This window comes from Hemiscyllium ocellatum, chromosome 8, assembly GCF_020745735.1.
Source record: "Hemiscyllium ocellatum isolate sHemOce1 chromosome 8, sHemOce1.pat.X.cur, whole genome shotgun sequence".
Taxonomy (NCBI): domain Eukaryota; kingdom Metazoa; phylum Chordata; class Chondrichthyes; order Orectolobiformes; family Hemiscylliidae; genus Hemiscyllium; species Hemiscyllium ocellatum.
Window position 1 is genome coordinate 27,062,697 of NC_083408.1, and position 60,948 is coordinate 27,123,644.

Below are 60,948 nucleotides of genomic sequence, written 5' to 3' on the forward strand. Positions count from 1 at the left end.
ACTACTATCCTTGACTGGACCTATTCCTACCCTAGTCATCCTTTTATTCCTGACATACCTAGAGAAAGCCTTTGGATTTTCCCTAATCCTACCAACCAAGGACTTTTCATGTTCCCCCCCCCCCCCTTGCTGCTTTTAGCTCTCTCTTCAGATCCTTCCTGGCTACCTTATAACTCTCAATCGCCCCAATTGAACCTTTATGCCTCATCTTTACATAGGCCACCCTCTTCCCTTTAACAAGGGATTCCAATTCCTTATTAAACCACGGCTCCCTCACACGACCCTTTCCTCCCTGCCTGACAGGTACATACTTATCAAGGACACTCAATAGTTGCTCCTTGAACAAGCTCCACGTATCGATTGCACCCTTCCCTTGAAGCTGACTTTTCCAAACCACGCATCCTAAGTCATGCCTCACCGCATCATAATTTCCCTGCCCCCAGTTATAACTCTTGCCCTGCAGTGCACACTTATCCCTCTCCATCACTAGAGTAAAAGTCACCGAATTGTGGTCACTGTCCCCGAAGTGCTCACATACCTCCAATTCTAACACCTGGCCTGATTCGTTACCCAGAACCAAATCCAGTATGGCCTTACCTCTTGTTGGCCTGTCTACATATTGTGTCAGGAAACCCTCCTGCATACATTGGACAAACACTGACCCATCTAACGTACTCGAGCTATAGCTTTCCCAGTCAATATCTGGAAAGTTAATGTCCCCATAACAACCACCCTATTACTTCCACTCTTCTCCTGAATCATCTTCGCAATCCTTTCTTCTACGTCTCTAGGACTATTAGGGTCTAACAGGGTGACCTCACCTTTCCTATTTCTAAGCTCATCCCAAACTACCTCAGATGGCGAGTCTTTATCCATCGTCCTTTCCACTGCTGTAATACTATCTTTAACAAGCAATGCCACACCTCCCCCTCTTTTACCCCCATCTCTGACCCTGCTAAAACATTTAAACCCTGGAACCTGCAACAACCAATCTTGTCCCTGTTCTACCCATGTTTCCGTAATAGCCACAACATCGAACTCCCAAGTACCAACCCACGCTGCAAGTTCACCTACCTTATTTCATATACTTCTCGCATTGAAGTATACACACTTCAAGCCACCTTCCTGTTTACAGGCACCCTCCTTCGAGATTGATGCCATGTTCCTAACCTCCCAACACTCCAGGTCCTGCACCCTAAAGCTACATCAGTGAGATCATCCCTCATTTTTTATAATCTCCAGAGTGAATAAGCATAATTTACTCAATTTTTAATCATAATGCAACCCTTTGACCCAGGGACCAATCTAGTGATCCATTTCTGTACCAACTTCAACAAGAGGATAGCCTTCTTTAAATGTAGAGACCCAAATTGCTCACTATATACTAACTAGGTGGTAACAAGCCCCAGTACAGCTGGAGCAAGACTTCCTTATTCTTGTATTCCAATCCCCTTGCAATAATTGCCATTTGCGTGTCATTTATCTTCCTGATTGCTTGCAGTACCTACAGAGTGGCTTTCCTTGTGCAAGGATGTGGGCATTGCTAACAGGGCCAACAATTCATTGCACATCCCTAATTGCCCTTGGGAAATGCTGCCGCCTTGACCCTCTGCAGTCCTTGGAGATTTGACATGGGGACAATGTAGGAAAGGCAATGTAATTCCAAGTCAGGATGGTGTGTGGCTTCGAGAGGAGCTTGTGGTGGTGGTGTTCTCATGTATTTGCTATCCTTGTCCTTGTAACTGGTTTGGAAGGTGTTGTAGTAGGAGCCTTGGTGAGTTGCTCTCTGATAGAGGATCTCTCTGCCTCTTGATACAATCGCTGAACCTGAAGGCCAAAGGAAACTTTTCTAAAGTCTCTGTTTATCTTGTGCTTTTCCAGATTCCATTCTCCAAGTTTTTCCTGTCCAGTCGGGGTCGAATTCAGGATAACCAGCACCCATTGTGGTTGGACAAGGTTGGAGACTTTCGTTGATGAGCTGGAGTGTTTAAACAAATCCCATTCTGCTCTGACAATAGTGTTAATGATCAGCAGAACATTCCCCCTAGGTTTACGTGGCTTGGGCAGCTGGGATGAGCACTAAGCAATGCTATTTCTCATAGGTTCTAGCACAATATGCCCAAAATTAACTGCGAAAGCAACCAATTTCCCCTGCCCCAACCTCTAAAGATAGTTTATCCTACGTGTAACCCTATCCTGAAGTATCCTACTGGAGAAGCTGATGTAATCTTTGATCAACATGAATGTGAATTCCCAAAGTATTACCGATGCTTGTGTTTTGTGTTGGGAGTATTCCCAAGTTGTAGGAGCAACAGAGTTCATCATGGCAAGTGCCAGTAATTTTGACTCTGAAAGTGTAGATCAAAGCCCCTGGACCACTGCTTGTGAATCCCTCAAAAGCTAACGTTTAATAAGAGGATGAAAGTGCATTGGTGAGGGCACGTGGTCTGAAAGTCTCCAGTTTTTGAAGGACAATACTTTGTTCAGTTCCTCTTTACTGATGTACATTAAACCGGTGTTGCAGTATCAAGTGGGTTGGGCATGACCCTTTAAACAGCTGCTTGAATTTCCCAATATAGTCAGCTTACTTAATATGGTTGATTGATTGAAGCAGAGTTTTCTTTAATGCTGATGCTAATGATCAATGATCAGACATCTGGCTGGGGATAAAATCTTAATATTGAAGTGATTGTTTTCAAGAGAACAGTTCTCGAAAGGCCAGATATAGACATTTTATAAACTGGAGTGAGTCAGAAGTTTGTGTGAAATGTAAACCTGAGAAAGGAATCCGGACCTGTGTAATAATTCGGCTCTGTCCCAAGACTGTTTTGGAGGGGGAGGTACAGGAACAGGAGCAACTCAGTCACTTGAGCTTATTCCTCCATTCAACAAGGTCACAGATGATCTTTGACCTCTTGCCTTTGCCTCTGTTGCCTTTGGTTAACAATCTGTCAATCTCAGATTTGAAATTAACACCAGCATCAGTTGGTGTTTGTGTAACAGTTTCAGACTTCTACATTTCAACAGGGTAAAAGTCCCTGAAAAGCCTGATTTCTAATTTTTAGAATCAATTCACCAATTCGAGATTCCAAAACCAGTGGAAATACGGTAGATAGAGAGAAGTCAGTTCCAATTACTACCTTGAAGAAGTCAATAAATTCTTAACTTTGTAGATTACAGGAAGTACAACCCTATAGTTGGTGTGTATTCACTCCATAATTTAACTTCTGGAGTCTACTTATCATTCTAATAAATCTACCCTATAATCTCTCCAAGGGCAATATATCCTCCCAAAGATACAATGTGTATAACTGCTCACATAACTCCAGATGTGGCCTTCTGTAACTGAAGAAGCACTTCTACTCATTTTGTATTCTCTAGCTCCCAGATGTTAAGCCCATCTTCCTCATTCAAGGTATCCTGTAGTTGGATTAGGACAGGGCAAATAGAGTGGGGGAAACTACCTCTGAGGTGGAAGTTGATTCCCTTTGGACATTGCCCATAGTCTGGGCAGCAATATGTGTGCTCACACAGAATGGGCAATTGTGTGTGACTTAGGGAATACCAAAATGTGCCAGTGGAACTGTGTTCTAGTAGGGGAAAGGCCCTTTTGGAGTTGCTTTGTCTGCCTGTGTTCTTTGGATTCTGTCTTTAGCAGTGAGCTCCTGAAGTTACTGGGTCTGGCGAGGGTGGGATTTGAGCTGGGCTGCGGAGGGGGGTGAAATGTTGCTGATCCTGGGGATAAGAAAGCACAGGACCTTGAGCAAGTCTCTGAAATGTGTGGATTTGTTACAGATCAGCACAATTGGCTTCACACTGGGTGACAAAGTGGATGGTCCATTTCAATTGGAAATCGACTTCATTGCTGTATACAACGACCGGGCTCACACTGAAGAATTTGCTTATGAAAAGTACAAAAGGAATCCAGAGGTATAAATAAAATCACAGGAATACGTAACCTCAGCTAGACCCAGGAACTCAGTAACCTCTGTCAGGTGGTCTGACATTACGCTTCCTGAGCTATTTTTGAAGGGGGCAGCAGCTGACTCTGCGCACATCAGCCAAACTACCTGCATCTAAGAAGATTGAACGTGTGTAGAGAAACTCAAATAAAATTTGTCTTTGTAATCGTTGATCTATACTTTCTTACACAACAACTAGCATGCTCTGTGGGAGGTAGTTCCTGTTCTTGTACGAGCTGATGGTGTAGCATTCATGGATACCTTGCTACGGTGCCGATTCCCCTGGACTGTCAGCTTTAAGGTAGTGAATTGTTAAACTATGGACTGAAAACTGCCAGCAAGTATGTTTGATACCAGCAAGAAATGAACAAAAGGCAAGGTGGACTTGAAAATTTCAATTGTTGTCTTTCTACGAGCTAGTATTTATATAGCATCTCTGACATGGTAAAGTGTCCAGAATGTTTTACAGGAGCATTAATCAGATAAAACTTGATACTGGTCCACTTTAGAAAAGTCCTACCATTCTCTTTCACTAAGTTAAAACCCTCTGCAATATCAACAATTCTAGACTTTTGAGCAACACCAGTTTTAACAGAATATTTAAAAGAAGAAAAATACTGGGCAAAGGGGAGATGGTGGGAAAGGAAAGTGGAGATAATGAAAGGAATGGAGAGGAGAAACTGGCACAAGCAAATGTAAGATGGATTTGATATATATCTCTGTATATGAAAACATACAAATTCAAAGGGGTAGGCCATTTGGCCCCTCAAGCCTCCTCCATCTCTTTTGAAAATGTCATGGCTGACCTGAAAATGGCCTTAACTCCACTTTTCTATCTACCCTCATAATCTTTGACCCTCTTGTAAATCAAACTTAGCCTTTAATATATAAAATGATTAAAATAGTTATTTTGATTGTATTTCCATACAGATAACTACAATGGAATATGATTAAAACATCATTCATTTCATATTTTTGCACGGTGTCATGAACTTTCTGGGTTGACTGCTACATGTGAAAGCAGATGTTTTAATTTGGAGTTATTTTAAAAGCTGGTGACACTGATGTTTATAGTATCTGACATAAAGAAAGTTGTTTGAAAAGTGAGGCATAATGATTTCCAATAGTCACTGCAAAATAGATGGATGCTTGGTCATGTAAGTTAATAACATTATACGCAGAAAGTTTATATTCTTCATGTCATGGTTCCAAAGAGCATTCTATCAGCACAATGAGTTTTTAGAGAAATTTATTATTTACGTGTAACGGAGGACAGCAACCAGTAATGATCAACAGTGTGTTAAATGCACTTCTTGGAAACCTGGCACAGCAAGAATATCTTTTTGCTGTTGAGTTATTGAGGTTATAGATGAATTAAATAAAGCTCTCTGCTCGTATAATTAATTTTGATTTTGATTTTCTATGTCATATTACGCTGATACTGTGAACATTATGTGGAGGTGCTGGTGTTGGATTGGAGTGGATGCAGTTAAAAATCACATAACACCAGGTTATAGTCCAACAGGTTTATTTGGAAGTACAAGCTTTCAGAGCGCTGTTCCTTCATCAGGTGGCTACAATAAGGAGCAGTAAAATTAAAATCATTACAGGTAATTTAAGAGAATAAGTAGAGTGCTGGGGTAAAATGTCCCCAACTCTCGGTTTAAAAGGCCTGGGTTCACAACCCATCTGCCACCAAGTTGACTTATAACACATCTGAGCAGGTTAATTTATAAAGAAATAATGTGAACACCTTAAATACACTCAACTTCTCTACTCTGAATATGTAATCCCAATTATTGAATCCCTTAATTAAGGAGAACAGTAAATGGTGGGCAAGCTTTGGGGTTTCTGGTGGAGTTAGCCACCGCCTCTACCTGATCTTGTAGCCACAGTATATTTACATGGCTTGTTCAGTTAAGTTTCTGGTCAACAGTAACCCCCATAATGCTGATAGTGGAGGCTTCAGTGATTATAACAATATTGAATATCAAGGGGCAGTGGTTAGATCATCTCTCATTGGAGATGATCATTGACCAGCACTTGTGGCATGAACATCACTTGCAACTTTTCAGTCCAAGCCTGGATATTGTCTAGGTCTTACTGAGGAGTCACGAATGATGCTGAACATTCCCATTTTGATCTTATGAATGCAAGGAACGTCATTGACAAAGAAGCTGAAGATAGTTGGACTAGGACATTACCCTGAGGAATTCCTGCAGAGATGAGATGTCTGACCACAACCTTTTTTTTATATATACCAGGTGTGACAGGAGCAGAGAATTTACCCCAATACCCACAGATTCCAGTTTTGCTAGAGCTCATTAATGTCTCCGTCAGTTGAAGGCAGCCTTGATATCAATAGGCGTTAAAACCTCACTTCACCTCTAGAATTCAGCTTTTTATTTGTCCATGTTTGAACCAAGCTTGTAATGAGGTCAGGAAATGCATGGCCCGAGTGGATCCCAAACTGGGCATCACTGAGCAGGTGCTGCTTGATAGTACTAATGATGTCAGCACTTTACTGATGATCAAGAACAGATTATTGTTGTGGTAATTGGCTGAGGTGGATTTGTCCTGCTTTTTGTGTATATGGGCAATATTTCACATTGGAGTAAGTGAGGACTGCAGCTGCTGGAGATCAGAGTTGAAAAGTGTGGTGCTGGTAAAGGTCAGGAGAATTGACATTTTAGACATAAGCCCTTCATCAGGAATGCAGGTTGACAGATAAATAGGAGTACAGGGTGAAGCTGGGGAGGGGGATCCAAAGGTAGTTGGGGCAATAGGTAGATGGAGGTGAGGGTTAATAGTGATAGGTCAGAAGGGAGGGTGGAGCAAATCGGTGGGAAGGAAGATGGACAGGAAGGACAGTCCAAGAGGACAGTGGAGAGTTGGATATGGGATGGGGTGGAGGTGGGTGGGAGATGAAGAAACTGGTGAAATTGACGATGCCATCTGGTGAGAGTGTCCCAAGGTGGAAGATGAGGTGTTCTTCCTCCAGCTGGATTTGGCAGTGGAGGTAGCCTCGGACTTGCCTGTCCATGGGGAAGTGGGAGGAGGAGTTGACATAGCCACAGCCCTTTGGGTTGTTCTGTGACCATGTGTCCCAGAGATGTTCGCTGAAACATTGAGTTGGCGTCCTGTCTTCCCCAATGTAGAGGAGACTACAATCGAGAGCAATGGACATAATAGATGAGATGTTTGGATATGCAGGAAAATCTCTGCCAGATGGGGAAGGATCCTTTGGAACCTTGTATGGAGGTGAGGGGAGAGGGGGCAAGAGGTGCACAGACGTAAAATGTATCATCCTCTGCCATTTTTGCCACCTACAATCAGACCCCTCCACCAGAGATATATTTCTTTCCCCACCCTATCTGCATTCCACAGATACCACTCTCTCCACGAGTCCCTCCTTATGTCCATGCCCCACCACTAAAGGATCGTTCCACATCTGGCAGATTTTCCTGAACATCCAAACTTCTCATGTAATGTTTTTGTATGTGGTCACCTTTACATCAGGGAGACAGGATGCCCAACCTGTGGAACGTTTCAGAAAACATCACTGGGACGTACGCATCAAACTCCACCGTCCTGTGGCCAACCACTTAAACAACTGCCCCCCAACTCTGCCAAGGACATGCAAGGCCTGGGCCACCTCCACCACCAAATCCAAGCCACCTGATGTCTGGAGGAAGAATGCCTCATCTTCCACCTTGGGACCCTCCAACCACACAGCATCAACGTCAATATCACCAGTTTCCTCATCTCCCCTCCCCCCCCCACCTCATCCCAGATCCAACCCTCCAACTTGGCATTGCCCTCTTGAACTATCCTACAAGCACTTACAACCTTCTTCGAGTCAGGAGACTAAAACTGCAAATAGTATTCCAGATACAGTCTCACCAATTTCCTGAAAATAAACATTACATCCTCTCCTTTTATGTTCAATTCTTCATGTCATAAAGGAAGCCTTCTTGATTACACTTACCTGTATACTAACCTTGTCTCCCTCATGCACTACAACACCATAATCTCTCTGTACATTGGAATCCACAGTTGTTTTGCATTTAAGTCATACACTGCTTTTTCATTCTTCCTGCCGAAAAGTGAACTCCACACATTATACTCCATCTGCCAGATTTTTGCCCACTCAGTCAATCTATATGCATCTGGAACTTCCTTATATCACCTTCACAACATATCACCAAGATCAGTAGGAAGGTATCTATGCATTTAGCTGCCATACCTTCACTCACCTCAAAGTCATTCATGTAAATTGTAAAAGGTTGAGAACCGAGCACAGATCCTTTTGTGACTTGAACTGTCACATCCTGTGTGCCGATGCTGACCCTTTAACAAGGTTTTTTTGTCCTTGGTCCTCCCCCAACCCAGAGAGGGGTCGTAAAGGCAGAGGTTCCAATGTGTCTGGAAATATCTACTTAAAGGCTTTTAAGTTTTTTTTTAAAACAAAAGCACTTGTGAAACGAAAAGGGAGTGGCCAGTTCTCCCACTTCAGGGTTTTTTCTGGTTTGGTTTTAACAAGCAGTCTGTAGAAACAGCTGCTCAAAAGGTAGGGGGAAAAAGGTTCCCCGATTTAGCAGAGGTGTCTGGCTGACTCACTCTCTTTCTGCAACCTCTCTCCTGTAAGAACCTTTGCTAAAATTATGGTTTTGCCAAGGTTTGCTATGGGATGTTGTAGGAAGCCCGAACAGCTCTTTGCTAAGTTGCATTTTCATGTCAGTTGGGTTTTCAGACAGATTAAGTTATTCTAAATTTGGTTCTTGTTCGTGTTTCATTCAGTGTAAATAAATTCAGTTTTTTTTAAACCGAATCGTTGGGCCAGCTGCATCGTTCCTGGAATATCCACTTTACACCTGCTTAAAACAACTAGAAAAGTTGGGGTCTGGGCTACCTTCTTGAAAGGTTTTGAGGCGGTCTGGCCAGTCCATTACACCTGTCACACCACTGTGCGTTTTTGATGTTTTCTTCATAGCTGGAATATACATTTGAGTACTTTTGAGGGCAGCAGTAGCTCAGTGGTTAGACTGCTGCCTCAGTGTCTTGGGTGAAGGTCTGTTTGCACATTCTCCCCATATCTGCATGGGTTTTCTCCCACAGTCCAAAGATGTGTAGGTTAGGTGAATTGGCCATACTAAATTGCACATAGTATCCAGCGATGAGTAAAATTAGGTGGATTAGCAGTGGGAAATGCAGGGTTTTAAGGATAGGGTGGGGCAAGTCTGGGTAGGATGTCCTTCAGAGAGTGGACATGAATAGCCCATTTCCCCACTGAGGATCTAGGAGTATTCTAGTAAGTTTATTTCACCAAGCTTAGCTTTCATGCCTACATGGTTGCCCATATTTATGTTTAAAATACTAGTGATGCACCCAGTCTTTTCCCTTTCACAAATAATTGAATTTGATATCCAGTTTGATCACTGACACCGAGGGTTCCTTTTACTCAATGGTAACTAATCTCATCACATTACACCAAACTCCAACATTTTACTAAGGATGGACTCAATGGGTCTAACAGACTGTAATGACTATATAAATCTAATTACTTAGTTGAAAGAATTATATCACATGCACCTAATTGAGGTGGCACAGCAAAAATGTTGTTGGAAGCATAAAATTACAAAAGAAAAAAAAACAGTGACAGTGAGAAGGTGAGAGATCATCTAATTTGATCAGAGTGTTACTATCTAAATGGCAAGGAACAACAAATCAAGACCTGAATTCAGAAATCACTGCAAAATATAATTAGTGAATGGAATGTTGATATTAATCTCAAAAAGAATCAAAGTTATGTCATATCTGTATATTCAGTATAGTTATTGCATCTTAGAAAAGATTAGTTGGTCTTGTAGTTAGTGTATACAGATTTACAAGTATTATTGCAGGGCAAAAACAAAATTAAATAAAGAAATGAATGCAGAAACCTTATATTTCATTGAAAACACCCAGAGTAATCCAATTAAGTGAATATGAATCAAGGATATGATCATTTCTCTCTCTCTCTTATTTTCTGTTGTGGGTATGTTTTTGTCCAAAAAAGGATCAAAGGGAGCTGGAATTCTCCCCTCAAAGTCTGTTAATCATTGAAATTCTCAGGATTACATTAATATTCTTACATAACAGAAGTCTACCAGAATATTCAGAGACTACAATCTGGTTTAAGTATCAGGATTATCTTCAGAATATGACTGAAGTATTATTAAGCACCAAGATTGTAGTTTAAATATACTACCTGTACATGTTTTGCAAGAGGAAAGAAATTAGGCATCAATACTTGCAGTTAAAAAAAAACTTAATCTAACTTTCCTTAGCATCAAACAAGTCCAAACTGAAATTTTCAAACTCTACATCCTCTCCAACACCAAAAATAAGTTTAAAAATTACTTTTAATCTTCATTGTCTCAACCCATTTGTTGCCAAATTTGCTTCGTCACCTTCAGGTTTCACTCTTACAATATCCTCCTGTCAAGCCTCCCACCCTTTATAAACACCAGTCCATCAAATCAGACTCAACTATCCTCCTGAATCAGCCCTCTAACTCCATAATTTAAATTTGGTCTTTAAGCAGTCCTTCCCAATTACCCTTGCCAATGTCTCCATTACCACAAAAATCAGTTGCATGGGCCCCACACCCTAAAATTCTATCCTCCGGGTCTTTAGATTAGATTACTTACAGTGTGGAACAGGCCCTTCAGCCCATCAAGTCCACATCGACCCGCCGAAGCGCAACCCACCCATACCCCTACATTTACCCCTTACCTAACACTACGGGCAATTTAGCATGGCCAATTCACCTGACCCGCACATCTTTGTGACTGTGGGAGGAAACTGGAGCACCCGGAGGAAACCCACACAGACACGGGGAGAACATGCAAACTCCACACAGTCAGTCACCTGAGGTGGGAATTGAACCCAGGTCTCTGGTGCTGTGAGGCAGCAGTGCTAACCACTGTGCCACCGTCTTTAAATGATCCTTTCTTTGCTTAGTTCTTACTGATGTTCTGAAGCACCATGAAAATTTACATTACTGCAGTCACTTTTTGCAAGATTTGATAAGCTGTTTTTTTTTAAAAACACTTTTGTGCACTTTACAGCAACTGATTGCTTTTGATGTGTGCTTTTGCTTATAGGCAAGTCAAATTCATTTGTTTGGCTTATTTTAAATTATGGCATAACCGCGGGCTATAGGAGTTGACATAGACAATGGTATTTGTTAAAACAGGTAGAGAAGTAATGTTGTATTGTGCTCAGGCTATTTAGCCACAAGTGGGCACTTTGCCATCACCAATCCTTTCTACTCTTGAAATATAACTTTTAATGAGTTAGACTGCACTTGGTAGGCCACTAACAGGACAAAAACAAACAAACAAGTCATTGGACTCAGAACTGCAACAGAAACCAGTCGTCTCTTTGTGGAGTCTAAGGGCCTGTCTGATTAGCAATGGCTGAAGATAAACCGATAGAGATAGTCAACAAGGTGCAATTTATTCCATGATCACAACTATCAGGTACTAGGCATGTCACATTCGTCTCCATTGGGTCCTCTACATGAAGGTGATGCAACAATTTTGGATAGAGCTAATTAGTTTTCAGAACTGCACAGTCTACTGTAGTATACAAGTTTGTGGAAAAAGGTAGTTTTCCATTACACCAAGGCCCATGGTCATTTACAATTCACTCTCTCCAAAAACGTATGTCTCTACAATTACTCCTCCATAACAAAGCTTCTTAAAGAGAAACCCATGCAGGATATTACCATTATCCTCAAAAGCCACTATTGAATAAAGGGAATACTAACCAAAAAGAAAAAGAAAATCAGATCTCAAACATATCCTTCAGAATCAGAATCAATCATAGTAGTAGAGAACAGTAGTACAAACAATTCACTCATTAAAAGCTGGTTCTGAGCTGCTACCCGGAGGTCAACTATTTAAAATCTCTGGGATTGACCCCATCACTGGCCTTTCTGGTATAAAAGAGCATTCCAGATCAATGGGGAAATAAAAGTTCTCAATTAGCAAAGAAAGTTTTATTTTAACAAATTTCATTCCACTTTTACAAAAGCACAGCTTATTACAGTACAAGAACCTAAGCATAGTTTTTTTTTAGAAGAGCACATTTTTGGAGGGACCGCTAAACATCAGCTGGCAAGAACAAACTTCAAAATTGTGTTTTTTGTAATCATCTCTCATGGTTAAACCAGTTAATCTCTCCCTTTAGGATTCTACTTATGCGATATTACATGTTGTCCTTGGTGTGAATCTAGATTGAGTTGTAAGAACTTTCTTCATCAAGCATTATCCTGTCCTCATCTTACATCCACACAGACAGGAGTGCGAATTTAGACAATTTTCTTTTATGTTCCTCAAAAGCAAGCAGGGATAGCGTTATACGGCTAGCATGTATCTGAAGCAAAATACCATGGAGTCAAACATGCTGGAAATTCTCAGCTCTGAATAAAAAAAATTGCCTGATCAGAGTATTTCAGCATTTGTTTAAATTTCATTTTTACCGCCAAACCACTAGATACAAAACATGAAAACCGCAACTTTTTTAAATCAAGGGAACACTTCAACTTAAAAAGGGAATAAAATACAGTTCCAGAACTGAGCAGAGCAGCTTGCTTTCTAGTCATTTCATGGATCTAATGAAACAAGTGGTGGAACTGATATTTATCTAGGATAAATATGCAGGAGTGGGCTCTGAACACAAGAGAAAAAGAAAAAGGAAAAATAAGAGGTCAATTAAAGTTTATGCAGAGTACCTTGACAATTGCAGTTCCCTTTAGGAAAGGCAGCTCTATATCTTGTTAAATTTTCAGTTTTCTACAGAAAACTCAGAATGGTAATATATTAAAAAAAAAATCAGTAATAACTGCTCTAAGAGCAAGAGTGGGTGGGTGGTTGAATGAGAGAGAGGTAAAAAGAAAAGTGGGGAGGGCAAAGAGGAAGGGAGAAGGGAGAGAGAAGTTCAGCTTGTACCCAGTCAACAGGATATTATGGCTATATTACTTGAAAGAAAAAAAAATGAGTCTTTGAAAGTCCTACATAACTTCAGATAGCTCATGGCTGCACAATTTTACAGGCACACAGCGTCAACAGTCAGAGGAGTGGTGCAGAAGGAAAAAAATCAAAGCAGAAAATACCGTTTCATCAATGGACTTTAAACTAACATTAATATCTCAAAAACATGCATGATGTAGCCAATTCAGGTCATGAACACATATTCCTCCATTCTAGAGGCAGCACATGTAGATGATACAAAACACATGCATAAAGCTGTTTTGAAGAAGATACCTTAATAGAAGATCTAGAATGTTATTGTTCATGTTACAAATTAAGATTTCCTTTTGGACTTGAGAATACCTAACAACTCCAAACGACACCATTCCTCACTTTTCTACCTTTTATTTGGGCTCTATGGTTGAATTTAAACACCTATCCCAGGATCTAACACACTACAACATCCAGACTCTCTTATTCTTTCCATCACCTAATTATTTTTGCGAAAAATAAAAAGCAAGCTGTCATGCAGTTATTTGGGAGGCAAATTAGCATTTTTTTCCTGCACATTATAATCAATGCATTTTGATGAAATGCCGCTAACATCAGCCTTTCTGGAATAAGTTGGGACTAAAATTGAAACAAAGATGGACAGAAACAAAAACAAATAACAAGAGAGCAAGACAAATTCTTGATTCAACAGCAAAGCACCTCAAATCAATAGTCTGCCAGTTTGAACTTGAAAGGGCCTTAATGCAGGTTTCACTACTGGAGACATTTCAAGATCCTCAAAATAAAAAGCACTCTTTAAAAGCTGATAAACACACAGAGTTACACATCTTATTTTTAAAGCAAGATTTATTCTGATTGAAGTTAAATGCTCACGTAAGTCAGGGATGTCAGGGTTTGATGGAATTCTCCCTGTCTAGTGTCAAACACACTCAGGTGCAGTGCAGCTACCTTCATTAGTCACTTGCAAACTGCACATCGTCAGTCACTTGCGAGGCACTTTCCTATTTTCTCTCAGACTGTCTCCACCTGATCAACATTTGAAGCAAGCGTACATATTCATCCATCAGGGAATATAACTAAACAATATCTGAAAACCACAAAATGTTAAAAGTGAGGGTGCCTCACTTAACTGAATAATCTATATTCAATCTCAATGATGAAACCACATGAATCAAAGCTCAGAATGGACAGTACTGTAAACAGAGAACGGGCTAAAGTTTAAAACAGAGTTTAGAATATTCAACCAAACACATAAAAAAAAGGCAAGTAACAGGATAGACAGTACAGAGTATCGGTTTCATTCATAAATTGTGTTCACTTCGCCATGACCAGTCCTCGTCTTGCTCCTATCACATTGTTCTTTCTTTCCTTCCGTTCTTCCAAAAACTTTTCCCGTCGAGTCTCCCTGTGACAAAACAGCTTCAAGTTAAAATCCCCACAACCGCCAAGTCTGAAAAAAATAGCATCAAATCTATAGAACAAATTCTGGCCAAGCCACACTCAACCAAAGATAGCATTTTAAAAAGAAAAAAGTATCACTACAGATGTAGTTGATGCATTTAGGGTTTCTCCTACAGTTGAATAACTTGCCATCATTCAGTCTTGTATTGCAAGATCTTCCCGTGCCAGCCCAGTTACCATCATTACATACACAGCTGAGAGAAAACAAATACCTGCCAGCAGAATGGTCCAAAGGGGATCCACTACTCTAAAACTAAGGTTTCAAACTTCCAAATACGTGAAGAGATTAGAAAGCATCTGATTTAGAGAAACAAACTGCTTTGTGCAGCTACACTTGTCCTTCTGGATAGTATGGAAATGATAAACAATCAATCCATCCTTTCTTTCCCTTATTTCTCCAATGATTATTCCCAATGATCTTGAGAACACCCTAAGGTTTACCCAGGCAGGCAAGCTCGTCATCTCAGTCCACCCAATTAGTCCAATCTCCAAGTGGACAGAATCCTTGAGAACATCTTGGGAATAACCCCAGTCAATGTTCAAACTCCATGTATTGTTCTGCATTATTCATAGGGTTTTGTTCTACACAAACACTAATGCTGCTCTTAAAAATAACACAAAAGATCAAGGAATCGCAAATAGTTTATCAAATTCTAAACATAATACATCAGCAAATTGAAATGATGGTATATGGATTGGAGACTTAACTCAAGGCAAACCCTCACCTGGTCTGTATTTTTGGTTGTTTAGGATCCTTTTTGAGAGAACAGGCATTCTCTTTCATCTCTTCCCAACTTTTCAGCTTTCCTGCAAAATAACGAGTCATTAGATAGGGGAGAGTTGGTGGTGATTCATGACTGTATGTGCAATGCTGCAATCTCAGTTAAAAAATTTACTATAAACCCATGGCATCAACTGATTGAATGCTCCTTGGTTGCAGCAAGGAGATTTCCTGGCACCTTTCAGATCAGGTCAAACCAAAAAGGTAGCATTGATTCAGCCAATCCTCTGTAAATGTGGGCATTAAGCGCTTAAATGTAGAGATAAGTCAAGTCACTCTCCAAATCAATCAGAGAGAGCACAGCTGTATTTTAAATTACAAAAACAAATTGTTGGAAAAGCTCAGCAGGTCTGGCAGATCTGTGGAGAGAAATCAGAGTTAATGTTTTGGGTTGAGTGACCCTTCCGCAGAACATATCGGAGCTTCTCCAGCATCTGTAGTTTCTTTTATTATTATTTTAACTCTGCAGTAATTGAAGCACATTGTGCTATTCCAGAGACCAGAGTGCTTCTTGATGTCCCAAGTGAATACCAGTGAAGAAATGTTAATTTGACAGCACAGATGGTTCCTACCATCATTTAAGATGGAAGGTTAATAGGTGGCGATCAGCTTTATTTTTCTGGAGAGAAAGAAAATCACATATGTTGCAGTGCAAAAGGAGGTCATTCAGCCCATTCTGTCTGTACAGACTCTCAGTGTTCTGACAATTTTGTGCCAATCTTCTGTCTTTCTCCATAACCCTGCAACCCATTTCTATCCAAAATTACTATTGCACCCCTTTTGGAATAGCTCAATTGAAACTGCTTCCACCACATTTCCAGGCAGTGCATTCAATACCCGAACTACTCGCTGTCTAAAACAAGTTTTTTTTCCTAACATCACCCTTGCTTTGTTAGTGTATTATTTTAAAATCTATGCCCTCCTCCTTTTAGGAGCGGGAGCAGCTTCTCCTATCTACTCAACAAAGCTCACCAAATCTCTTCCCAGCCACCTTCTCTCCAAGGAACACAGTTTCAACTTTGCCAATTTGAGGATAGATTGGAAATCCTTTTCAGTATTAAAACAAGTTAATGACCACACCATAATTGTGTTGGAGCAACTCTGCTTGGGAATGGTCTGCTCTGGTGCACAGTTCTCTAGCATCACAGCCAAGATTCATGAGCCGTAGCATTTCAATGTCAGATGGAGTAACTATAGTGTACAAATTTCTGGTTTTCATGATGGAAGAGACTCCAGGAAGAAAATAAGCATAAGCAACCTCTTGGTACTTTAAGCTGAAATGAAGACGCTTGCAAATGCATTAGTCCTGTCTCTTGCACACACGTCCTGGATTCCAGCAAGGTTTAAGTTGAAGATATTCATGTACATATACTAAACCTGCTAGTTAGTAACAGATTCTACTCAACTTAGCCCCTAACATACATGGAGATTAAACAACTAAAATCATACCAGTTGTGCCTGGGTTAGTTGTTATTTATATAGCTAGGATTCTGCAAACTTTAGAGTACTATTTGCAGAATTACTTGAACTTAAGTAGGAAGAATCCCAGCCCTGTGACAGAGGCTAATGTAAAAGGGAGTCCAGCAAAGGTTCACCAGACTGATTTCTGGGATGGCAGGACGGACATATGAAGAAAGACTAGATCGATTTGACTTGTACTCACTGGTATTTAGAAGAATGAAGAGATGGGGTGGTCTCAGAAACAAAATCCTAACAATACTGGACAGGCTAGATGCGGGAAGAAACGTTCCCAATGTTGGGGAAGTCCAAACTAAGGGTCACAGTTTAAGAATGAGGTATCAGTCATTCAAGGACTGTGATGAGGAAGAATTTCTTCACTCAAAGTTGTAAACCTGGGAATTCTCTACCAGAGAAAACTGTTGGGGCCAGCTCCCAAAAAGGAGCTGGACGTGGCCCTTGTAGCTAAAGGCATTAAGGAATAAGAACAGTAAACAGGAACACTAAAATTACATTATCCGAAAGGCCTACTCCTGCACTATTTTGTCAGTACAAACGGGCATCAAAAGACAGGATTAGATTTAGCCACAATTACTGTAAGCAAATAATGTGCTCATAATAATGTAACCCACCACCTAGGAGTCATACATGAAGAGTAGCTCCTCAACTAAGTGGCTAAATGTCAAATACTCTTGTCTACACTAAGCACAATAAGAATGGGTAGTTGTAAAAGAGGTTGAAATTTTGAATGATTGCAGCTGAAGTCAGAATTTTGCAACAGTTAGAGACAATTCAGTTCACATCCTGTGTCAGTTCTTTGACAGAGACATCCATTATTCCCACAACTGTGTAGATTACTGCACATTTCAGGTTCGAATACAGCACCCAAATTATGGTTCCTTATTTTAGAAAATCAAAACCAGCAGAAACTCCAAAATGTTTGGAGGTGTTTAGTCGTAAGGAGAGCCCAGAGGTAGCATTTTCAATAAAAACCAAAAAAAAGGTTTAGACAAGATCTTGCAGGAAAAGCATTGAGATTTATAATTAAAGAGGGTTCAAATCGGAAAATTAATAGAGAAGCCAAATGCACCCTTTTGATAATTTAAGGGATGAGGAGGATTAACAGATCAAATACTCGTAAGGAAAAATGCAACACAGGAACTGGCCCTTCAGCCCACCATGTGTGCGCCAATTACGATATCATTTTAAACTAATCCCATCTGCCTGCAACAGAACATGGAACAGTACAGAAAAGTAAACATTTGTATGAAGACAATAATTAATAAGGATGTGGATAACTGCATTCCTTTTACATAGTAGACAAAGGTGTGATGAGCCAAGTTATAAACAATGCTGCAAAATACTACACTTCCAAGTGCAGAACATATGTTTATTGATATTCTTTCTTTGAATAGACAGAAAATATTGAAAAAAATGCAGTTGAAGTGATCCATACTGACCTTTGTGTGGCTTGTATCGAAGAGGGCGAGCCAAACTTGCCTGCAAGTCAAACTTTTTGTTTGTTCCAGGAGTAGTGATGCCAGAGAAACGGTACGGGGTAACGACTATAACCAGAGAACAACAACTAGGTCATTTGAAAAGCCTCAAGTAAATTTATATTCTCTAAATTTGCTATTTACTAACACATTTAAAAAGGCACAGTCCAATTCTCTTCAATTCTTCACATTTCGGATCCTTAATTCTTCTCGTATTTTGGAGGCATAAGAGAAGAATTACTTGACACAGCAAGATATGAAAAGTTAGCCATTTAGTTGCCTAAAGTCTATTCAATATTCAATGTGACTGTAGGGAAAGAAGAATGAAGTAAATTACATGACAGTTAGATATGAGACTGGCTAATTGACCTAGTGTTAAATTTATGTAAGTAATTCAAAACTTTAATGCTGAAAGATCTGGCTTTAGTTTCAATACTACAGGCTTTAGTTTCTCTTTATTCACACAATTGTTTTCCCATGTTATCTCAACAACTTCAAAATCACTCATTCGTCAGCAAATACAACCCTTGTTTTGAGCAATTACTGTTCCTCATTTAAATCTCTGAAGGCTAGGTATCATATTGGTGTATCTACACTGAACTCCTTTCAAGTTCAATATATCCATAAATGTGTGGTGCCCAAAACTGAAGTTTCAGGTGTGCCTAAACAGGATTTTCTGCAGTTGAAGCATGACTTGTAATCCCATATATTCTACAGTTCTAACCATAAAAACCAATATTCTATTAGACTTCTATGCATCATGAGATTTTAATGATCGCTGTATCTGAATATCCAATTCTGACTCTAACATTTAACTATTTAGATATAACTTCTATCCTTTTCTGTCCAAGTGGATGATTTCACACAGATTACAGCTTTTGCACATTTACCTCTAGAAAATCTTGTCATTTTATCTTCTCACCCATTTGCTACTCCAATCTTTGCACTATTAGCATATTAATTCCATCATGCAAGTGGTTTATAAATACAGTGAATGATTGAGGCTTGCACAGATTCACCGGTGGGGACATTTTGATATTTGGACTACTTGCACACTATCCCCACTGTCTTCTGCTTCCCAATCTATTCACCTTACAAAGTTTCACTGTTTTCATCGGACTTGCTTAAAGTCATTCCAAGAGATGCAGGTCTAGTGCAACTTCATTCTGTGTTAACCACTTTCTATTCAAATAGGCAGTGCTTCAATTTTATCTGCTATTATTCTATTTTGTTTCAAGATCGTTTGTCATTGTTCAGCTACCTCTAATTTGAGATCATATGGAAATCTGGTTAGTTTGCATCAAGCTGGTGCTAATGCTATCAATTAAAATGTAGCAAACCCAAAATCTGTGACATTTCACCAAGTTGTCACAAATTGTTTTCCCTCCCAACACTCCAAGTAAGCAATCAACTTATTATCTTCAGGGTTCACCAAGAATCTCCAAAATACTGAATTTCACTAAGCTTAATTCACTGATATTCAACAATGTTTGTTCTTCAAATAAATATCAAGGATAATGTGTAACAGTACCAATTTCCTCTTCTGACTGTATAGTGACTGCTGTTTATAAACCATTATACAGAAATTCAACAAGTTTACACCCAATGAGCAATTCCAGTATGGCTCAAGTGGATCATCACTTAAAGGAGCCAGAAACTGACCATGTAAGCGTAGGGTTTACATACAGCTGATTAAGAGTGCTAGATACTCTGTTATCAAAATGTAGCATTCTTCTTGAGTTCTCTTCCCAAAGTCAGATCTTTGGCAATTATTTACCGCAACACAGCAAAAATGCCTTTTTAAAAAATTAAAGCTGGAGAGAGGACGCAGATCCCGAATCTACCTTAGCCAGAGCAGGAATCAAACCATATGCTGCTGACAAAACTAATTCACATACTGGACATCTAGCCAACGTATCTAATTGGTTCTTCAAGAAAGCATGCAAAAATAAAGGAAGTAGAACACTTTGACACTATGGAAGCAGTACCTTTAGTTTCAGCAGGGTTACAAGCGTTGCTGCAGGTTTGCTTCTGGCATATAGGTTCCTCAGGTCCAGATGGTCTGACATTTTTCACTTCACTGCCTGGGTTAAGCTTCCTAATTGGAGTCTTCATCATTCCATGTTTATTAGTGTTCTTGGCAGCATCTGTAAACCTATGTGCCATAATGAATATTTAAGATCTACACACTAACTGAAAACACAACTGAGAATGTGGGAGATTGAGAAAAATGTATCAAAGGAAAATAGCAATGAGCAAGAAACAGAGAAAAAAAATAGTGAAGGAGTATTAAAGTCAAAAACACCATCTTATTTGGAGAATGCACCTCCAACCTAACGCTAGATCAGCTTCCAATTAATACATTTTCTATGTATGTTTAGACAGGTACGTTATTAATTGTCTCTGAATATTGTACTCAAATGGCTTTCAGATCACAAGAATTTACTCAGCAAAAACCATTTTCTGGATTTATTGTAGTTGACAACATTACCTTATATTCATTTTGGTGACAGAGTAAACAGACGGTTTAAAGGCTGATTTTTCATTTAAAGTTACTGCAGCAGAGTTACGTGATGTTTTACGCTGGTTGGCAGGCGTCGAAAATTGGTCATTTTTTGATGTCTGACGTGCCGGGCTATAGAAATTGGGTGTGTTCTTCATATTTTTTGGTCCATTCACTGACTGCTTAAAAAAAAAGTGATATCAACTTTACAAAGCTTATATATAATAATAAAAAAAAACGGTTATATGAAAACACAAAGCTGCATCCCAATTAAACCAGCACCAGATATAAATTTTGAGTCAAAACGATTCAGTTCCTGTCTACAGAATTAATCAGAGTTGAAGACTGGACGCTGGAGACAATGTTCTAACATGCAAGGAAGGAGGTAGAAGGTGGTACTACAGAGTTGTACATCTTCCATTTACTTCAGTAAAGTAAATCAGCCAGTCACAGATGATAAATCATCAAATCATGGAATTCAAGTTTAACTAAATGACGCATCTGAACCTTTATAACATCTGCTAGCAGGTTTTTCAGTAATTTTCATGGGTCTAATGAAATTATGTTAAGTGTAGTTTTTTTTATGAAAGCTATATAGCATCTTTAATTGATCTATTTAGTAGAGGGATTTAATTAACTATATTTTCAGTTTAATAATCCTTCTGAGCAGCTTTATTTCAGGCAGTCAAAAGGAACTTTTTAAATTAACATTTAACTAGCACAGAAAAATCAGAACAATCTCACATACTTTGGAAAACAGCAAACTATTAAAAGAAATTAATTCAATTCTGCATTAATACCTTTTACCAGGTCAACTGCTATACAACTTTTATTCTTAACTGCATTAATTGTTTACATGAAAATTCAACATTTGCTAAGAGTACAAAATTTTGTCAAAAGCATCGATTAATTACAGTCCAAATAGGGAATCTAGCCATGCATTTAATGGATTTTAATGGAAGGAAAGTGATCAAGTTGCATAGAAATCGGAAAATCCAGAGATGCAAGTGCAGTTCAGGATTCCACATAAAAGCGGTTGGATTTAAAAAAAAAAAGAGAAACTTGTAATATATTAAGTGTTTAATATTGTGTGCATGTAGCTTTGGGTTACTTTATAGTAAAGCTATTAGTGTCTTGGAAAAAGGTGCTTGGAGTACAAATGTCAGAATAGTACTAACCCATTTAAAGTCTGGTTGAAGATTTGTAGCTCGGGTGTCCGTTGTTGTGGTTCTGTTCGCCGAGCTGGAAGTTTTTGCTGCAAACGTTTTGTTCCCTGGCTAGGGAACATCATCAGTGCTATTGGAGCCTCCTGTGAAGCGCTGCTTTGATGTTTCTTCCGGTATTTATAGTGGTTTGTTCTTGCCGCTTCTGGGTGTCAGTTTCAGCTGTAGTAGTTAATATGTGGGGTCCAGGTCGATGTGTCTGTTGATGGATGTTCTTGCCATTTCCGGGTGACAGTTTCAGCTGTAGTGGTTTGTATATGGGGTCCAGGTCTATGTGTCTGTTAATGGAGTTTGTGGATGAATGCCATGCCTCTAGGAATTCCCTGGCTGTTCTCTGTCTGGCCTGTCCTATGATGGTAGTGTTTTCCCAGTCAAATTCATGTTCCTGGTTGTCCGAGTGTATGGCTACTAGGGATAGCTGGTCGTGTCGTTTTGTGGCTAGCTGATGTTCATGGATGTGGATTGTTAGCTGTCTTCCTGTTTGTCCTATATAGTGGTTTGTGCAGTCCTTGCATGGTATTTTGTAAACTACGTTAGTTTGGCTCGTGCTGGCTATTGGGTCCTTTGTTCTAGTGAGTTGTTGTCTGAGTGTGGAAGTTGGCTTGTGTGCTGTTATGAGTCCTAAGGGTCGCAGTAGTCTGGCTGTCAGTTCTGAGACGCTCCTGACGTATGGTAGCGTGGCTAGTCCTTTTGGTTGTGGCATGTCCTCGTTCCGTGGTCTATCTCTTAGGCATCTGGTGATAAAGTTGCGTGGGTATCCGTTTTTGGCGAATATCTTGTATAGGTGTTCCTCTTCCTCTTTTCGCAGTTCTGGTGTACTGCAGTGTGTTGTGGCTCTTTTGAATAGTGTCCTGATGCAGCTTCGTTTGTGTGTGTTGGGGTGGTTGCTTTCATAGTTTAGGACTTGGTCTGTGTGTGTTGGTTTCCTGTGTACCCTTGTGGTGAATTATCCTTTGGGTGTTCTCTACTAACACGTCTAGGAATGGGAGTTGGCTATCCTTTTCCTCTTCTCTCGTGAATCGTATTCCTGTGAGTGTGGCGTTGATGACACTCGCAGGAATACGAATCACGAGAGAAGAGGAAAAGGATAGCCAACTCTCATTCCTAGACGTTTTAGTAGAGAGAACACCCAACGGAGAATTCACCACAAGGGTACACAGGAAACCAACACACACAGACCAAGTCCTAAACTATGAAAGCAACCACCCCAACACACACAAACGAAGCTGCATCAGGACACTATTCAAAAGAGCCACAACACACTGCAGTACACCAGAACTGCGAAAAGAGGAAGAGGAACACCTATACAAGGTATTCGCCAAAAACGGATACCCACGCAACTTTATCACCAGATGCCTAAGAGATAGACCACGGAACGAGGACATGCCACAACCAAAAGGACTAGCCACGCTACCATACGTCAGGAGCGTCTCAGAACTGACAGCCAGACTACTGCGACCCTTAGGACTCATAACAGCACACAAGCCAACTTCCACACTCAGACAACAACTCACTAGAACAAAGGACCCAATAGCCAGCACGAGCCAAACTAACATAGTTTACAAAATACCATGCAAGGACTGCACAAAACACTATATAGGACAAACAGGAAGACAGCTAACAATCCGCATCCATGAACATCAGCTAGCCACAAAACGACACGACCAGCTATCCCTAGTAGCCATACACTCGGACAACCAGGAACATGAATTTGACTGGGAAAACACTACCATCATAGGACAGGCCAGACAGAGAACAGCCAGGGAATTCCTAGAGGCATGGCATTCATCCATAAACTCCATTAACAGACACATAGACCTGGACCCCATATACAAACCACTACAGCTGAAACTGTCACCCGGAAACGGCAAGAACATCCATCAACGGACACATCGACCTGGACCCCACATACAAACTACTACAGCTGAAACTGACACCCGGAAGCGGCAAGAACAAACCACTATAAATACCGGAAGAAACATCAAAGCAGCGCTTCACAGGAGGCTCCATTGGAACTGATGATGTTCCCTAGCCAGGGAACGAAACGTTTGCAGCAAAAACTTCCAGCTCGGCGAACAGAACCACAACAGTACTAACCCATCTGATAATGGAGGAGTAATCCAGCCCCATTCCTTTGCAATACTGGTAATATCTATCCAATTCAATTTTGGAAGATATTGAAAACTATTTGTTTCTACATCCTATCAGGCAGTGCATTCAAAATAAACACTTGAGCATAAACACTGCACAATAATTAACCACCATCTATTTTATGAAAGGCCTTTCGTAATCCACATTGTAAACTTTCTTCTGGTTTATTGTTTGAGAAGCTCCTTGTCCCAGCTGCATCACATTCAGGCTGGGGTGACTTATCCATTCAAGAATAGGGCAAAAGCAACAAAAGAAAAAGAAATGAAAAACAATCAATAGGTTCAGTGTGCAGCTAGCATCAACATTACTGACCCACACGTCTCCTTAGATGACAAGATGTGTGAACTTAAATCTCTATAACACCTAACTCTAATTAGAAATCAAAGAAATAGGAGTATTAAACTTAACATTTATAACTTGACAATTTTAAAACATCTGAAATGTTTCACATTGGAAGAATAGAATTGAAGGAATAGGTGAATGTAAAGTATATACTGAAAAATATTGAATCAGTTTTCTTGAAAAATCAGGACTTTCAAAAGATAATTAAACAATTACTAGGAGAGAACATTTATGTGGTTCTGAGGGAAAGGCAGAGAGTTGGAATTTAGTGAGTTACACTTGCAGAGACCTGGCACAAACACAACAGGCCAAATAGTGCCCATGTGTTTAACCATTCTACGATTTACAATAATATGAGAGGGAAATGAAAATAAGGAGTGAGCAGTGAAGTCGGCTGTGGATTCATCTCTGCAGGAGAACAGATTTGGAAGGTAGAAACGCTCTAAAGACTTGCAATAATCCCATTTACATTAGGCAACCATAATCATTTCTATTGAAGTGTTGCGGGAAATAGTACATTAAAATCCCAGACAAAAAAAAAACCACAAAAACAAAGCTACTTTCTTGAATGTCTGATTTCTGATAATATTAGTACATTACTTGCCCAGAAGATATTGCACAAACAAGCCCAAATATCCAACATGTACAAGCTCCTTTCACACCAGGGCTATTGTACACATGTTAGCAACAGGAGCTGTAACTGCATGGTATAATTGATACCATCTGAGACTTGGTGAAAGCAGTTAACATTGCAATTAGCATGAAGGGAAACTGGTACTTCTGGTCTGCCTGGCTAGATACCATGTAACAAGTATACTCAGGCATCTAAACTAAAATTGAAGTAAAAATATGAAAAACTATGAGGAAAAAGCAATATCTCCAGAAAACTCTTCTGCAAGAGTAATGGCACGCTCTTTTTGGAATTCATTTTAAAATACACGGGCACAGTCACTCACCTGCTGAATGCACACATCAGAACTTTAGCATATGCTTCATATAATTTCCTACTACCAGAAACAGCTGTGCTCGGTAGACCCAGAGTGTGGACAGATTCAGAGCTGGTGTCATACGCATTACCCCTCATATAGGCAAACTGTTGTACCTTCCTTTATGAGTATTACAACTAAAGATGTCAAAGATGTCTATGTAATTTTTGACTTGCCCTCACCTGCTTGATAGAATTACCAAAATTTTCAAAGCGTTTCCTTTTTCGTTCAATGTACAAGTCAATTGACTCCATCTTGTTGAAATGAGTTTGATGAATCTTTTTCCAGTCTAGAGAGATATCAAATGCTGTATTAAGACATGGATCTCAAATTCTAAATATCAGAACATTACCAAAACATGAACCAAAGAATTCCACATTACACAATATCATTAACTTCTTTGTGGTACCTTACCAAAGGGATTTTGGATGTTTATTCATACCCATGTCCACTGTGCTATCCTAATCTATTCTGACTTCTTTAAACTTGGTCTTTTTAAAAAAAATCTGAACTGACTTTCAAAATAATTTTCAATTTCCATATGTTTAGTTTACACTTTGAGAGATTCTAGCTTCTAATCTTAAACTAATTGCTCTGTTTAACTCCCATTTATGGAAATAAGATTGGCATTTCATTAGGCACTAAAATTAACCACTAAAGAACTGGAGATTTGAAACAAAAAAACAATTAATGATTCAAAATGTTAACTGTGTGCTCCCCGCAGATGCTGGCAAAACTGACATTCACCAACAGCTGATATTTGTGTTGAATGACTTTCGATGTTTGCCATACCATTTCAGTGTCATTTTAGCTCCTGAAGTTAGCTAAAATAGACATTATAAACACAACATGACAGAGCGGTACAGCACAGTACCCTTCTGCCCTCGATGTTGTGCCAACCCTTTATCAAATTAACCTACATATCCTTCATTTTACTATAATCCATGTGTCCAACCAAGAGTCACCTAAATGTCTTCAGTGTATCACTCTACTACCACTGCTGGCACGCATCCATCTCTGTATAAAGAACAACTCCCCTAAACTTTTCTCCAATCACCTTAAAATTATACCCCCTTGTGATATCCATCTCCACTGGCTATCCACTGTGCCTCTCATCATCGTGTACACATCTATTAAGTCACCTCTCATCCTTCTTCGCTCCAATGATAAAAGTCCTAGCTCCCTCAGAAGACATGCCTCCAGTCCAGGCAGCATACTGGTAAATCTCCTCTGTACCCTCTCTAAAGCTTCCACATCCTTCCAATAATGAGGCGAACAGCACCAAACACAATATTCCACATGTGGTCTAACCAGGGCTTTACAGAGTTGCAGCATAATCTCACAGCTCTTAAAACTCAATCCCTCTGCTAATGAAAGCCAACATACCATATGTTTCTTAAATACCCTATCAAGTTGGGTGGCAACTTGGAAGGATCTATGGAAATGGACCCCAAGATCCCTCTCTGTTCCTCCAGTGCTAAGAATCCTGCCTTTAACCCTGTCTTCTGCATTCAGATTTAACCTTCCAAAAAGGAATCACTTCATACCTTTCCAGATAGAACTCTCCATCTGCCACTTCTCAGCCCAGCTCTGCATCCTGTCAATGTCCTGTTGCAGCCTGCAACAGCCCTCCACATTATCCACAACTCCACCAACCTTCATGTCATTGGCAAACTTACTAAACCACCTTTCCACTTCTTCATCCAAGTCATTTTTAAATATCACAAAGAGCAGAGGTCCCAGAATAGATACCCATGCAACACCACAGGTCACTGAGCTCTAGGCTGAATACTTGCCATCTACTATCATCCTCTATAGCCAGCCAATTCTGTATCCAGACAGTCAAATTCCCCGTGTCCCACACTTCCTTACTTCCTAAATGAGCCTACCATGAGACACCTTATCAGACATCTTGATACAATCCATGTACACCACATCCTCTGCTCTATCTTCAATGTGTTTTGTCACATTCTCAAAAGAATTCCCTCAGACTTGTGAGGCATGACCTGCCCCTCACAAAGCCAAGTTGACTATCTCCAATCAAACTATGCTTTTCCAAATAATCAGAAGTCCTGTCTCTCAGAATCCTCTCCAATAATTTGACATAATACTGACTGTTCTGCAATTGCCAGAGTTATCCCCATTCCCTTTCTTGAACAAAGAAATAACATTTGCCACCCTCCAATCACCTGGTACTATTTCAGTGGACAGAGAGGATGCGAAGATCATTGTCAAAGAGGCAGGAATTTCTTTCCTTGCTTCCCATAGTAATCTTGAGTGTATCCCATCTGGCCCAGTGGACTTATCCATCCTTATGTTTTTCAAAATTTCCAGCACATCCTCCTTCTTAACATCAACCTGTTCGAGCATATCAGCTCGTTTCACATTCTACTCACAAACAACAAGGTCTCTCTCACTAGTAAATATTGAAGCAATGTATTAATTAAGGATCTCTCCTACCGCCTCAGACTCCAGTCATGTGCTCCCTCTACTACCCCTGATCGGTCCTACTCTCACTCTGGCCATCCTCTTGTTCCTCACATAAGCGTAGAACACCTTGGGGTTTTCCTTAATACTACCCGCCAAGGCTTTTTCATGCCCCCTTCTAGCACTCCTAAGTCCATTTTTCAATTCCTTCCTGGCTACCTTGTAATTCTCTAGAGCCCTGTCTGATCCTTACTTCCTCAAACGTAAGTAAGCTTCCTTCTTCCTCTTGACTAGATGGTCCACATCTCTTGTCATCCAAGATTCCTTCACCCTACCATCCTTTCCTTACTTTAATGGGACAAACCTATCCAGCACTCGCAGCAACCTCCACATTTCTGTCATGCATTTCCCTGAGAATATCTGTTACCAATTTGTGTTTCACAGTTCCTGCCTAATAGCATTGTAATTCCCCATCCCACAATTAAATACTTTCCCATACCATCTGATCCCATCCTTCTCCATGACTATAGACATGGCCAGGGAGTTATGACCACTATCATCAAAATGCTCTTCCACAGACAGGTCTGACACTTGCCAAGCACCAAATCCAATATGGCCTCCCCATCTACATATTGAATCAGGAATTCTCCTTAGACACACCTGACAAAATCTGCTCCATCCAAACTATTTACACATCAAGTCACATAAGGAAATCATACGGGAGGTGACCAAATACTTGGTCAGAGATAGGTTTTTGAGGAGTGCCCAAAAAAAAAAGATGAAAGCAAAAATGATGTAGGGAGAGAAATCCAGAACTTCAACCTAGGTAACTGAATGGCGGAGTAGTTAAAACACAGGATTCTCAAAAGTTAGAATTACTAGAGTGCAGATATCAGAGGACAGTATGATGGAGCATTAGAGGTTGGGAGGAGTGAAGCCAAGGAGTGGTTTGGAAAACAAGAATTAAGTTTTTAAACTCAAAGTGTTGCTTGATTGGAAGACAATGTAGGTCAGTGAGTGACAATGCTGTAAAATTACGCTTTATGTATATAAAAAAAATCAAACCATGCATGCAAATTCCGTGGCTCAACTGAACGCTTGTAGCCTTGGACTGAACACTCGTTTTTAACTGTATGAAGCTGAATAAGTCTGGTTAGAGCTGGTATAGATTGATAAGATATTCTAGAGGGAAAATCTTATGGCTAGAATACACTAGGAACAAATGAGATATCCTCAGGGTCAAGTGGAAAATCAATTGTGCACTTTGGTAACTTGTTAATTAATTTAAATGTACATAAAAGGAGGAGATTAACAAACTATTTAGGTTATAAGAAAGGAGGGAGGCTAGTATCCCTACATCTAAGGCTAGAGGTCCAGTCCCACCCCGGTTATAACAATAGGTTGATTAGAAAATATCTGTAAGAAAGGAAGCTGAAACAGTTTTTCCTTGTAATAGAGAGAAAACAGATCCAACAAAAATATTGTCTTTACCCAGGATTCAAAAAGCCAGAGCAGATACAGAATTCCAAAGAAAAAGTTTAAAGTAATTGTCAGATTTGAGAAGTCCTTATTTGAATGCAGTCTGGGCTTTTGCATGGTCCATTATCTATAGTTGGATTGGGAAGTATAACCTGTTATGCTGATTAATTACTACCTAACTTACCAAGTCATAATTGACAATAGTTGAAGCTTAGATACATGCAGCAGATGATCTGCATCTTATGAAGAGTAGTATGTTGCAGAGTAGTCAGGTATGCATCGGAATTGTCAAGTCTGAAGGAATAATGAGGGTGAAAAATAAAAAGAGCCGAGGAAGAATCAAAGGTTATGGGAATTAGAAATAAATACTTTTAGTAATGGAACAAAGAGGACCTTCTTGCTCATCTTGGAGTCAAGTGTGAAAACAAGGTTATCATAACCAATGGCTTCTTTATCTTCTTGCCTGAAATGTTGTACATGCCTCCCAGTTCTACTTCATTAGCTTAGTAGCTTATTCAGTAAAAACAGATATATATAAAAATACCGTAAAACAGGTAGACTGTCACATGTATGGAATTCATATACACAGTTTACGAAAAGATATTGGTCATAAAAGGGAAAGAGATATTACAGCACAAGTGCCTGGGGAAATCAGTACTGAAAAAAAAAATGCTGGAAATCACAGCAGGTCAGGTAGCATCCATGGAGAGACAGCAAGCTAACGGAGTTGATCCAACCAGAGGAATGCTTCAAGTTTAATGTCAGCAACAAGTAGTTCCATTATCAGGATCCATCATGGATTTGATATAATATGATAATCTTAGACACAACACAGCAAGACAAATGTAGGACAGAGTGGCAATGCCCCGATATCAAACTACCATCTTGATTAAGCTGAAAATGTGTTGCTGGAAAAGCGCAGCAGGTCAGGCAGAATCCAAGGAGCAAGAGAATCGACGTTTTGGGCATGCCCAAAACGTCGATTCTCCTGCTCCTTGGATGCTGCCTGACCTGCTGCGCTTTTCCAGCAACACATTTTCAGCTCTGATTTCCAGCATCTGCAGTCCTCACTTTCTGCTACCATTTTGATTACAATACTTTCTTACCAGGAGTCACATGATTTAGTGCAGTTTTCCCAACTGCAGGAGGAGATTTGAGACCAGGTTTCCCAGTCGCTCGAATTAAACGTGGAATTTTGCCAGTCTTTGATTGGATAGCAGTTCCTGTACCTAAAGAAACCCAGCAACAATAAATGATTCATCAGACAGTGAAGCTACAATTCAGCACCGCTTGCATGTCAAACAGGGTAAGCAGAATACTATAGACAGAGTTAAGGTAATCCATAACTAATGGATCAGATCCAAGCTCTGCAATCTTCTTACATCCTGTCATGAATGGTGGACAATTCAACAACTAAGAGGAACAGTCGTCTTCACAAATATTCCTATCCTCAAAATGATGGGGATACCCAGCACATTAGTAACCAACAGAAGACTGAAACATTTGCAATCATCTTCAGCCAGAGGTGCAGAACAGGTGCTCTATCTCAGTCTCCTTCCAAGGATCCCCAGCATCACAAACTCCAGTCTTCATGTTATTCAATGGAATGAATCAATTGGTTGAAGACACTGGATACTGCAAAGGCAACGAGAACCTTGACAACATTTTTGGCAATGGTACTGAACATCTGTGCTCCAGAAATTGCCGTACCTCTAGCAAATGTTGTTTCAATACAGCTACAAGGCTGAAAAATGTGTTGCTGAAAAGCGCAGCAGGTCAGGCAGCATCCAAGGAGCAGGAGAATCGATGTTTCGGGCATAAGCCCTTCTTCAATACAGCTATAACACAAGCACCTCAGCCAAACTGGCCATAAACAGGTCCAGGCAGCGGGCAGTGGAGGGGGCCAATTGCTTGCCCCGCTTCTGAAGTTACTTTCACGCCGGAGTGTCTTGGGAGAAGGAGCACGCGGTGTCCAACAGCATCCTTGAGTTGTTCAGGGAACTGTGGGCACCACAGGGAGCAGCGGGCACCACAGGGAGCAGCGTGTATTATTTGCTCCTCCAACTTTATTTTCATTTAATCCCTGCCCTCGCCTCCACTATTTGATCACGCAGTATTACCCTTTGATGAGAAGGGAACTGCTTGTCACTGGCCACTTGGGTGTTCCTGGTGGTGGAATTCCTTATGAAGGGCCTTTGCGTAGAATGTCGATTCTCCTGCTCCTCAGATGCTGCCTGACCTGCTGTGCTTTCCCAGCACCACACTCTCGACTGGAATCATACCAGCATAAACCGAGGTTGTTGGGGGCTATCATACAAATCCAGGAATGCCTCAGGAGTGTGTCCTAGCCCCAACTGCTTCAATAGCCTCCCCTCTGTTTAGGAATACTCACTACTTGCCTGGATGAATGTGACTCCAATAACACTTGAGAAATTCAAGATCATCCAGGGAAAAAGGTCCCTGCTCGATTAGTACCTGCTCATCAATTTCAACATGCATTCCCTCCATTAGTTAATGCAGTGGGTATATCTACATTACATGGAGCAATGGTTCAAGAAGATGCCTTACTTGCACTTTTCCCAGATCCAAAAGAAACAATAAAAAAATGCTGGTTTTGCCAGTGACATTCTCACCCAATGAATGAATAGAAAAACAACAGTACATTCTCACTTCAGTAGCTAACAGCACTCAGTTATTTTAAAAAAACTGCACAAATGTTATAATTTCCTCAAGCTCTAACTTCATAAATTTAAACTCAAACAAACAAATTGCTTGAATTTGATCAAACCGGTCTCAAAAGAAATGTCATATTTTCCTCCTCTGCCTTACTTTCTGATAAGCTATTTCAGCCAAGTCTAATCTCATCATTCACAAAACACAGATATAGAACAAGACATCTGGTTTTCTGACATCTTAACATGAGGCTACACTGCTTGTTACATCACTGTTTGCTGACCTGCTGTGCAAACAAGAAACAAAAACTGATCTTCTCCAAATCAGAATACTCCAGATTGGAATTTCAGGCTAGAACTAGTTGGTCACAGAAGAACCCCAACATCCCCAGTCTAGATAAGTGGAGAGAGAAGTAGGGAAAAGAATCCAACTGTAAAACTAACCTCCCGGATTGACAAGTGTGCTCAACCAGCATTGTGCCACTCCCCTCAAATTTGGAATGAAAGGTAGGCACTGTACAAAGTCAACAGTACAGTGCTGGAAAAGCACAGCAAGGAAGGTCAGGCAGCATCCGAGGAGCAGGAGAATCGACGTTTCGGGCATAAGCCCTTCATCAGGAATGAGACTTGTTGGTTGGGGCTGAGAAATAAATGGGAGGGGGTTGGGGTTGGGAGAGTGGGGGAAGGTAGCTAGGAAAGTGATAGGTGGATGAAGGTAAGGGAGAAAGCGATAAGTCGGAGGGGTGATGGATGGGTCCGGAGGACTGCTGAGTTGGAGCCTTGGGACTGGGGTAATATTTGGTGGGGGGGGGGGGTAAAGAGGACGTTGTTGAAATCCACATTTATCCCATGTGGTTTCAGGGTCCCAAGGCAGAATATGAGGTGTTCCTCCTTCAGGGTGGTAATGATTTGGCAGTGGAGGCAGCCCAGAAACTGCATGCCCCTGACGGAGTGGGAGGCGGGGTTGAAATGTTTTGCCATGGGGGGGGCGCGCAAAAGTGTTCTCTGAAATGATCTGCAAGAAGGCTTCCTGTGACGCAGTGTCTCAAGTGGTTAGCACTGCTGCCTTACAGCACCAGAGCCCCAGGTTTGATTCCAGCCTCAGGTAACCGTATGGAATTTGCACATTCTCCCCATGTCTACGTGGGTTTCCTCCCACAATCCAAAGATGTGCAGATCAGGTGAATTGACCATGCTAAATTGCTCCATAGTGTTACACCAGTTAGCCAGAGGGAAATGGGTCTGGGTGGGTTACTCTTCGGAGGGTTGGTGTGGACTGGTTGAGGCCAAAGAGCCTGTTTCCACACTGTAGGGAATCTAATCTAACCAGATGGGACAAATGTGGATTTCAACAGCATCCTCATTTCCCTAGCCCCCCCCCAACATTATCCCAGTCCCAAGCCTCCAACTTGGCACTGCCCTCTGGACTTGTCCATTACTTCCCACTCTCCCTCGCACTCTGCACAAAGTCATTTAGTGTTCAATTAAAGGCAATTAGCTATGAAAAGCAAAACTCCCACAAGGAATCAACAGCTAATTCCTTATCCTCTGTCTTTAGCCAGAGGGGACTAACTCACTTAGGACAAAATTGAACTGAGGCCATTTTGGAAGTTTTTTCAATTGGGAACTTCCTTGAAAACATATGACAAAGTGCATCCATCTGCATAAAATAAAAAAGTGAAATGTTAAATATTTCTACTTACTTTGTTAGGACTGATTGTCAAATATTCTGAACTGTACATTAAAAAAAAAATTAGATTCCAGTAAATTCAATTTAAATAACGCATTGGCAAAAGCGTTGACTGCAATCCACTCCAACATTAATTAGACCCCGAGAGAGCCATTTGGAGTGTGTATGCAAAGAAAGTTAAATAATTGCCTGACACTACCTTTGGATGTATCAGTTACTTTCTCATTTGATACATGAAGTGAGCACTGGGTGACAGGAGCACTTTCCTCAGCCGCATTTCCTGTAATTTCATCCTTTTCGATAGAATCTTCAAATTCAACATGTCGTTTTTTTTGTCTTCTCTTTAAATCAGAACCTTCTGTGCTTTGGCACTTTTCCAAACGAGGGGAAGGTTCCTGAAACAAGTATTTCATTGTGAAGTAGTATTTGACTATTTCATGACAGGTAAAATTTCATGTTGAACAGTGTAAGTAGTAAATTAGTGAGAAGTGTCATACCATTGAAGGCTGTTCATTTTCGGAAGCTGTAAAATTTTGTGAATGAAGTGATTCATTTTGATTGTCATTCAGCAATCTTTCTTTGCCCCGTCGTTTGGTCACATTAGAGTCTTCCCACTTTTCCACATTAACTGTATTACATGTATTCTCTTCTATAACAGCCTGAAAAACAAAAACCTTGAATATGCTTCAGCAACATCAATTAACATTTATAATTCTGCTTTCATGCAAATAAAGCTCTTTCTGCTGCTTCACTGCATTCAAATATGGCAAGTCTCACATCCTATTCATTAATGTCAACAACTATATGCAACCTCTCCTCAGGCTAAATGCTATTAAAGTCAACGGATCTCCTTTCACTCCCCACCTGCCATGAAATATTATCCTCTTATCAGTTTTGTAAGCCAGATCTTATAGTTTGGAACACAAAAAATACTATTATCCAGAAGCAGCACCCAGATGGTAAGCTTCAGGATTCATATCAATCTCACATTCAAGATAAGCACAAATAACAGAATATGGATACTCATTAAGCAGTGTCTGCAGGTAAACAAGTAGTATAACTTGGAGATGGCCATTCAGTCGTTCAAATCTATTCCTCCAAGTTGGTATCAGAAATAGCACTGAATAAGAATAAAATTTAAGCCACTTCTTTCTATGCTGTCCTTTTGCACATCCCCAATTTTCATCACAACGTAATGGCAGCTGTAAATTATGGAATTCCTTATCTAAATCTCTCCAATTCCCTCCAACTTAAAACTTCCTGTTTGCCCAAAGCTTTTGGTCATATTCCTCTGGGCCTCCCCAATTAACTTAACTGTCAAGTTTTGTTGGATACAAATGCCCCAAGGTATTCAGGAATTTTAAGTTACCATACAAATATGAATTATTCTCAAATGTTTTAAAGATTAATTTTCACATGCAAACCTTCAAAGCAGGAGCATCCTTCTGCTCTTGGAAGAATTCTTGCAAATTTTTCAGTAATTTTTCTGCCTGTATTAGAAAAAGAAGAGTAAAAAAGTGAACAGAGAAATTATTCAAAATTGATATCATCTCCTGAAGTTATGAAAACAGCAATCATTTGTACTGTTCACATAAAGCTCCTTTGACCAAATTACAAACAAACTTAAAACATAAGAAACATAACTTAAAGCTTCAACATCATTTGAGTCTAACAATTCACTTTTGTATGTTGTGGCCAAGTTATGGATAGAGGTGTCAGAGGTTGCAACTTTCCTTCCTTCATGTGATTGACCAGATATTTCTCCCGCTCTGCCATTGCAGTATGTTGGAAGTTACAACTTCAATACCAACTTGTTGAGCTGCACTGTGAACACAAGTTCCTTGGCCAGCAAGTACTGAAACCCAGAGGTTCTGCAGGGACATTAACATCTACACCAAAAGATATGCCTTGCAAACTTATATACCACCTGTACTGTAATGAAACATCAAGACACTTCACGGAGGCATTATGAAACAAAGTATGAGCTATACAAAGAACATTGGGTCAGGTGACTAAAACTTACCTCCTTGACCAAGATTTTGAGTTTGGTCTTAGAAGGACTTTTTTTAAAAAAAAAGGCAAATAAGTATAGGGGGAAATAGGTTCCAGAATTTAGGTCTCGAGCAGCCACCAAAGAGAATAGTTAAAATTGTAGATGTACAAAAGACATAAATTTAAAGGATAGACCGATTAAAGAAATAACAGGGACAAGGTCATAATGAGATTTATAAATCAGGATGACAACTTTAGAATTGAGAGGTTGCTTGATCAGGAGTCAACATAGGTCAGCGAGTACTGGGGTGATGGTGGAAAACAAGACAAGACTTGGACGTCTTAGGCATGGGCAGCAGAATTTCACATGACCTCAAAAATTAATAAAAGTTAGCATGTCGGAGGCCAGGTCAGGAAAGTATTGGAACAATAAAGTCTAGAGATAACTAAACCATGCATGAAAGTTTCTGCATCAGATTAGCTGAAATAGATGACATTACAGAGATGGATTTTGGTGGTCTAAACTGCATGAATAAGGGGTCAGAAACGCATCCTAGGATCAAAAGGTAACACCAAAGGTTGCAAAACAGACTGGTTTAAACTCAGACTGTTGTCAAGAAGAAGGATGGAGTCAGTAGCTTGGGAAGAAGTTTAGACTGAGAGTAGAAAACAATGGTTTCAGTCCTTCCAATATTTAGAGGAAATTTCAGCTCATCCAGAACTGAATGTTGGCTAATAAGTTTGACAACTCTCAAAATTGGAGTCAAGAGATATCTCATTGATAGAGAGGTAGAACTGGGTGTTTCGGAGTATGATAAAATTAGTCCTTTGCATTCAGATGATGCCAGAGGAGAAACATGTGGATAGTATATAAGAGGGGGCCATGGATTGAATCTTGTCATCACTGGATATAATAGCTAAAGAGGAGAGGCAGAACAATTGCAGGTGATTTGTCTACAATTAGGTGGACTGCCAAAATGCAAAGGAAAAAGGATACGTTGATTAACTATGTTTAAGAGCACACACAGGTTGAAGATGTTATGGGAATATTTATCTTCAATGTCATTTATGACATTGATAGTATTTACTCCAAGGTCCCTCATATTTCTTAGCATTCTACCATTTATATTTGCGTGGCTTGTTACTAGCTTCCTAATTGAATCACCTCATCTCTGAAGATCAAATTCCATGTGACATTTCCACCAATCTCACTGGTGGTATTGTTCTGAAAATCAACCATTACCCAAATTTCATATAATCTGCAAACATCTTAATTGTCTGTGCCTCACATGCAAGTCTAAAATTGTGGATGTGTATCATGAGCAGCAACATTGAATTTGGTTCTTTGCTAAAACCTTGTCAAACATTGATTTTTAGATGAGATTTTCAACTTGAATAAAATGGCAATTAAGTCATGAAAAATGAGCTAATGTAAACTGAATTTAGGATAAAGGATAGATAAATAGAGATAAGGGTATGTCTCAGAATCCACAGAATGTGCCAATGAGAAAGAAAAATTCCAAGGAAAAATTGACTTAAAACCCCCCACAATTGCCAAGAAAATGGATATAACTACATAAATAAGTGATATATTAAAAGAAACAAGTTCACAGATTCTAATGGACCTCACTTTAAAGAGAGAGGTCGCTAATTTGATTCAGGAAAGATCTTATTAGATTGTAAAATAGCAAGTTTTATTGATTAGATTAGATTAGATTACTTAGTGTGGAAACAGGCCCTTCGGCCCAACAAGTCCACACCGACCCGCCGAAGCGCAACCCACCCATACCCATACATTTACCCCTTACCTAACACTACGGGCAATTTAGCATGGCCAATTCACCTGACCCGCACATCTTTGGACTGTGGGAGGAAACCGGAGCACCCGGAGGAAACCCACGCAGACACGGGGAGAATGTACAAACTCCACACAGTCAGTCGCCTGAGTCGGGAATTGAACCCAGGTCTCAGGCGCTGTGAGACAGCAGTGCTAACCACTGTGCCACCTGAAAAAAGGAAAACAGAATTCAGGAAATAATAGGCCAGTTAGCTTCACATTTGTCATTTTCTGTAAATTATAGCAGGACATACTATCCCATCCAATATTGCATATAATGCTTATTTTCACAAAGGAAGCATAAATACTCCTCAAGAACCATGCTCACTGTTAATCACCTCAGGAATAGAGAATTCGACGTTTCGAGCATAAGCCCTTCATCAGGAATAAGAGAGAGAGAGCCAAGCAGGCTGAGATAAAAGGTAGGGAGGAGGGACTAGGGGATGGAGGTGGGATAGGTGGAAGGAGGTCAAGGTGAGGGTGATAGGCCGGAGTGGGGTGGGGGCGGAGAGGTCAGGAAGAGGATTGCAGGTTAGGAGGGCAGTGCTGAGTTGAGGGAACCGACTGAGACAAGGTGGGGGGAGGGGAAATGAGGAAGCTGGAGAAATCTGAATTCATACCTTGTGGTTGGAGGGTTCCCAGGCGGAAGATGAGGCGCTCCTCCTCCAGCCGTCGTGTAGTTGTGTTCTGCCGGTGGAGGAGTCCAAGGACCTGCATGTCCTCGGTGGAGTGGGAGGGGGAGTTAAAGTGTTGAGCCACGGGGTGATTGGGTTGGTTGGTTCGGGCGGCCCAGAGGTGTTCTCTGAAGCGTTCCGCAAGTAAGCGGCCTGTCTCACCAATATAGAGGAGGCCACATCGGGTGCAGCGGATGCAATAGATGATGTGTGTGGAGGTACAGGTGAACTTGTGGCGGATATGGAAGGATCCCTTGGGGCCTTGGAGGGAAGTGAGTGTGGAGGTGTGGGCGCAAGTTTTACATTTCCTGCGGTTGCAGGGGAAGGTGCCGGGGGTGGAGGTTGGGTTGGTGGGGGGTGTGGATCCTTCCATATCCGCCACAAGTTCACCTGTACCTCACTCCGTACCTGTACCTGTACCCGCCCCCACCTCACTCCGGCCTATCACCCTCACCTTGACCTCCTTCCACCTATCCCACCTCCATCGCCCCTCCCCCTAGTCCCTCCTCCCTACCTTTTATCTCAGCCTGCTTGGCTCTCTCTCTCTTATTCCTGATGAAGGGCTTATGCTCGAAACGTCGAATTCTCTATTCCTGAGATGCTGCCTAACCTGCTGTGCTTTGACCAGCAACACATTTGCAGCTGTGATCTCCAGCATCTGCAGACCTCATTTTTTACTCACTGTTAATCACATCATGTTTGACATCAAAGAAAGAAGGTGGCTCTTAATTCTGAGCACACACAACATGGGGAACATCTGTAACACTGGGGCATGGAGAGGGGCAGGACTGAGCATATCAAAAAACTCTCCACAAGAGAGTGGCTGAGGGAGTGGTAGGTAGTATCACCATCTCTTGGCTGGAAAGTCCAGTTCCACATCCAACTTCAGAGGTATGTCTTCATACATCCAAATAGGTTGATTAAAAAAAAACTTGCCATAAAAGAAATGTATCTTGATTCAATTTCTTCAAATGGCTTGTAAATCACCATCTTCCACCTCCACACAAGCTTTTTTTTAAAAAGGTCTGTGATCAGTTCCACATGGGATCTGTGCATATGACCATCACCAATTTGTCTTGGTCCACCCAAGTTGACACATCAGTCAAGAAAGCACAGCAACACCTCTACATGGTAAGGAAATTTGGCATGTCCATAAAGAGTATTACAAATATTTATAGATGCACTACAAAATGCATCCTTTCCGGATGCATCACAGCATGCTATGGCAAATGCGCTTCCCAAGACAAAGAAACTACAGAGAGTTGTGGATACAGGTAAATCACACAAATCAGCCTCTCATCCATTGACTCCATTTATACTTTCCACTGTCTCAGGGAAGCAATCAACATAATGACGAAGACCAATGTTGGTGTAAAGATTTATGGCAGGGCTGCCAGTTGCCATTGTTGTGGGTATGTTTGCTGAGCTGTGAATTTGCTTTGCAGATGTTTTGTCCCCTTTCTAGGTGACATCCTCAGTGCTGTGAAGCACTACTGTACTGTGTCAGTTGGAATTTTTGGTTTCTTTCCTGCTGCTTTCAGTTGCTGGCACAGACAATAATGACCACAAATTCGACAACAAATGGGATAACACAACAATAATTGGTCAAGCCAAACAGAGCACTACCAGAGAATGCCTAGAAGCTTAGCACTCATCCACAGATTTCATCAATAAACATATTGACCTTGACCCAAAATGCCAATCACTGTAATGAACAATTAGAACCTGCAACCAGAAACAGTGAGAATGAAAACAAATAAAATTCCAAACAGCATAGTATACCGGTGCTTTACAGGAAGCTCCACTGCACTAAGAATGTGGATGAAACATCTGCAAACCAAATTCACAGCTTGACAAACATGGCCACAATTATAACCCCACAGTGGCTCAGTGGTTAGCACTGCTGCCTCACAGCACCAAGGACCTGGGTTCGATTCCAGCCTCGAGATACTGTCTGTGTGGAGTTTGCACATTGTGTGTCTGCATGGGCTTCCCGCGGGTGCTCCACTTTCCTGCAACAGTCCAAAGATGTGCAGGTTAGGTGAATTGGTAGTACTAAATTGGCTATAGTGTTCAGGGTTTAAAGGTTAATGTTGATCTCTCTGTCTGCACCTTCTTGGTAGCTGTAACGTATCCTGCATGCTTGCGGGAGAGTAACAGAATGATCTGCCTGTAAAGCACATAACGCAACACTTTCCACTGAACTAGTGACAATAATCAAACATGATAAACAAGGTCCCTCTAATCCTCAGAACCCCCAGTGTGGAAACAGGCCATTTGGCCCAACAAGTCAACACCAACCCTCCAAAGAGTATCCCACCCAGACCCATTGCTCTACCTTAGAGGGCGGCACGGTGGCACAGTGGTTAGCACTGCTGCCTCACAGCGCCTGTAGACCCGGGTTCAATTCCCGACTCAGGCGACTGACTGTGTGGAGTTTGCACGTTCTCCCCGTGTCTGCGTGGGTTTCCTCCGGGTGCTCCGGTTTCCTCCCACAGTCCAAAGATGTGCGGGTCAGGTGAATTGGCCAAGCTAAATTGCACGTAGTGTTAGGTAAGGGATAAATGTAGGGGTATGGGTGGGTTGCGCTTCGGCGGGTCGGTGTGGACTTGTTGGGCCGAAGGGCCTGTTTCCACACTGTAAGTCTAAGTCTAAGTCTTATTACTCAACATTTTCCCTGACTAATGCACCTAACCTACACATCCCTGAACACTTTGGTCAATCTAGCTTAGTCAATTGACCTAACTTGCACATCTTTGGACTGTGGAAGGAAACCGGAGCACCCAGACACGGGGAAAATGTTTGTGTGGAGTTTGCACAGTTGCCTGAAGTTGGAATTGAACCCGGATCCCTAGTGCTATGCAACAGCAGTGCTAACCACTGTGCTGCTCAAAGTACTAATCTTTAGTACTTTCCAGGATACCATTATTTATCATGTAATTCCTTCCCTCATTGGGGAAGCTAATGTGTATTTCTACACATTTTTCCAAACAGAAGAACATTTGCCACTGCTCTTCCCAACTGACCAGTCAATTGACATCCAACTAGAAGTTGGAGTTATCCTCATGAAGCTGCCACTCTGACCTCTCTTAGAGTCATGCTACAGTCGCAACTATGTCATACTGTGAATTGTGTCCTCAGCCATTTTCCTCACTCACTAGACAGTGTATCAAAATACTTTACAAATCATTGAACATCTCTATCATGATCTAATTTTCCAGCTTTTGTTTACTACACTCCATCCACATGCACAATATGGCCATCACCGAGGAAACAGGACAACACTAATTCCACTTTAACACACCAAACTGTTTCCTTTTCACTTTTTCCTGCAAAGTTATGCCTTTTATCTCTCCACTGTTAGGTACTCCATTCTTCACATTCTTTGACCCGGCTCTTCTGCTCTAAAATTTATTAACAGGCTGTATATAAACAAAATCTGTGGTTTCCTCAACATTCCATACCACTGGCTAACTTTCTAGGAGAAAATAGATTCATGTTGACAGAATGCTGCATAATCCATTGCATAACCATTACTTATTGCCAAATGATTCAACACTCAACCTATAAGGGAAAGTCTATTAATGAATTACTAAAAACGAAAGAGATAGTTATGTTTATGCATTGTGCTGATTTCATATTATAAGACCACACAAGACAAGGGCTGGGTTATTTACTCCAGATTAAAACAATAAAACAATAAGAGGGTGGTAAGGACAGGCCAGGGAATTATAGACCAGTGAGCCTGACCTCAGTGGTGGGCAAGTTGTTGGAGGGAATCCAGAGGGACAGGATGTACATGTATTTGGAAAGGCAAGGACTGATTCGGGATAGTCAACATGGCTTTGTGCATGGGAAGTAATGTCTCACAAACTTGATTGAGTTTTTTGATGAAGTAACAAAGCAGATTGATGAGGGCAGAGCAGTAGATGTGCACTACATGGACTTCAGTAAGGCGTTCAACAAGGTTCCCCATGGGAGACTGATTAGCAAGGTTAGATCTCATGGAATGCAGGGAGAACTAGCCATTTGGATACACAACTGGCTCAAAGGTAGAAAAGATAAAGGATGTTGGTGGAGGGTTGTTTTTCAGACTGGAGGCCTGCGACCAGTGGAGTGCCACAAGGATTGGTGCTGAGCCCTCTACTTTTTGTCATTTACATAAATGATTTGGATGCAAGCATAAGAAGTACAGTTAGCAAGTTTGCAGGTGACACCAAAATTGGAAGTGTAGTGGACAGCAAAGAGGGTTACCTCAGATTACAACAGGATCTTGACCAGATGGGCCAAGGGGCTGAGAAGTGGCAGATGGAGTTTAATTCAGATAAAAGCAAGGTGCTGCATTTTGGGAAAGCAAATCTTACCTTAATGGTAAGGTCCTAGGGAGTGTTGCTGAACAAAGAGACTCTGGGAGTGCAAGTTCATAGCTCCTTGAAAGTGGAGTTGCAGGTAGATAGGATAGTGAAGGCAGCATTTGGTATGCTTTCCTTTATTGGTCAGAGTATTAAGTACAGGAGTTGGGAGGTCATGTTGCGGCTGTACAAGACATTGGTTAGGCCACTGTTGGTATACTGCGTGCAATTCTGGTCTCCTTCCTATCAGAAAGATGTTGTGAAACTTGATAGGGTTCAGAAAAGATTTACAAGGATGTTGCCGGGGTTGGAGGATCTGAGCTACAGGGAGAGGCTGAACAGGCTGGGGCTGTTTTCCCTGGAGCGTCGGAGGCTGAGGGGTGACCTTATAGAGGTTTACAAAATTATGAGGTGCATGGATAGGATAAATAGACAAAGTCTTTTCCCTGGGGTCGGGGAGTCCAGCACTAGAGGGCATAGGTTTAGGGTGAGAGGGGAAAGATATAAAAGAGACCGAAGGGGCAACTTTTTCAAGCAGAGGGTGATACGTGTATGGAATGAACTGCCAGAGGATGTGGTGGAGGCTGGTACAGTTGTAACATTTAAGAGGCATTTGGATGGGTATATGAATAGGAAGGGTTTGTAGGGATATGGGCCGGGTGCTGGCAGGTGGGACTAGATTGGGTTGGGATATCTGGTCAGCATGGACAGGTTGGACCGAAGGGTCTGTTTCCATGCTGTACATCTCTATGACTCTATGACATTCAAAGTTCGCCAAACACACGATTGCTATGGTTAACTTGGGCAAATAATTTCACCTTCAATTTTTAGATGATAACATTTGCTCTTGGAAAGCAATATATCATCTGACTTACCACAAGTAAAGTGACAATTATTTTCAGAATAGAAAGTCTGCCTATGCTGAACTCCAATATCTCACTGAATAGTTAAAAATTTCTGCAAATTGATTAAACTTAGGCATACCATCAACTTAAATAAATTAGACAGCTAAATAGTCAACTTAATTTGATCTGGTCTTTGCAGTATAATCATACCCATGGATTGGACTGACACCATGGATACAAACCCATGTTAAATGATCCTTCACGAATTCTTCTACTTCACCAGACGTAGTCTAAACATCTGGATTCTGTTCTGCATTGTAGAGGCCGCCCTCTTATACTAGGTTGTCCCATTCCGATTCTGCTGTATCTCTCAATCAAGATTGACCACTGTAACTTCCAACAAAATCAAGTACAGTATAGAGTACTCAGTTTTGTATTACAGCTTTCTATTAAGCAGATCTGTTTGTGTTTCAAATTCCATACTGCCATCTACCTCGATGACCTTTGATTCCCTTTTGCCTAGCAAGAAGTATTCAATAACTCAGTCTCCACCAGAGGTGGTTGTTCTATTTTGGAACTCCATCAGAAAGTGTTCCTCCTCATTGGTCTAAAAGACATTATTAATTTTGAAGCAGTGCCCACTAGTTATAACCTGACCCTCAAGAGGAAACATCCTTTCCACATCCACCAATACAAGACCACTAAGCATCATTATTGTATACTCAATTAAGCCACCCCTCACTCTATGCTCCAATGGAAATAAGCCAAGTCTGCTCAACCTTTCGACATAAGACAACCCATCCATCCCAGATATCAAAGCAAATAAACCCTCAGAAATATCTCTAATTATTTTACATTCTTAAATAAAGGAGACTGAAACTGCACACAAAATGAAATACAGTCTTACCAAAACCCACTGTAAATTACATAACCTCCCATTTTCCTACTACATATTCAATTTGGCAAGTTTTGTTTACTCACTTATCTATGTCATTTCATAGACTTGTCATCCTCAGTACTTGCATTGGAACATCTACATTGCTCAGAACCTCAATTCTATAGTTGTAATTCTGTGGTTTTAGTAATACTGCTTTTTTTAAAAAAATCCTTTCCCACTAGAGCAAACTTGACATTTTCCCACATCATGCTCCTTTTCTAGAATTTTTGCCTATTTGTTTGACCTATAGGATGTTGTGAAACTTGAAAGGGTTCAGAAAAGACTTACAAGGATATTGCCAGGGTTGAAGGATTTGAGCTATAGAGAGAAGTTGAGTACACTGGGTCTGTTTTCCCTGCAGCATCAGAGGCTGAAGAGTGACCTTATAGAGGTTTATAAAATCACGAGGGGCATGGATAGGATAAATAGGCAAAAGTATTTTCCCTGGAGTGGGTGAATCCAGAACTAGAGAGCATAGGTTTAAAGGTGAGAGGGGAAAGATATAAGAGACCTAAGGGGCAACTTTTTCAGGCAGAGGATGTTACATGTATGGAATGTGCTACTAGAGGAACTGATGGAGGCTAGTACAACTGCAACATTTAAAAAGGCACCTGGGTGGGTATATGAATACAGGATACAGGCTTGGTGCTGACAAACAGGACTACATTAGGTTGCAATATCTGGTCAGTGTGGATGAGTTGGACCGAAGGGTTGTTTCAGTGCTGTACATCTAGGACTCTATTACCTTGTTTAATTATTAACAAGTGCATTCTCGTTACTCTACAGTTAGCTGTTTACAGTTGTGATACATTTTCTTCAAGATGCTTTCTCAATTTCAGTCATGCTAACCTACACGAGCTACTGTGGACATTTAGAGTCATAGAGATGTACAGCATGAAACAGATCCTTCGTCCATCCCATCCACGCTGACCAGATATCCCAACCCAATCTAGTCCCACCTGCCAGTACCCGGTCCATATCCTCCAAACCCTTCCTGTTCATATACCCATCCAAATGCCTCTTAAATGTTGCAGTTGTACCAGCCTCCACCACATCCTTTGGCAGTTCATTCCATACACGTACCACCCTCTGCGTGAAAAAGTTGCCCCTTAGGTCTCTTTCAAGGTTATTATTACACACATTTATAGCAAGTGGTCTTGAACCCAGACCTCCTGCCTCACTGTCTCTCTACCTCTAGCAACCAGCTGGTGTGGTTCTTGCGAACTAAAATCGTCACCTCTAACACAACTAAAAATTGTATGTTTCGTTAAGTCTGCCAGGTACAGGAATATTAAGCTGGGCTACTTTAGATCTGACTGCAGGCGAGAAAAAAAAAGTGACAATTTTGGCGACACTGAACTGCGTAAGAAATCGCTCATCGTGGAGATAGGCAATATTCTTGATTTAAACTGAACACGTTTTAGCCATCGTTCATTCAGTTTCAGAGATGACTGACGTATTTATACCAGTAACTAGGCAAAAACAAATCGCGGCTTTTATTTAGTTATAATGCGGTACACAACGCTCCACAACCATCAATCCTTGGGGTTTCCAAACCCAAGAGGGACAGGTGAACCCCGCCAGTGAGAGCACCTCTATTTAAATAAAGGTGATCGATGCCTCCCCGATGGAGGTACCTGCCACCTGCGGGGAAGTGAACGGGCAGAGGGAGCTTGAGAACTGGACTGCACCGAGTTCCGGGGCTGGCGGTCCGGACATAGCCACCGGAGTCAGAGGGCCTGAGGACGGACACCACCATCCATGTTGATGCCCCCGGAGTACACCGACCTTGAGATTGGCCCGGAGGCCGTGCTGCTTGGCCAGCCGCTGCAGCTCGCTGTACCGGAGTCCGTGTAGTTCCATTGCGAGGACTGTGCCCAATGTCTCTGCACTGGCACTAATCCTAGGGCCGAGATCTGATCGCTCGCTCTCTGCCTGGGTTCAGGGTCTTGCCGGGGGAAGAACAGAGATCTCAGGCGTTCGCGCTTGTGACCAACCGCCAGCGCTCGGATTTGAATCTCCGCTCCCCGCCCGCCAATTGGCTGACCGGGGAGACAGCGACGCCGCCGTTACCCAATAGGACCGACCATGGCTACGGTGCCCCGCCTCTCCACCCCACTCAATAGCAGTGCGAAAGGACCACGTGATACCATTGAGTGACAGCCACGGTGTCCAACCGAATAAAAGCAAAACACGGTTGCGATCTGTAATGAAAACAGGATGTGCCGCAGAAACTCAGCAGCACTGCCACTATTTGTAGACATTTTTAAAAAAAAATCACGTAACGTCAGGTTATAGTGGAACAGGTTTATTTGAAAGTACGAGCTTTCGGAGCGCTGCTCATTTGTCAAGTAACTAATATTCGTGGAGAGACAGGACGCGTCTCCTCTATGCCAAACATTTTGAGTAGTTGCACCACTTTCTGCTTCTATTACTGTATCCAATTGCCACAGTTTTGAAGCAGTGCCATCAGGTTGAAACCTCCCCGTTATAATGAAAAGGTCCATTCTACTGCTCTATCCACTAGAACTAGGGAATTTAGCCTAAAAGCAATGCGTTAAAAAAATTACACAACACGAGGTCATAGTGCAACAGCTTTATTTGGAAGCACTAGCTTTCAGAGCTCTGCTCCTTCATCAGGTGATTGTGGAGAATAAGATTATATGATACAATTTATAGCAAAAGTTTACAATGTGATGTAACTGAAATTATATATTGAAAAAGATCCAGATTGTTTGTTAAGTCTCTCAATTTTAGAATGGCCATGTTGGTTTCTGTTCTTTCATAGGTAAATCACAAACTTTTTTAAAAAGTTACATTCTCAAGTGAACTTTAACAATTGGTGTCATGTCAGCCCAAATAATGTATTGAAAGTGTTAGCTTCCCTGTGTGAGGCTGTCTGTGCCACAATGGTCAAACTGATTTTAATCTAAAAAAACAGATTTACAGAATCTTACATGGATTCATAGAGTTTTTGAACAAAGTAAAATGTAATTCTGCAAGTACAAATTCATCCCACAAATGTATTGTATATGTGTGCATGTGGGTTGGTGTGCGTGTGTGTGTGTGGGGGGGGGGGGTAGTTATGAGTGTTTGCAGCAGGTCCAGCAGCATCAGTTCAGAGAGCGAACATAAATAATGTTTCGACTTAATGCTTCAGCAGAACTGGAAAGAACTAATCATGTAGAGACTTTGAGAAACAGATAAGTTGCACAAGGACAAAAAAAAAGCGTCAGATAGGGTGGAAGACAGGAGAGATTGACTGACAGAAGAGTAAGTCCCCAGAGCCAAAGGGAATGGCGATGGAGCACTAAAAAAAATGCTGCTACTAAGCAAAAAAAGAGAAAAAAATCAAAACTATGCAAAGGAAAAGAAACAAAATGGGTCAAAGGTATACTTCGAACAGAAGCATATTTAGGTCAATGGGCATTTTACAACTTTTAAACTTGATGAGGGATTTGTCACTCTATTATCAGATACTGTGCTTTAGTCCTTAGGACATAAAGAATACAGCATACAGCAATGGAACCAAGTTAATCCAGAAGTTAGGGGAAAAAGTGAGGACTGCAAATGCTCCACTTCCCGCTCCTCTGCCCATGAACAACCCAAATGGCCTCCTTCTTCAAAGACCACAATTTCTCCCCAGACGTGATCGACAATGCCCTCCACCCGCATCTCCTCCACTTCCTGCTCCTCCGCCCTTGAGCCCCGCCCCTCCAACCGCCACCAGGACAGAACCCCACTGGTTCTCACCTATTACCCCACCAACCTCCATATACAGCGTATCATCCACCGTCATTTCCACCACCTCCAAACTGACCCCACCACCAGGGATATTTCCCTCCCCTCCCCTATCAGCGTTCCGAAAAGACCACTCCCTCCGTGACTCCCTCGTCAGGTCCACACCCCCCACCAACCCAACCTCCACTCCCGGCACCTTCCCCTGCAACCGCAAGAAATGCAAAACTTACGCCCACACCTCCTCCCTTACTTCTCTTCAAGGCCCCAAGGGATCCTTCCATATCCGCCACAAACTCACCTGTACCTCCACACACATCATCTATTGCATCCGTTGCACCCGATGTGGCCTCCTCTATATTGGGGAGACAGGCCGCCTACTTGCGGAACACTTCAGAGAATACCTCTGGGACGCCCGGACCAACCAACCCAACCACCCCGTGGCTCAACACTTTAACTCCCCCTCCCACTCCACCAAGGACATGCAGGTCCTTGGACTCCTCCATCGCCAGAACATAACAACACGACGGTTGGAGGAAGAGCGCCTCATCTTCTACCTGGGAACCCTCCAACCACAAGGGATGAACTCAGATTTCTCCAGTTTCCTTATTTCCCCTCCCCTCACCTTGTCTCAGTCAATTCCCTCGAACTCAGCACCACCCTCCTAACCTGCAATCTTCTTCCTGACCTCTCCGCCCCCACCCCACTCCGGCCTATCACCCTCACCTTGACCTCCTTCCACCTATCACATCTCCATCGCCCCTCCCCCAAGTCCCTCCTCCCTACCTTTTATCTTAGCCTGCTGGACACACTTTCCTCATTCCTGATGTTTCCTTATGCCCGAAACGTTGAATTTCCTGTTCCTTGGATGCTGCCTGACCTGCTGCGCTTTTCCAGCAACACATTTTCAGCCCAAATGCAAGTTTAATTTGGGAAACTTAGTTGCCATGGATGACTTGAGCTGAAGGGTCTGTTTCCATGCTCCATGACTATGGAAACAGACCTGGAAACACCACCACCTGCAAGTTCATTTCCAAGCCATTTAATGTCCTAACTTGGAAATATAGTGCCATTGCTTACAGTCATAGGGTTAAAATCCTAGAATTCCCTCCCTCAGGGCATTGTGGGTCAATCCACAGCATTTAGACTGCAGCAGTTCAAGAAGGCACCTTCTCAATGGCATCAAGGGCATGCAATAAATGCTGGCCCAATCAGCAATACCCACATCCCAAAGATGAATAAAAACAAGCAGTTGTGGTGCTTTAGTTGTATGGAAGCAATCACAAAATGGGACACAATGTCTGCAAATTCAGACATAATCAAGAAGAAATTACTTGGTTTGGAGACACATAGTTTTTTTTTAAAGATATTTTTATTAGAAATTTAATATTTTGACAGATTTACAAAAATAAACAGAAATTTCAAGCACAAACATTAATATAAAAATAGATCTTAAATATATAATCATCAAAATTCAAAGGAATGATACTAAAGAAGAAAGAAAAACAATGAAACTCAGTTAACTACTAATCTAATCCACAATTATCCAGAGTGTATAGTTGAGTCACTTACATCCTTCAAACAAGAGAAAATGTTCTCTAATACACTCATAACAGTATAATAAAAAGGAAACTATTTCCAAACAATAAGAACAAAAAAAAATAAAACATGTTTGAATGGAGATCCTCCCCCTTGTTCTCAGGGGGCCTTACTTCCTTTCTAAAGGTCCACCATATCCTCTCCCAAACAGTGTCCCACCCTTGACCCGGGCGCTCCTTAATAGGATTTAGATATAATACCGAGCTAGAGTTAACAGTGAGCGCCCCACCCCCACCCCTCCCCACCCATACCTGAGTATATCTGATAGCATCAATGCCACGTACAAACACACATAACTATAAAATTACAACTCCAACAAATTACAGTTAAGTATAATAACATAAAATAGCAAGGGAAGACAACCCTGCTCCCAGAAGCAAAAGTAAAGTAGAGTAAAGTATCCACTTCTCCCCACGGAGTGTGGAAGAGGCAAGCCAACATTAATTGTCTCTTACGATTTATTTAAACGAGTCTAAAAGTTCCTTAGCCTCTTCTGGTGATCTAAAATTATACTTGGATCCTTCGTGGTTAAAGCATAACGTCGCTGGGTAGCGTAAGGTGTATTGAATATTTAAGTTCCTTAGACATTTTTTCACCTCATCAAACGCCTTCCTCCTTCGTGCCAAAGCCGGGGAGAAGTCCTGAAATAACATAATCTTGGATCCTTCATGAATCATAGCTTTAGGATCCTTTCCAAGATTTCTGGAGGCATCCAGGAGTATCTGCCTCTCCCTATAACTCTGCAGCCGGAACAGGACCGGGCGTGGGCGCTGGTTTGGGCCAGATCCGCGTACTGCGACCCGGTAGGCCCACTCCACCCTTACCCGGTCAGTTTCAGCCCCCAGGTTTAAAAGCTGGGGCAGCCATCGCTCCAGAAATGCTGCTAACTGTCCTTTCCCTTCTTGTTCAGGGAGGCCCAGAAGACGGATATTCTTTCTCCGATTTCTATTATCCAGGTCATCGATGTAAATTTCAAAGGCCCTGACTCTCTGCTCCAGAGCTCGCACCTGTTCTGCAGCTGTTTGTGCTGCAGCCTCGGAGGTCGTGGCCTTTAGCTCCGCCCCCTCCACTCGGCCCTGTAATTCCTCGATAGCCTGGCTGTGCTTTTGTAGCTTTTCTTCGAATGAGTTCCATCTCTGTCTGGATTCTGCGATGAAATTGACGAGTGTCGTTTCCAGCCTGGCAATCATCTCTTCAAGGCCTGTTTTTACATCAGTTGCAGCCAGAGGAGGAGAGGAGGGTGGGGGAGGGGTCTTTGTTTTCTGAGAGCTGCGGGATCCCTTTGGTTTACTCATTATCCACTTAATATTAAACTGCTTAAATATAATAGTAAGCAGCTAATTAAGGTTAGAAATTTTTTTTGGGTGGTTTGGTAAGTGTGGTGGGGGTGAGTAACTCACTTTACCCAGGTTTTGGGAAGAGCTCTGTAAACTCAGACTTGCTGAGTCGCCGCCATCTTGGATCTCTCCTGGAGACACATAGTTAAAAATCACACAACACCAGGTTATAGTCCAACAGGTTTAATTGGAAACACACGAGCTTTCGGAGCGACGCTCCTTCATCAGGTGATAGTGAAGGGCTCGATCCTAACACAGAATTTATAGCAAAAATTTGCAGTGTGATGTAACTGAAATTATACATTGAAAAATTGATTGTCTGATAAGCCTTTCATCTGTTCGAATACAGTGATACAGTACATGGCAGGTACTCATGTGACTCAGCCAACATTGTCTATATTATACATTGCAGGCAAGGATGCCCGGAGGCATGGTACATTGGGGAAACCGAGCAAAGGCTACGACAACGGATGAATGGGCACCGCACAACAATCAACAGACAGGAGGGTTCCCTCCCAGTTGGGGAACACTTCAGTGGTCCAGGACATTCAGCCTCAGACCTTCGGGTGACCATCCTCCAAGGTGGACTTTGGGACAGGCAGCAGAGGAAACTGGCCAAACAAAGGCTGGTAGCTAAGTTCGATACCCATAGGGAGGGCCTCAACCGGGACCTTGGGTTCATGTCACATTACAGGTGATCACTATTGCACTGCACACACACAAACACACTCTCTCATATGCACGGACACAGGTACACACAGACACCCACACACACTCACACATGCACCCCCTCACAGACTTAAGACACTCTGCACTCATTACACACACACATTCTCACACTCACAACCCCCACCCCAGGCGCGCGCGCACGCGCACACACACACACACACACACACACACACACACAAAGACTCACATGCACACATATATTTTGTGGGGTGAATTTGTACTTGCAGAGTTACATTGCACTTTGCTCAAAAACTGCATGTTATCTCACTTTTTAGATTAGAATCAATCTAAACATCAGGTCATAGACAGAGAACACAGGGGGCTAACACCTTCAACATATTGTCTAGTTATCACCATTGTTAACAGCTAACCCGAGAACGTAACTTTAAAAAACAGTTTTGTGATTTACACATGTAAGAAGTGAAACTATCACTGTATTCTAACAGATGAAAGGATTAACAGACAATCAATTTTTCAATGTATAATTTCAGTTACATCACACTGCAAATTTTTGCTATAAATTCTGTGTTACGATCGAGCCCTCCACTATCACCTGATGAAGGAGCGTCGCTCCAAAAGCTAATGTGCTTCCAATTAAACCTGTTGGACTATAACATGGTGTTGTGTGATTTTTAACTTTGTACACCCCAGTCCAACACTGGCATCTTCAAATCTTGGTTTGGAGATACTGTCATAAAGAGAAAATTGCCTGGGCTAAAAATCCAGGATCCTGTAAAAGAAAGACCTGCTTGTTTCAGCAGGGTAGCCATCCTCATCGAAGAAATTGATGAGGTTAAAGATCCTCCAGAGCTGCAACAAAGAAATTGTCTGCAACAATGGAATGACATTCTCCGTGCAGGAAATCCAAGTAATTAAAACTCCTTTAACTTCAAGCGACCCACAAATCTCACATTATCTGTAACAGAATCCATATCAACACGTTTTGATCCAGAGAACTACCAAACTTCCAAATCAGAAGGAAATGCATGCTCAGAGAATAGTGAATCTCAAGACCACCTGAATTTGAGAGGTCAAAAACTTATAGGAAGCTGGAGTAGTGGTAAAAATAATTGGATACGCAAATGTACAATTATTCATTATGGAATAAAGGCTGGGGTGGGGAGATGATGACAGGAAAGGTCTGAAAATACAGATCTTAAGAGCAAATCAAACAAGATTAGAGGTTACAAAAATAATAAAAGGACAAAACATAAGGACACTATATTTGAAAACACGCAGCATTCAAATCAAAAGAGATGTTCTGGTTGTATAATTTGAGATAAAAAAGTACAATCTAATGGCCACAATGGAAATGGCTGCAAGATGACCTTGATTAGAGCCTGAATATTGAAGAGTATGTAACATTTAGGAAGGACAGGCAGTTAGGAAAGGGTGGAGGAATGGCTCTTAATTAAAGATGATACTAGTACAATACAGGGGAATGATCTAAATTTAGGAAACCAGAATGCAGAAGCAGCTGTGTAGAGATAAATGATAAAGGTCCCTCAACAGTAACCATATGGTAGGACAGGGAATAAAGGAGAGTTAGAGTCAGTTAGAAGGGTACAATGTCTATCATGAGTGATTTAAACCTACATATAAACTGAAAAAAAAACAGATAGGAAAAAGTAATCTAAATGGGAAATTCTTTGAATGTTTTTGGGAAACATGTTGCAACTACCAGACATCAGGCAAGATCTGGTTTTGACCAATGAGATAGAAATAACTACTGAACTCATAGTGAAAGTAACCCTTGGTAGCAGTGACCAACAATTATTTTGAATTTAAACAAGGGTAATTATGAAGACATGAAAGCAGGACTAGCAAAAGTGAACTGGAAAATTATGTTAAAGGACAGGTCATTAGAGATGCAAACAATTAAGTGGATATTCCAGAAAGTGCAGAATAGATACATTCCTACAAATCAGAAAAATTCTAAGGGACATGTACTCGCCATCCGTGATTAAATAAAAACGATAAAGGCAGTATCAAACCGAAAGACGTATGATTGTGCAAAAGTCAGAAGATTGGACCAAATATAAAAAACAAAATATTTATTAAAATTAAATTACCAAAAGATTAATAAGGAGGGTATGGGAGTATGGGAGAAAATTAGCCAAAGATATAAAAACAGTTAGGAACCATTTCTTCAGATGTTTAGAAAAGAAAAGAGTTAGCAAAGTATGTGTTGATCAAATAGAAAATGAGCCTAGGATGTCAGTGGTGGGCAACTTGTTAGAGGGAATCCTGAGAGACAGGATTTACATGTATTTGGAAAGGCAAGGACTGATTAGGGATAGTCAGCATGGCTTTGTGCATGGGAAGTCATGTCTCACAAACTTGATTGAGTTTCTTGAAGAAGTAACAAAGAGAATTGATGAGAGCAGAGTGGTAGACTTGATCTACATGGACTTCAGTAAGGCATTTGACAAGGCTCCCCATTGGAGACTGGATAGCAAGGTTAGATCTCATGGAATATGGGGAGAACTAGCCATTTGGATGCAGAACTGGCTCAAAGGTAGAAGACATAGGATGGTGGTGGAGGGTTGTTTTTCAGACTGGAGCTCTGTAACCAATGGAGTGCCACAAGGATCGGTGCTGGTCCTCTACTTTTCGTCATTTATATAAATGATTTGGGTGTGAGCATAAGAGTCATAGTTAGTAAGTTTTCAGATGACACCAAAATTGGAAATGAACTAGACAGTGAAGAAGCTTATCTCAGATTACAATGGGATCTTGATCAGATGGGCCAATGGGCAAAGAAGTGGCAGATGGAGTTTAATTTAGATAAATGCGAGGTGCTGCATTTTGGGAAAACAAATCTTAGCTGGACTTATACACTTAATGATAGGGTCCGAGAGAGTGTTGTTGAACAAACAGACATTGGAATGCTGGTACATAGCTCCTTAAACGTGGAGTCGCAGGTAGATAGGATAGTGAAGGCGGCGTTTGGTATGCTTTTCTTTATTGGTCAGAGTATTGAGTGTAGACATTGGGAGGTCATGTTGTGGCTGTACAGGACATTGGTTAGGCCACTTTCGGAATATTGCATGCAATTCTGGTCTCCTTACTTTTGGAAAGATGTTGTGAAACTTGAAAGTGTTCAGAAAAGATTTACAAGGATTGGAGGATTTCAGCTATAGGCTGAGGTTGAATAGGCTGGGGTTGTTTTCCCTGGAGCATTGGATGCTGAGGGGTGACATTATGGAGGTTTATTAAGTCATGAGGGGCATGGATAGGATAAACAAACAAAGTCTCTTCCCTGGGATGGGTGAGTCCAGAACTAGAGGACATAGATTTAGGGTGAGGGGAAAAGATATAAAAGAGACCTAAGGGGCAACTTTTTCACACAGAGAATGGTATGTGTATAAAGTGAGCTGCCAGAGGAAGTGATGGAGGCTAGTATAATTGCAATATTTAAAGGCATCTGGATGGATATATGAATAGGAGGGATATGGGCCAGGTGGGACTAGATTGGGTTGGGATATCTGGTCGCCATGACATGTTGGGCCAAAGGGTCTGTTTCCGTGCTGTACAATCTATGACTCTATGAATTAGTAATACAGGATAAAGAGACAGCAGACAAATTGAAAGATATTTTGGGTCAGCCTTCATTAGAGAGGATAAGAGTAACATCCTAGATATAGCTATAAATCAGGAATTGAAGGGGAGGAAGAACTCTAGAAAATTACAATTAGCAGGAAGTCATACTAAGTAAATTACTGGAACTGAGAGTTGACAAGTTCCCGAGCCCTGATGGATTTTATCCAAGGGTCTTACAAGAAGTAAGTAGTGAGGTAGTTTAGACGTGTTTTAATTTTCTAAAACTCATTAGCTCAGAAATGTTCCTTTAGATTAGAAAATAGCAAATGTAACTCATTTATTCAAAAAGGAACGGAGGCAGAAAGCAAGAAACTACAGGTCAGTTAAATTAACATTTGTCGCAGGAAAAATGTTAGAAGCTTATTATTAAAAACATTATAACAGGGCACTTGGATAAGTTCAAGATAATCAGGCTGATCCAACACAATTTTGTCAAAGGGTAGCCATATTTAATTAATTTATTGGGGTTCTTTGTAAAAATAGCTTGTGCTATAGGTAGAGAGGTACTGGTTAGTAGATGTACTGTAGAGTCATAGATTATACAGCACAAAACAGACCCTTTGGTCCAACTCGTTTGCACCGACCAGACATCCCAATCTGACTAATCCCATTTGCTAGCATTTGGCCCATATTTCTCAAAACTTTTCCCATTCATATACCCATCTAAATGCTTTTTAATTGTACCCACCTCCACCCCCTTCCCCTGGCATTCGTTCCACACACTACACCACCCTCTGTGTGAATAAGTTACATCTCAGGTCCATTTTAAATCTTTCCTTCTCACTTTGGTTTCCCTGGTATCCCTCCTATAGGATGTTGTGAAATCTGAAAGGCTTCAGAAAAGATTTGCCAGGATGTTGCCAGGGTTGGAGGATTTGAACTGAATAGGGAGAAGCTGAATAGGCTGGGGTTGTTTTCCTTAGAGCTTCAAAGGGTGACCTTATAGAGGTTTACAAAATCATGAGGAACATGGATAGGGTAAATAGTACAAGGTCTTTTCCCTGGTGTTGGGGGGTGGGTGGAGGAGTCCACAAGTAGAGGGCATAAGTTTAGGGTGAGAGTGCAAAGATATAAAAGGGACCAAAGGGGCAATATTTTTACGCAAAGGGTGATGTATGTATGAGGAATGAGCTGCCAGAGGAAGTAGTGGAGGCTGGTACAATAGAATATTTAAAAGGCATCTTGATGGGCATATGAATAGGAAGGGTTTAGAGAGATATGGGTCAATGTTAATAAATGGGACTAGGTTAGGTTGGGATGTCTGGTTGGCAGGGATGAGTTGTACCGAAGGGTCTGTTTCTTTGCTGTACTTCTCTATGACTCTATCTCTTCTAGTTTTGGACTCCTTAGAAAAAAGACCTTGGCTATTCACCCTCATGATTTTCTAAGCCTCTAATAAGGTCACCCTTACTTAGGTTTCCAGAAGGCATTTGATAAGTTCACACATTAAACGTTATTACAGAAAATAAAATACAATAACATACTGGCATGATAGAAGCAAAGAAATTGCTAACAAGAAGTAGAGGGTAGGGATGAATGGGTCTTTTCAGGCTAGCAGGATGTCACGTGGTGCGCCACAGGGCTCAGTGCTGGGGACTCAACTCCTTAAAAATTCTCAACACGGTTTGGATAAAAGGACTAAAGTGATCAGGAAAGCTAATAAAATGTAATATTTAATGGAGATCGGCAAGAAAAAAAAATCCAGACATTGGGAGGTTTTACAGATCATTGGAGACACCATATCTAGAACTAAAGGATCATCATTTAAAATTGTCAGAAATGAGGAAATAAAATTCTTTCATAGGGTTAAGTGTTTTTGGAATTCCCTTCTTTAAAAGGCAGTGGAACACTGCAGGAGGTACATTGCTCTCCCTGCCCTGCCATCCCTGCTAGTCCCCTAGTCAAAAAGTAAAAAAGAGACACTTACCTGATATGTCCCTGGTCTTTAAGGTTAGATGGTTAGGTGGGAGGCCCTACAAAGGTAGGGTCTCGGGTTAAGAAGACACTGACTTATATAGCAGGACGGAAATAAATAAGAAGTTCCTCCTTTTCCAGAAACCTCTGCTCTGACTTCAAATTTAAAAGCACAAATCATTGACTCACCGCTCCCAGCAGGCCCCTGATGCAAGCTCCCACCCTTTGAGGTGCTGCTGCCACTGAGAAACAGAAATGAACCCTTTTATAAAAGGTTGTGTAGTTGCCCTTGTACTCGGGATTTAAAGGATAAGAGGCCTCCTTATTGAAGCATGCAAAATTCTTAGGGAGATTGACAGGGTAGATGTGGTGAGGTTGCTGCCCCTTGGAGGTATGTTTAGGACCGGGGGCAAAATCTTAGGATAAGGAGCTGCTTAATTAAGAGGGGTTGAAGATGAATTTCTTCTCACAGGATCATGAATCTGTGGAATTTTTTACTGCAAAAAGCCTTAAGGACTGTGCAAAAATCTGTCTATCTCAGCCTTGAGTATTCTTATTCAAAAAGAGAATCAAGGCATCATAGAATCCCTACAGTGTAGAAACAGGCCCTGCGACCCAAGTCCACACCGACCTTCTGGAGTAACCCACCCAGACCCATTCCCCTAAATTTACCCCTTACCAATGCACCTAACCTAGACATCACTGAACACTATGGGCAATTTAGCACGGCCAATCCACCTAACCTGCACATATTTGGATTGCGGGAGGAAGCTGGAGCACCCGGAGGAAATCCACACAGACATGGGAGAATGTGCAAAATCTGAGGCTGGAATTGAACCTGGGTTGCTGGCGCTGTGAGGCAGCAGTGCTAACCACTGAGCTACAGGAAATTGGAGATTGGCCATGATCCCATCGAATGGTAGAACAGACTCGACGGGCTGAATGGCCTCTTTCCGGGGCCATCTTATGTTTGGAAATGACCAATCAATGACAAGATAACTGATGACAGATAAAAGAATCTCCCAGAATAGCTTCACTCTTACGTTAGATCCTGAACTTATGGTCACCTGCTATAGTGTTGTAATGAAGCTCAGCATGATCACCATATCTTTCAGTTGTACAATTTACAATCTTCTGGAATCTGTTGTGTAACAGCGTTCAATAATTTCAATTCTTAGCATCTGGCCCAATTTTGTTTCCTTTTTCTTTGTTGGTTTTGTTTCTCCCTTTCAAAGAACAGATATTTATCGTTTTGCCATTCAGACCCACTCTAGGCATAGTTTTTGTAACTTTACTTAGTCCCATTACAATTCCATTTGGTCTAACACCATCAAATTTATTGCTTATTTGATAAACTCTTTCAACTTTACATTCTATCATAGGACATTTTGATTCCCCACTTCAGTTATTTAATACCTAGTACATCTCTAGCTTTTCCCAGTTCTGACGAAAAGTCAACCACTTGAAATGCTAACACTGTTCCCATTGCCACACATATTGCCAGACCTAGTGACCAATTCAAGCATTTTATGTTTCACTTCAGATTTACAAAATCCACAGGAATAATTTGTGTTTGTATTAGTATTTGAGTCACTGCTACTTGTTTTGCAGAAATGCACATCTTCAAAAATTTCTGCTCAAATTTCTGACCAGACTTTCAAGTCTGGCCGGATTTGTTCGCCTCTTTTACCTGAACTGCTCTTTATTTCCCGGTCTGTTAGCAAAACTCAAGTTCATAGTCACAGTTCCTTCGTCAGCAAGTGTCTCCCTCTGACTTATTCCAAGTGAATTACAACTGCAATTCCACCCTTCCCCTTTCAAATCCACCCATTCTTACAGATAACTCTGAGATTTTCAGCATTGGTTGGATGGGGACACAATAACAAGATCACTCAAGTGGTAATGCTTTGATGAGTGATTGGAATCCATAAAGATTCAAATCCCATAACATCATCTGTTGGAATTTAAGTTCAATTATATGAAAAACCTGGAACTGAAAGTTACTGCTTTCTCTGTCATTAACAATGCTTTTTGCAATGGGCTTCTACACCATTTGCCCCCTTGCTCTCCTCTGACTTTGTCAAAAGCATGAAAACAAAAACTATTTTCCAATACTTTTTAGTTAGGACAAACAGCTTTACCAGACTTGAAATGGTGACTCTCTTCACAGATGTTACCAGACCAGGTGAATTTTTCTGGCACTTTGTGTTTGTTGCAAAAAGAAGGATTGAAAATCCACTGTTCAACCAGCAATATTAACACTGCCAGTGACCTCGAATGCAATACTCGTGATGTTAAACTACCCGTTCTTCAAAAACAATTCAGAAACTGGCGCATTTGTCTATTTTACAAAAAGTTATCGTTTGGACTCACCTCTTATTTTTAATGTGTTGCAGTGCTAATTCTTGTGTTCGGTCATTAATAAACTCATTCTATGTTAACTCAAGAAAGCCTGGTTAAATTCGATCCTTTTAACAGTCATTTATTTGGGTCTGGGAGAAGGGTATCCATAAGGAAAGGGATCTCTTTTTAAATTAACTTTTTTGTAACCAACTTGAATAAGTTATAGAGTCATACAGATGTACATCACGGAAACAGACCCTTCAGTCCAACTCGTCCATGTTGACCAGATATCCCAACCCAATCTAGTCTCACTTGCCAGCACCTGGCTCTATCCCTCAAACCCTTCCGATTCATATACCCATCCCAGATGCCTTTTAAATGTTGCAATTGTACAAGCCTCCACCACTTACTCTGGCAGCTCGTTCCATACATGCACCACCCTCTGCGGGAAAATGTTGCCCCTTACGTCTCTTTTATACTTTTCCCCCATCACCCTAAACCTTTGCTCTCTCATCCTGGACTCCCCCACCCGAGGTGAAAAGTGTGTTGCTGGAAAAGTGCAACAGGTCAGGCAGCATCCAAGGAGCAGGAGAATCGACGTTTCGGGCATAAGCCCTTCTTCAGGGCTTTCCCCCACCCTAGGGAAAAGATTGTGTCTATTTATCCTATCCATGCCCTTCATGATTTTATAAACCTCTAGAAGGTCACCCCTCAGCCTCTGATGCTCCAGGGAAAACAGCCCCAGCCTATTCAACCTCTCCCTATAGCTCAAATCCTCCAAGCCTGGTAACATCCTTGTAAATCTTTTCTGAACCCTTTCATGTTTCACAACATTCTTCTGGTAGGAAGGAGACCAGAATTGCACACAATATTCCAAAAGTGTTCAAACCAGCATTCTCTACAGCTGCGACATGACTTTCCAACTCCTATACTCAATGCTCTGACCAATAAAGGAAAGCATACCAATACCTTCTTCAATATCCTATCTACCTGCCACTCTACTTTCAACCTGCACTCTAAGGTCTCTTTGTTCAGCAAACTCCCTAGGACCTTACCATTAAGTGAATAAGTCCTACTAAGATTTGCTTTCCCAAAATGAACACCTCGCATTTATCTAAATTAAACTTCATCTGCTACTCCTCAGCCCACTGGCCCATCTGATCAAGATCCCGTTGTAATCTTCATTGTCCATTACACCTCCAATTTTAGTGCCATCTGCAAACTTACTAACTATACTTCCTATATTCACATCCAAATCATTTTATATAAATGACAAAAAGCAGTGGACCCAGCACCGATCCTGTGGCACTGCAGTCTGAAGAACAACCCTCTACCACCACCACCCTCTGCCTTCTACCTTTGAGCCAGTTCTGTATCCAAATGGC

General features: G+C 41.3%; 2 protein-coding genes across 3 annotated transcripts in view; one reads left to right on the plus strand and one right to left on the minus strand.

The window, feature by feature from the left end:
* ndufaf1 (NADH:ubiquinone oxidoreductase complex assembly factor 1) overlaps positions 1-5,362 on the plus strand; it is an 8,695-nt gene extending 3,333 nt beyond the window's left edge. The window contains exons 3-4 of the mRNA XM_060828723.1: positions 1,882-1,956; positions 3,796-5,362. Of these exons, the coding sequence (XP_060684706.1) occupies positions 1,882-1,956; positions 3,796-3,936 (216 nt within the window). The 3' untranslated portion in view covers positions 3,937-5,362. The remainder of the gene's footprint in view (positions 1-1,881; positions 1,957-3,795) is intronic.
* Positions 5,363-13,822: 8,460 nt separating this feature from the next.
* nusap1 (nucleolar and spindle associated protein 1) lies at positions 13,823-46,296 on the minus strand. Of its 2 annotated transcripts, none has more exons than XM_060828726.1 (11): positions 46,089-46,296; positions 35,088-35,153; positions 34,161-34,322; positions 33,863-34,058; positions 30,408-30,530; positions 25,578-25,684; positions 20,682-20,872; positions 20,179-20,345; positions 18,155-18,259; positions 15,181-15,262; positions 13,823-14,399 (listed from the first exon to the last, which is right to left on the minus strand). In XM_060828726.1, the coding sequence occupies exons 1-11, from the start codon at positions 46,161-46,163 to the stop codon at positions 14,309-14,311; spliced, it is 1,365 nt and encodes a 454-aa protein (XP_060684709.1). In that variant the 5' UTR covers positions 46,164-46,296; the 3' UTR covers positions 13,823-14,308. The 2 variants fall into 2 exon arrangements, with proteins under 2 accessions (XP_060684709.1, XP_060684708.1); XM_060828725.1 differs by having other exon boundaries at positions 20,682-20,875.
* Between the last annotated feature and the right edge of the window lie 14,652 nt (positions 46,297-60,948).

Coding starts and splice junctions, on each gene's coding strand:
- nusap1 (XM_060828725.1), bottom strand. CDS start 46,163: ATGGAACTACACGGACTCCGGTACAGCGAGCTGCAGCGGCTGGCCAAG. Junction 20,876..25,577: donor TTGGTAATTCTATCAAGCAG/GTGAGGGCAAGT, acceptor TTTTTTTTTAAG/CAGTCAGTGAATGGACCAAA. Junction 15,263..18,154: donor TCGATACAAGCCACACAAAG/GTCAGTATGGAT, acceptor GTTATTTTGCAG/GAAAGCTGAAAAGTTGGGAA.